The 70,720-nt window shown below is 42.6% G+C and overlaps 4 protein-coding genes and 1 long non-coding RNA gene across 12 annotated transcripts in view; 3 read left to right on the forward strand and 2 right to left on the reverse strand.

Annotated features, from left to right (window-relative positions):
- The window catches only part of LOC113422225 (uncharacterized), a 14,523-nt gene extending 9,843 nt beyond the window's left edge, over positions 1 to 4,680 (forward strand). For 2 of the 3 annotated variants that reach the window (XM_087954513.1, XM_026683027.2), the window contains one exon: positions 507 to 4,680. In XM_087954513.1, coding sequence (XP_087810639.1) covers positions 507 to 3,361 — 2,855 coding nt within the window. In that variant the 3' untranslated portion in view covers positions 3,362 to 4,680. Of the gene's footprint in view, positions 1 to 503 lie in introns of all 3 variants that reach the window. The other variant, XM_087954512.1, reaches the window with a different exon arrangement.
- Positions 4,681 to 13,224: 8,544 nt separating this feature from the next.
- Positions 13,225 to 19,044, forward strand: LOC148131925 (uncharacterized). Its single transcript, XR_015747461.1, has 3 exons — positions 13,225 to 13,644; positions 14,622 to 14,701; positions 18,921 to 19,044. It is a non-coding gene; the product is annotated as an uncharacterized LOC148131925 (long non-coding RNA).
- Positions 19,045 to 20,643: 1,599 nt separating this feature from the next.
- On the forward strand, positions 20,644 to 27,214 carry LOC148131926 (uncharacterized). Its single transcript, XM_087954155.1, has 3 exons — positions 20,644 to 20,719; positions 20,814 to 21,017; positions 22,664 to 27,214. The coding sequence occupies exons 1-3, from the start codon at positions 20,644 to 20,646 to the stop codon at positions 26,173 to 26,175; spliced, it is 3,792 nt and encodes a 1,263-aa protein (XP_087810281.1). The 3' UTR covers positions 26,176 to 27,214.
- An 8,378-nt stretch (positions 27,215 to 35,592) lies between these two features.
- LOC113429660 (uncharacterized) lies at positions 35,593 to 42,987 on the reverse strand. 6 transcript variants are annotated; one of them, XM_026692164.2, is made up of 2 exons: positions 42,833 to 42,987; positions 35,593 to 38,116 (listed from the first exon to the last, which is right to left on the reverse strand). In XM_026692164.2, exon 2 carries the CDS (start codon positions 38,103 to 38,105, stop codon positions 36,525 to 36,527), a length of 1,581 nt encoding a protein of 526 aa, XP_026547949.1. In that variant the 5' UTR covers positions 38,106 to 38,116; positions 42,833 to 42,987; the 3' UTR covers positions 35,593 to 36,524. The 6 variants fall into 6 exon arrangements, with proteins under 6 accessions (XP_026547949.1, XP_026547950.1, XP_087810641.1 ...); XM_026692165.2 differs by having other exon boundaries at positions 35,593 to 38,119; positions 42,770 to 42,965; XM_087954515.1 differs by having other exon boundaries at positions 35,593 to 38,119; positions 42,833 to 42,959.
- A 3,881-nt stretch (positions 42,988 to 46,868) lies between these two features.
- LOC148131927 (uncharacterized) lies at positions 46,869 to 57,423 on the reverse strand. Its single transcript, XM_087954156.1, has 4 exons — positions 57,247 to 57,423; positions 56,289 to 56,415; positions 50,941 to 51,054; positions 46,869 to 48,070 (listed from the first exon to the last, which is right to left on the reverse strand). The coding sequence occupies exons 1-4, from the start codon at positions 57,421 to 57,423 to the stop codon at positions 47,073 to 47,075; spliced, it is 1,416 nt and encodes a 471-aa protein (XP_087810282.1). The 3' UTR covers positions 46,869 to 47,072.
- Between the last annotated feature and the right edge of the window lie 13,297 nt (positions 57,424 to 70,720).

Consider the following 70,720-nt stretch of genomic DNA (forward strand, 5'->3'; position numbering starts at 1 on the left):
AGTAGCAGTAAAAGAACGGATCGGCTCGCCATGTCGTTCTGGTTCCTTGCACCTGACATTAATTTCGTCAGACTAATCGCGCTCTCTTGGAAACAGCCAGATATTCCAGAAGATTTTGCAAGTGGGGGTCGGGGAGACTGTCAGGTCTCCGTCGCTTCCTCCCCTGCAAGGATTCCAATAGCAACAGCACTTAGACTTATATACCGCTTCACAGTGCTTTTACAGCCCTCTCTAAACAGTTTACAGAGTCAGCACATTGCCCCCAACAATCTGGCTCCTCATTTTACCCACCTCGGAAGGATGGAAGGCTGAGTCAGCCTTGAGCCTGGGGAGATTCGAACTGCTGGGCAGTCAGCAGGATTAGCCTGCAATACTGCATTGTAACCACTGCGCCACCAAGCTAGCCAACCAAACTCAACTCTACTCTCCGCCTTAAACGGAGATTAGGTGGCATCTCTACTTGGCCTGTCTGGAAACATCCTTTTCTGTTTTTTCTCTCCCAGCAGACGACGACGTTGCAAGCGAGAAGGAAGAGGAGGAGAGCATTCCATGGGAGAATCAGCGGATTGCGAAACCTCGTGCTGCTTTGCTAGGCCAATGGGAGAATGTCCAGCGGCAGGGGAAAGCTTGCAAGATTCAGCACGGCTGCCTGCAGGACTCTCGCCCCAGAGTTAATTGTGCTGGCGGAAAAAAGAAAGGCAGCAATAGCCAGCAAGGCATGAATACCGAAGAGAGCCAGAACGAATGCACCGTGTGTGGGAAAAGCTTTGGCAGGAGATCGTCCCTCCTCAGACATTTCAAAGTCCACAGCGGAGACAAGCCTTTTCGATGCTCCGTCTGTGGCAAGTGCTTCCTTGCGAAAACCAGCCTGGTTTTACATAAAGAGAGCATGCATAAAAAACGGCCCCGTTCAGGAAAGAAAAGCTGGGAGTGTCGTGAGTGCGGGCAAAACTTCGCCCGGAAAGCCTTTCTGACGGAGCATCACAAGATGCACAGCAGTGAAAAGACGCACCCGTGCCCTGCCTGTGAGGAAAGCTTCGCAGAAACCAGGAACCTTGTGAAGCATCTTATGACCGCTCACTCGGGGGACCATGTCTTTAAGTGCCCTGTCTGTGGAAAAGGCTTTATGAAGGAGAAGGACCTCGCGAAGCACCAAGCAAAGAACCACGGCAGCAGCTTTTGCTTTCCCAGTCTGGGCAGCGAAAACAGCTGCAAGGAAAAACCATCCTCGATCAAACACAAGAGACTTCATCTGAACCCCGAAACTCTGCCTTGCGCAGCGTACGAAGGAAATGGTGGGGTGGAACGTCCCCTTACCTGCGGTCACTGTGGGAAGTCTTACAAGCAGGAGAAGGCTTTCCTTAACCATCAGAGTGTGTGCATCAGGCCGCAACCAAGCGGCGAAGGAAAAGCCCTCAAGGAAGACAGCCCGCTCACTAAAAACCAGATCACTTACGTGGAAATGAAAGATAACACTTGCTTCGACTGCGGGAAGCCTGTTTGCAAAAGTTCGCTGCTGGCCTCTCAGCCCAAAGCGGACCAGGAAAAGAAGCTTCAGGTGTGCCCTGAATGTGGGGAAAGCTTTAGAGACAGCCAAGGTTTTGCCGACCACCTGAGAAGCCACCCAAAGGCGCCGTCTTCTCAAAACGTCTCGGATTGGGAGGGCCTTGGGGAAAAAACGCCGCCCGTTGTCCAGCCGGTAATGCTGGAGAAGAAAAGCCGCTACGAGTGCCGAGGCTGCAGGCGAGACTACTCGACTCATTATAACCTCAGGAGGCACCAGCGAATCCACGTGGAATGCCGGGTCAGGAGGAACGCCCGCAAGGGGAAGGATGCCGCCCACAGCTGGTTCTTCATGGACTTCCCGAAAGCCCGTAGCAGAGAACAGACCCTTCAGCACAAATGCACCTTCTGTGGGAAAGCCTTCAAAACGAAAAGCACCCTCGGCCGACACCACCAAATCCACATCAAAGGCAAGCCTTACAAATGCACCATCTGCGGGAAAGCCTTCGTCTACCGGTACACCCTCGCTCATCATCAAGAAATCCACCTGGAAGACCAGCTCTACCAGCACAAGTGCTCTTTCTGCACGAAAGCCTTCAGGACGCCATCGGCCCTCCGCCGACATCAGCAACTGCACAAGGAAGGCAAGCCGTACATCTGCAACATCTGCGGGAAAGCTTTTGCCTACAGGTACAACCTCACCCACCATCGGGAAATACACGTCGAAGGGCAGATTTACAAGTGCTCTTTCTGCTGGAAAGCCTTCCGAACCAGTTACTCCCTCAGCCGGCACAAGCGCATCCACACCGAGACCAGGTCCTATCAATGCCCTACTTGCAGGAAAGCCTTTGGAACAAAATATTCCCTTTGGCGGCATCAGGAGATGCACGTGAAAGAGGATCCGGATAGCTTGCTTGGCGGGAATGAGACCGGGGATGACTTAGTCAAAGATCAAGCAAGTGGTAGCGACGACAGCGTGGACAAACAGGTGGCCCATTCGGTCCACGCTCAGCGCCAGGAGGTCCTCCAGGAACGAAAACCTCCGGAAGGCTCTGAGAATACGAGCTGCTCGCTCCTCCCCGATCATCAAAGCAGCCGTGTAGAAGAAAGTGCTATTAAACAGTCAGACAGTCAGACTTTCAGGAGTGTTGGATTGGGGGTTAAAGGTCAAGACAGGCCTATAAAAGTAGAGCCCCAGCAGTGGACCAATGGTTCGGCGTACCCAGGACAGGGAATCCAAACGGAGGAAGGTCCCCTGGGGTCCCCTGAAAATGGGGACACCTCCTTAGGCCACTCGGGAAACCGTGCCATTAAAGACCCAGCTGATTGGTGTTTCCTGGGTAAATTGCCCGGGGTTGGTCCACAAGGGATGGTGGTCCCGCAGGAAAAGAAATATAGCTGCCCTAATTGTGGGAAGTCCTTTAGAGATAAATATTCCCTGACAAGACATCAGAAAGTCCACTTTCCCGAGAGGCCCTATCCGTGTCCAAGGTGTGAGAAAAGTTTCCGCACTACTAAAGACCTGGAGAAACATCAGGTGACCCATTCGGATCAGAGGCCTCACCAGTGTGGCGAATGTGGGAAATACTTTAAGACGAAATGCTCGCTCGATAAGCATCAGAAGACCCACAAAGGGGAAAAGCCATTCTGTTGCTCTTATTGCGGCCGAAGGGTGACCACCAGCACCATCCTTCGGTACCATCAGAGAACCCACACCGGGGAGAGGCCGTATAAATGTGCCGTGTGCGATAAAAGTTACGTCAGCAAGTGGTCCCTTAAAAAACATTTGGAGTTGCATTACAAAAAGAATCCGACAAAGGACCTTCAGGAAGCAAATCCTCTCGACCAGAAATGTTAAGGTGTCTTTGTCACTTGTGGGTGAAGAAAACGGGGACAAGGGTTTTGGAGGTCTTTTGGAACAGGTCTGGGTTGAAACATCCACCTTTAAGATTCCCAGGTTCTTTCTATACCCAGTGACTATAGCTACCTCAGAAACAGATTTTTGAATGTACTCTGCCTTTCCAATCTCGAATCATTCAGATAACTTCACTCCAAAAATGAACATCCATGCCACAAAGAGCCTGTAATAAAGAGGCTCCGTTTATTTTGAACGAGTGGACTTGGCTGAGAACTTGGATGCTGGAAAAAGTGATAAAGAGCATCCATGGTCCTACAGTTTGGAGTGATGGCAACGATAAATGCGAGCTGTCTTACGTTTCTTAACATTGTTTTCACATTGTAAAAAGCAGATAACTTTGTGTTGAAATAATTTCTCTTCTGCAGTGTACGTATATAAAGAAAGAAAAAAAAAAGACACAGGACAATTATTTTAAGAAGTGTGGGTGAGAAGGTTATAGTCTTGTTTTTCATAATGAAAATACTACTGGTTTGTGCAGTGAATGAAAAACGGATGAAATACATGTTGTTTTTCCAATGCACTTTGCATCGCCAAGAAGACATTCAAGGGTCAAATGTATTCTAAATCTTCCAAATATTAGGAATTCGCGTTTTGGGATCTGTAGTCAATAATACAAAACAGTTTTCTGTACGTTTTAGAACATGTTTTAAATTGAAAGCCATTGTTTTGCCGTTGGTAAAAGTAATTCAGAAGTTCATTGACACCCTCTGTCTCTTGCCTCCTAGTACCACTGCCACGTTACACTGTATAGGGAAGAAGGAATCTCAAGTTTTTGGAGCTGCAAGGAAGATGCAGGCCTTGAGATCTGTTACTATGCTTTCTTGGTTGCAAGTAGAAGTTTTGCAGACAAACGTGAAAAGTTAACTTCCTTGGACGATGTCCCTACCATTATCAGTTATGCTTGCTTGAGGTGATAGGAGCTGTGAAGATTTGAAGCCCCAAGAAGTGGGAAGTCACAGTGTTATACCAAATACCGAAATGCAAAAAGCAGAATTCTCTTATTAATTTTTTTTTTTAAATAAAGTGGAAAATCCCAGTGGTAACGGTGAATAAGAAATGCTGAGTATAAAGTCAGAAAAGTTTGGATTTTTTTTTTTAAATAATATGTAAGGACCCTAAAATAATAGATTGTATGAAGTCTGTTTAAATGAAAACTTTGTCAGTCGGGAATCTTGCATGGACGTTTTATTATGACTAGCTGTTTTTTTGGGAGCATTGCAATTTGCTACAGGTTATCAAGTAAAGCGTGAGTTGCATCATTTCCAGTGTCAGTTCATTATAAAATGTTTGTTTTCTGCAGCCGTTTTCTGGATTTTGTTTGGGGTGAGATGGGTAATTAGAGTCAATAAGCTGGCTTTCATTGAAATGTTAGCATATTCACACCAGCAGAAAAGTATCTTTTCCATGTGCTGTCGTCACTCAACTAGAGCTGAAGAAAAAAGTGCCTGCAAAAAGGTGATTTGTTTTCACTGGCAATCCAGAGGCAGCTGCATTTCTAGCTGAAATAATGGAAGAATTAAGAGGGGCATACAGTTAGTCCTTGACTTACAACAGTTCATTGAGTGACCATTCAAAGTTACAATGGCACTGAAAGAACCGTTGCAGCATCCCCGTGGACACGTGATTTATGGTCAATGCTTGACAGCGGATTCATATGGCGGTTGCAAGGTTCTGAGGTCATGTGATCGCCTTTTGTGAACTTCTGACGAGCAAAGTCAGTGGGGAAGCCAGATTCACTTAACAACGATATTGCTAATTTAACAACTGCAGTGATTCACTTAATAAATGTGGCAAGAGAAAAATTGTACAATGGGACAAAACTCACTTATCAAATTTCCCACTTAGCAATATAAATTTTGGGCTCAGTTGTCACATGTTGAGGACTACCTGTACTGTATTGCAGTGTTTCTCAACTTTTAAAATGCATGGACTTTTAACTCCCAGAATTCCCCAAGCAGCCCACTGGCTGGTATGGAATTCTGGGAGTTGAAGTGCTGCTGTATTGTCTTTCTGAGCCAATCGAGGTTCACACTGAGTTTTCTCCAGAGCTGTAACTGTAACAATACTTAGGTAGTTTGAATGTAGCTTATCACTTCAGATCAGGTTTTTTTTTTCAAACTTGGCAAGTTTAGGATATGTAGGCTTCAACGCCGCAGTATTCCCCAGCCAGCATGGTGACATGAGGTATCGTGTCAAGGATTGGGTGGAAATAAGATTCTGATTTTCTCTGCAACACAGAATTGAGTTTGGTTTGTGTGGAGGAGCATGTGCCCTGTTGTGGGATTCAGTATTGTCGTACAGCACCTGGACTGGAATTTCATCTGTTTTGGGTAAGCATTAACTAGTGAACGCAACCCATGCTGTCTGGGGCCAGGAAATCTCACCCTGTTTCTGCCTTATTTTGGTCATCCTAATTTCATTAGCCAGGTGAGTTGATTCTGTTTGGAAATTACACCTGAAGGGCACCATGCTGGGAAGGATAAGATTTGGGTGGTCCTCTTTCCATTTTGCATTGGAAAATCCTGCAGGAGTCCAGGAAATTATCCTGCAGATAAATGCAGAAGCTAGCTTTTTTATTTTATTTTTGCACATTTCAAAAACATCTTTTTTAGTGAACAGCATGATTCCAGGTTTTCACATTTTCATACAGACATGACCTTGGTTACATATTCATTCACATTTAATTTCATATCCTATCATTATATATTTTCTATAAATTTTCTCAAATATTTTTCTCAAACTTATATATTTTCTAATTTCTTGACCTATTTTAACTTTAAATCTTACATCTTCATGTTCTTTATACTTTTGTCTGTCAGGTTTGTAATTTCATCGCATATTCTTATTTCATTTCAAAAGTTCCATCCCAATTCAAGCAATTCAAAAAATTTCCCCCACAATGAGTGTACCAACCCTTTTTCCTTCATTTAATTAACTCTTTTAATTCCCAATAATTTGACTTTAATGATCACCTTAAAAATTAATAATCTAGCAACTATGTAACATGAATTTTAGGCCAGATTCTTCATGTCCATAGTGCTGTCTTCTTGACCCTTAAAATCCCCCCAATTTTCTTAGCCAACTTATTAACCTGAAACAGCAAAGTCCACATTTTGGACAGATAGGACTGCTGGTTTGAAGGGGGTTAAAGAAGCCACCTATGTCAAAATTGAACAGCCCTCTCTACAGAGGGGGATGGATATGACCTCTCCATTGTACAACACAGTCCTTCCAGCAGTTCCCAGAAGTCTCCACACCAATTTGCACCACTTGGGTGACCCCCAGGATCCAGATAAACCTCCAGGTGGCCTTAATGTCTTGTTAAAAGAATGCAAATGACCAGCTGTCTGCAAGGAATATAAATCCTTCCATTCCCCACCATCCAGTCAGAGCTGAAGAAGCTTCTTGTATGAGAAGCAAAACATCTTCAAAGAAAAACCAGAAATTCCAGTTGCCTCTTGAAAAAAAAGCACCTTTGAGATCGTTACCCTAGATTTACCCTTCCCTCACTGATGTACTACGGGTCTACAAGTAGGCAACTTCCAACCATTTAGTGACAGTTTGAAATTACAATGGCATTGCAAAAAGTGACCCCTTTCCACACTTACAGCCATTGTAATATCGCCATGGTCCCATAATCCAAAACTTCAGGTTCTTGGCAACTGGCATTTATGACAGTTGCATTGTCCCAGAGTCAGGCGGTCACCATTTGTAACCATCCCAACTGTGACAAAAAAAATAAAATAAAATGGGGCAAAACTCACTTAACTGCCTTGCTTAGGAACAAAAAATTTGGCCTCAATTGTGGTCGTAAGTCGAGGACTACCGGTCCAAGCCATGTTGGTTGCCAGTCTAGGAAATGTCACTTCAAACTACCTGCAGGACATTAAGGCAATCTATTTCAAAGCTTTTAAGGGAAGAGGGACAAACCTGGTAGCAAAGGGGGTGCAGTTAGTGAGTAAAAGTGTGGTTTCAGTGGGAAGTATTTTTCCCTTTATTTATTCCTTATGCTAAGCCTATTTTGAGGTTTATCTGCGGCTCTTTAAATCAGTTACAAAGTGATAACGCATTAATATTTTAACCAGTTAAACCAGTGTTTCCCAATAAGTCGTTTTAAGAAGTATGGACTTCAACTCCCAGAATACCTCAGCTGGGGTATTCTGGGAATTGAGGTTCACACATCTTAAAATGGCTGAGGTTAGAAAACACTTGAGTTAAAGGAACTGCTGCTTCCGATTGGTCAGCCCTGATGTGGAGGGTCACATGATGGCCACAACCATGTGATTAAAGCCCTACCTCAGGGGTGTCCAACCTTGGCAACTTTAAGGCTTGTGGACTTCAGCTCCCAGAATTCCTCAGCCAGCCTTGCTGGCTGAGGAATTCTGGGAGTTGAAGTCCACAAGCCTTAAAGTTGCCAAGGTTGGACACCCCTGCCCTACCTCTTTTTGAACATGCAAAAGGGGTGGGGCTTAGATTGTATGGATCATGGTCACCATCTTCACCTTTTTTGGCCCTTCCCACAGATGCCTGATTTATCTCCCAGCCAATTTTGAGGCCAACTTCAAGAAGGGTGCTATGTTCAAGAGTCCAAATTCTGATAGACATGTCTCTGCCCTTCTAGCCGGAGCTGGCTGGCTATTCTTTAAAAGAAAGTGGGAAGGGGGTGTCTCTCCTGCCATATTTTCGGCCGGGTTCTACTTTGCCATGTTGGAAGTTAGAACCCACCCCTCTCCTAGAAAAATGAAATATTTTAGGATATATTAAAAAGGCAGAATATTTCCCCTAAAAGAGAAGTAGAAACTCAAGAGAGGCAGAAACTCAACCCCGCACCTTTGTTAATGGGACATTAAGGCCTGGGCCAGTCTATTCTACATAACAAAGATCTACCTCCTTCAAGCAGACCCATAATAGCCCAAAGCCCTGTCATTACATCATCACCCAGCAAGAGTCAACCAAGCCTGGGACTCAAAAGACAACCTACCAAGTTACCCCCGCATGGCCCCATGGGAGTCTGACAACCAATCAGAACATAAGCTCAAGTTCAAAGCCCAGAGAGGGCATAAAACCCAGAGACTCTCAGCATCCCTTCCCTTTTTCTTCACCCAAGAGCTCCAAGACATGTGACTCTGTTCATCAATAAACCTTTCCAAGCAACTTCCATGATTCCAGTGTCTTTTTCCCCACTTGGAACCGAATCTAGAAGGATATTTCTTCCAACAGCTAATAAGAGAAAGACGGATTATTCCAACCTCGTGTCTTCGCAGCCAGAGGCTTTTGTGGAGATGAATCGTTCCAGGTCCAGATGTAAAGTGTTAAGTTTCTCAATACAAACCTGACATGGGTTCAAACTTTACATGAGTATGCTGGGCAAATACAAGCATATCTAATCAGAGTAAAGCCAGAAGCTGCTCTTGTGACATCACATTTCATTGTGGAGTTATAAAATAATCACTGAAACACAGTTTGAGAGAAAATGATGTATCGTTTGTGCAAGAGCTTTGACACTACTAGAAAATATCTTTGTTGCACTTTCCACTATTACAATGCATTTCACAAATGAAGCAGGAACCGTGGGCATCTATTGGGCAAACAACATTGCAAAAAGTTGTGCAGAGTGCTCCAGAGCAGAGGTGTCCAACCAGAGGTGGTATTCAGCAGACTCTGACCAGTTCTGGAGAACCGGTAGTGGAAATTTTGAGTAGTTCAGAGAACCGGCAAATACCTCCTCTGACTGGAGATTTTACAGTCTCCTTCCCCTGCCACCCCCACCAAGCCACGCCCACAGAACCGGTAGTAATTTTTTTTGAATCCCATCACTTTCTCCAACCCCCCCATCTGTGGACCGGAACCAGTCTGTGGCATGCCAGAAGCTGGGCCACACAAATAAGCGAAGCCCCATCCATGGGATGCCAGCAGCATAGGAAACCACACCCCTTACTGGTCCGCAGAAAAAAACCCCTCCACGGAACTGGTCCCTGGTGCCCAAATAGTTGGAGGCTGCTGCTTCAGAGAATGTTTGGATGCAAAATATTGCTACAATTAAAAATTGATTGAAAGGTGGCATCATCAGGTTAGTTGTGAGTGCTCCGTTGCTAGATGTTCTCAAGAAAAGATCAGACAACAATTTGCCCAGAAGGATATATATCCTTCCCATGGCAGGAGTCCTCCAAGCCCTATATTCTGTGATTCTATAATGCATAGGATTTTTAGAGTTCATTTAGACAATTAAGTCTGAGAAATACCTGTTAAGATTATCAGATGATGATGCCACCCTTTTTTTCAGTCGGTTCTCCATGTTTTATCATTTGACAGGCTAATGCTGATGACAGCTAATGCTGATGCCTACAAACACTGATGCATAAAATGTAAATCCAATTTCCCACACACACGGAGGTCCATTCCCCCAGGTTTCAATGTTTGATTATAAGACTCAAGGTTCATTTGATTTGTAAACTGTGATCAGTAGTATATGTATGGTATGTTCATGAAAAACTGCCTATTCCCTTCTGGACTTGTTCCAGTGGTGGTATTCAATATTTTTTTACTACTAGTTCTGTGGGCATGGTGTGGCTTGGTGGGCGTGGCAGGGGAAGGATACTATAAAATCTCTATTCCCTCCCCACCCCACTAACCTGCTTTCCAGCTCTGTTCTCCTGTGCAGGACAATTAAAAGAAGACTCAGCCAATCCGCTGGGACTCCAGTCAGCGGAACTCGGGAGGCAGCGAATAAATGGGGGCGGGGCCAGAGGTATTTACCAGTTCTCTGGACTACTCAAAATTTCCACTACTGGTTCTCCAGAACCTGTCAGAACTGTCTGAATACCACCTCTGCTCTGTTCCCTGTACAAACAATTGGAGCCTGTGACAGTGGAAGGAGAGATCTTTTCCAGAGATGGAACACCATTGCAGAATAATTTCTTCACATATCATATTTCTCTTACTTTACTGCCAAGGAAAGTCCAGCCTGACCATTTTTGACCATTCTTGTAGGGTTTAATAAATTATTTTATTTCTGCTTTTCTTGATTTATTGAAGGTTTTCCTTTGCTTTTATGGGCTAATGTCAGGGGTGTCAAACTCGTGTTGTCACAGCATGTGACTTATCGTGGTCCCCGCCCCCCCTTCACTAAACCAAGCATGGGCATGGCCAGTGTGTGACGCATCCAGCCCACGGCCAGGAGTTTGACACCCCTGATCTATGTTATGCTTTGCCAAACAGGAACTCTCAAAGGTGCTTTTTCAAAAAGGCAATCGGACTTTCTTTGTTTTTTCTTTGAAAATGTTTCATTTCCCATCCAAGAAGCTTCTTCAGTTCTGAACTGAAGAAGCTTCTTGGATGAGAAGCAAAATGTTATTTCAAAGAAAAAAATGAAGAAAGTCCAGTTGCCTTTTTGAAAAAGCATATTTGGGACAGCCATGACCTAGGTGATTTTCCATAGGCATTTAACAGGAACTGTTTTATTCTTCTTCCAGAGGCTTAGAAATTTCAGCTGAAATGTACTAAAAAGACATCTTTAACCTATTTGGAAGTCAAGCTGAAAGACTGTAAAGCAAAGAATACACTAGTACCTTGGTGTTCAACTGCTTTGAAACTCATTAAATTTGCTACTCAAAATTTGCTACATTTTAACATGAAAATTTTGTTCTGGTACTCATTGTTTCTTTGGAACTCAACACACAAGCTAGAACTTGTCGTTGTTGGCTGCCTTGTGACTACATTATTCCTTATGAGAAAAATGTGTTTGGTACTCATCATTTTTGGTATTCATTGCACCTCCCAGAGCCAATTAATGATGAATACTGAGATACCACTGTATAGTAAGCATCCTGGCAATACCTATAAAACATGCATAAATTCTGTGGCGATTCTGCAGTCTTTCTAAAATTACTATTGTGAACACTTCAGGTATCCACTGTATCAATATGATTCTTCTCTTGTTCCTTTCTATGCATGCTCACATTTCTGAAAGAATTGGAGTTAGCCTTGTTTAGCCCTACCAGCTTTGACACTGAAGGGACTTGTCCATGGCAGTACAGAAATCAAGAATTGTGGAATGGAGACACTAAAATAAAGCAGTAAATATCCTTTGGGGGAGTCAGGTGTTATGACGTTTCCTTGTTTTCTCCTGTTCCAAAAACAGATAGAATCCTGCCTTCCACATTGTCCATCCATCCATCCATCCATCCATCCATCCATCCATCCATCCATCCATCCATCCATCCATCCATCCACATTTGCTACTTGCTGTACTATAGCAAATACTGTAATTTGAATCAAAATGAAAGAACAACAACCCCTACCAGAAATGGGACATGGTAAGGAGACATTTGAGTTTTCCACAAAACTTTTTACCTTTTAAAGAAAAACAAAATCAGTTCCAGTACAGTGAGTTTCGTTGACTATTTGCTTCTTCATCTAACTGCGATAGAAGAAGATCCATTAAGGGTGGGACAGACTTCTTCCACGTACAGTAGTCTTTTTTTACAGGATATTACAAGAAACACCATGCATACTCCAATTAAGAACGTTTTGATTTGGGTTTTGGAGGTCAGCCTAATATCATATCAAATAGGAAGACAGTGGGATGAGTTTAATGACCCTTGCACGGAAGCTGGAATTCAAGGCCCAAGCTTATAGAAGAAAACCCCTTGTAATTTATCACAGAGAGGCCAACAATAATATGTACATCATATTAGAAAAACTGTTTGGGAAATGACCCTGTGCAACAGGATCTATGCTGGGTTGCCCTTGAAGACTATCTGGAAATTTAAAGAGCTTGAAAGCAAAATTGACTAATTGGGTTTGTCATGCTGGGTTAAAATTTGACCTGCCCACTTGTGCTTGGATTGGATTGTGTTAATTCAGTAAGCCTGCATTCACTTAGCCAAAGATTAGCTGGCAAACTGCCTGAAATAAATCTAGCCTTCCAGGTGCCCTTTTAGAAACTTCCTAATTCTAGGAAATTAATAGCAATGAAGCAACCTAATAAAATCCCAGGAGCTACTTGTACACTCCAATATCATGTACAGGTAATCCTTGACTTACTGCCACAATCAAGGCCAAAATTTCTGTTGTTAAGTGAAACATTTGTTAAGTGAGTTTTGCCCCATACTTGTCACAGTCTTTAAGTGAATCCCTGCAGTGGATAAGTTAGTAACACGGTTGTTAAATGAATCGGGCTTCCCCATTGATTTTGCTCGTCAAAACTTGCAAACGGTGATCACATGACCAGCAACACAGTAACGGTCATAAATACGAACCAGTTGCCAAGCATTTGAATTTTGATCAGATAACAGATCATCAGAGTTGGAAGGGACCTTGTAGGTCATCTAGTCCAACCCCCACCACCCAAGCAGGAGACCCTACATCATTTCTGACAAATGGCAGTCCAATCTCTTCTTGAAAGTCTCAAGTGATGGCGCTCCCACAACTTCTGAGGGTAAGCTGTTCAACATGATCATGAGGATGCTACAAAGTGGTAAGTGTGAAAAATGGTCATGAGTCACTTTTTTCAGTGCTGTTGTCACTTGGAACGTCACTAAATGAACTGTTGTAAGTCAAGCACTACCTATATTACTAGAAATACCAAGTTCTCTTTCTGAGCTTATTGAATCCAAATTAGTAGCCTGGAACAGAAGAGACGGGGTAAACAAAAAGGGAGCCATGCCCACCTTCCTAGAAAATGCTTTCCTGGCTTCTCAGGTGGAGCAAAAGGGCAGGGATTTTGTCAGCCATGAAGAGATGAACTGGAAGGGGGGGAAAAAAGAACTTAACCAGACATGTTTCTTATTCCCACAGGAGATCCACACGCTAGATTTTAATGGCCCGCTGCCGTCGGAGACGCTGGTGTCTGAAAAATTGGAGAGGAATCGAGGGCAAACAAGGAGCGAAGGAAACATTTTCACAAGGCTGGGATATTCCGCACCTGTTGATATTCCACCTGCCGCCCCGTCAGGCTCGCAGGAAGCCAAGGGGGCCATCTTGGCTCACCGCCAGAGGGCTCCGGCTCCAGTGTTTTCCCCGCCGCCCGAGGCTATTGGCCGGTTAGCTGCCTACTGGCCCAGACGAGGGCTTAGCGGGGCGGGAAGAGTGGCATGAGGCTGCCCGGAGACGGGGCAAGCTCGCCCAGAGAAACGCGGCTCGGAGGGAAAGTGGGCCCCTTGCGCCTCTTTTGGGGAGCGGCGCCAGGCCGGCTCCTGGATTTGGCGCCTTCGAGGTCCCAGGTGAGTGAAGCGAGGGAGACCCGCGCAGACACCAAGTCCAGCGGGCCGAAGGGGGGACGTATCCCCCCTGAGCCCTTCTCCAAAAACGCCCGACTGAGAAAAGAAGGGGGCTTGAGGAAGCGGGGTGGAGGGATATTTTGGACGCTACCGCTGCTTGAAGGGGTTGCGCTTGGAAACCACCGGGACTGGGTTGGACGGGAGTGGAGGAGCTCTTTCCCGTCGTTAAAAGGCTTTCTGAAGGGGCCACAATGCGCGCAGTGGCCTCGCGGCAGCAAAAAATCGGGGTTTTAAAGATCTTTTTGCCACAGTTCCCTTTTCCTCCCGGATTGTAGCCCTGGATAGGATAACTTTAATACCAACGCGAGACCCAATTTGGCGTAGTGGTGAAGCATCCCGTAGAAACCGGGAGAGAAAGTTAAGCTGGGTGACGCTGGGCCAGTCCCTCTCCCTCAGCCCTAGGAAGGTGGGAATGGCAAACCACTTCTGCAAAAGTTTGCCAAACAAACTTACAGGGAGTCCTGATCCCATCCAGGACAAATGGTTGTACGATCTCATCTTGAAGACCTCCAGGAGCACTCACAATGGAACTGAACCAGTTGAGTTCATAGAATACTAGCCTTTTGCACAACCTATTAAGTCACAAGCGGCATACAGATTGAGCAGTATAATGACCACAATTGGGTTGGACTAGAAGACCTCCAAGGTCCCTTTTCACCCTGTGATTCTGTGCTTTCTATAGAGTAGAAGAGAATTCTTTATTGGCCAAGTGTGGTTGGACACACAAGGAATTTGTCTTGGTGCAAATACTCTCAGGTATACAGGCAACCTCTGAGAATCGGACACTTAGAACTTAGACTAACTTTATTGTCATTTTGAATGTACATTAATCAGCATACGTTTGGCAAACAATGCATGGGTTAGTAGAAAACAGCTGGAAAAATAAAAATCCTGAATGTTTTCCTTTTTATATTCAACAGGCTTTAAAATATAGGACCGGTTGGCTTCGAGATCAGTCCAAATTCGTGGAGGAAAGATGGCTGTTGCAGATGTGGCTCTAGTAAGAGATGCAGAGATGGGGGAAGAAGGAGCTTGTTGTGGAGTGGGAGAGGAAAAGGGCCTGGAGCTGGGAGTTGAGCTGTTCAGGGGTTCAGTTGGGCTACTAGATCTGGGAGTGAAAATCTTGACAAACAGATTCATGAAAAATAGTTATTTGTGTATATTAAAAATTACGTGGATTGGTTACGTTCATTTTGATTAGTTTTAGGCTTTGTGTGTTCCTCTTTCCAAGTAGTGGTATGAGCTGTATCTATCGTAGTGTGATAGTGCCTAAATCACATACTGAAGGTTATCTTTTTTCCTCGAAAGAGGAAGGCGCTAAAACAAAATCAGTATTTGTGTTTGTTGCAAGTATTTGGATTTCCAGTAATGTTTGGATTCTCTGCATAAGTATATGCCTTGTTTGTGACAGATTGTGTAAATTGGCCCTTGTGACTACTGTGACATAGTTAAACTGTAGTCAAGCTATTTGTGGCTTATTCAGACAACTATGGTGAAGAAAATCTTGTTTAATCTGCTCCATGGAAATAGTCAACACTGAAGTAATGTTCTTTGCAGGGTTCTGTGCATGTATTTATTATGTGGTAAATCTTGAGGAAAACTTCTTAACAAATGGTGACTTATTGATCAACTCTAGCTAAAAATATCATAAGTTAGTACAAATTCTGTTGAGCAAGCCATAAACACTCAGAAAATTAGTTCTATCTGTTTACCTATCAAATAGGTGAGGAAAAATTTAAAGAATGAAGGGAACTGTTCTATCCCCCAAGGTGCCATAACAGGTATTTTCCACTTGATTTAAGGACATAGATATTAAAATGGAATGTGACCTACCTGGAATAAACTACCACAAATCTGAAAAAACCCTGATGCTAATTTCTTGCAACCTGATACCATTCAAATGGATTTGACTACAATTTCATAATCAAGCCAATTTGCAATAGGTTATTGAGCACAAACTTCTACAGTTCTAAATGGTCTAATTCTTATATAGTTCTACTGGTCCAATTCCTACAAACTGAATGGGCCTTAGATAGTATTCATATTTGTTAAAAAGAAGTGATACAGGATATTTCCTGTGTTGGTAGGAGTTAACCTTTGAGATTTTCTTCTATCTTACTGTAATTTTATGATGCTATTTCCCCTTTGTAAATGTGAGTTTTCCTAGTGATGTTCCTTTACTTTGTTTTTAATACAGAGCATTATATTTTTATAATTTATATTAAATTTAATATAATTTATAAAGATATAAATGGTAAATAATAAATAAACATCCTTAGTGGTATCTTCTGCTTTTTAGGCATTGTAGAAGGACAGCCATGCTAGTCTTCATTAGCCAAAAATCAGAAGGACTTTGGCAGCATCTTTTCCAATCAAACGTTTTGTTAATAGTCATAAGCTTTTGTGAACTGTATCTTGCTTCATCAGATCTATCTAATATCTTTTAATATTAGTATTATATTAATTACTCCGAAAAGATATTCCGGATTCCTGATTTTCTTCTACGATTTAGAGTAGGTGTGATTTTAAAAGAGTTATCAAGTACTGAGTAGAAATTCTGCTTATATGCATTGATGTAGGTGCAGGAATTATTCAAGAAAAGATCACTGGAAGGAACACATCACTTTTGCTGCTTTGTTAGTTTAATTTTTCATTTTTTTGTGTGTGGAAATCCATTGGGAGGTCATATTTCTAAAAATGAACACAAAACACATCTAGTGCAGAAAGTACTATGCAGCTGCCTTGGACACTTTAAAATCATTTTAAAAAGATATGTCCATTTCTATTGTATTTTTAGTGAAACTAATCATTGTTAGGGCAATTTTATATAGAATGAAGGCATAATTTCTTGTTTACACCTTAAAGAAGAATAGAAGTAATCTGCAATCTGGATCACAACATTGTCACATCTACACATTCCTTAAATTAGATGCTGCTTTATATTGGGCTAAAATCCAGTAGGTTGTAGCTTTTCATATTTAGATATAATTGGGGAACCCCCCTTTTAGATTTCTGCCTATTATGCACTCCTTAGCATGCAGCATTTAAGAGTCTGTGCATAAAAAAGGAGAGGATTATCAGCAAGATTTGCTTCCTGGGTGATTTCCTTTTAGCCCCAGGATATGTTGAGATTGCTGCTATTGCTCTGGAATATTGCTCTGGAAGTCACTTAAATCACTATTTCCCCCCCTTAAAGATTGTCAGGTTCGGTCTATGCAAGGTGGCATTATTTCCATTCTCACCTAGAGGAGAACAAAGGCTTTTCTAAACATACTTACCTGAATTGGTTGTTTGTGGTTGTTTTCTTGCAGACCTTTCATTACCCAAACTAGGTAATAACAGCAGTGCTTAGGACTAACACTGATAATGTTCTCTAATTTGGGAAATGAAAGGTCTGCAAAAAAAACAACAACCAAGCTCAGAGAGCACCAAGGACCCTGTGCTTGAACTGAGCCTTTTGTATTCAGGGAGGTTTACTCACAAGTATAGCTATGATTACATCCTTGATGTATTTTCCGTTCAGATGGGCAGTTAAGCATCCTATGAATGCTTGCCAAGCTGACTACCTACCTGACCTTTAAAACACACACAACAAACAAGGAGGAAATTGTGACATGGCAATGAATGCCCCAACTTTTCAGCTCATATTTATTTGCAACAAAATGCCCCGTAGGAATAGTACAGATATAGAGAATTGGTGAAGAGAATTTAGACCTTCTGGTGAGGGGGGTCCATATCCATTTTGTGAGAAGAAAAATCTTTCAGGAGCCATTGTGGGCATGCCTACCTATCGCGTCCTCTCAAAATCACAAACTAGTTTCCATCCTCCAAAAGTTTGCTTAGCCTTCCTTAAGTCATATGATGCTTTTTCATTTGGCTATTGCCTTTAATTACCTAAATACATACAGGACATGCTTATTTCATTCTACAAATTAATGTTGATATGGTAATTTATTGGTGAATATAAAACTAATGAGAGCCAGTTTGGTCTAAGGATTAAGGCATCCAGGCGACTCTGAGCTTCTAGTCCCGCTTTAGGCATGAAACTGGGCAGGAGGAGTTTAAGACAATCATACTCTCTCAGTCCAACCTACCTCACAGGGTTGTTGTTGCAATTAAAATAGTAGGAAGTATGAATATTAAGCATGAATATTAAGTATTAAGTTGAGTTGTGTATAAAATCAATAAGCCAGCATGTGCACAAATAAAAGGCTTGTAATAATAGTGTGTGACCCCACTCATACTTTGGTTTATAGTTTGAGGTGAAGCTTATTCAACAAACCATGATTTAGAACCCACTAAATTGAGTTTAAACCAGAAACGTGCCTTTTAGGTATACTATCAGAGGATTTTGAGAAAGCGACCACCTATTTAGTGTTACACATATTGACAGCAGTGAGGATTACATATGTTAAATACTGGAAAAATATGAATACTCCATCGGATGAGATTATAATTAGGAAAATTTGGGACTGTGCTGAAATGGATAGATTAACTTTAAAAATTAAAGACAAAGATGATTCAGAATACTTTCAGACATGGAATAAATTCTATGAATGGATAGAGAAAAGAGGTAGAAATTAGAGAAAGTAAGATTATGAAGGTTAATATATATATTGAAAGTAAAGAGGTAGATAAATATGAATGTAGTAATTGATAAAAATGTAATTAATCTAACATAAGAAGAAATCTAGATCAACTTTTTTGGTTATACTATTAGTGATGTTATTATACAATTACTATTGCTTTTAGCTTGCATGTTGAGATTTATTACAAATAATGCTCTGCCAATGCGCTGTTATTCATGAATGTTTAAGAAATCTAGATCAACTCTTTTGGTTATACTATTAGTTATGTTATTATACCATTACTATTGCTTTTAGTTTGTATGTTGAGATTTATTACAAATAATGCTCTGCCAATGCGCTGTTATTCATGAATGTTTAAGAAGAAATCTAGATCAACTCTTTTGGTTATACTATTAGTGATGTTATTATACCATTACTATTGCTTTTAGTTTGTATGTTGAGATTTATTACAAATAATGCTCTGCCAATGCACTGTTGTTCAAGAATGTTTATGAATGAAAATTTATAAAAATAAATATAAAAAATATAGAACCCACTGCATAGTGAGATGTGTGACACCTGCACCAGCCTTCTGCTGGCTGACATTTACAGTTTCCTAAAAAATAACTGATGTTCTTCATTTGGTTCAAGGTTCCGGAAGCCTTTATGGAGGTGACTGTGCATTCAAGTGATGTGCAGCACACACATCCAGGTCGCCGACAGAAAACCTCCTTCAAGAATAGCGTGCAGGGGAACTACTGGGCCCCAGCTGCCATAGGTAAGGTCTACAGAACGATAAATAGATGTGGTTGAAATCAATGAACCATTAGTACCAGCAGTGTTCTTCGCCATGTCCTCATGGAAAACTTTAAATGGTTATTCTTTTCAAAGCTAGGGGGTCCTTGACGTACAACAGTTCATTTAGTGACCATTCGAAGTTACATTAACATTGAAAAAAGTGACTTATGACCGTTTTTCACACTTGGGACCGTTGCAGCGTCCTCATGTTCACATGATCAAAATTCAGGTGCTTGACAACTGAATCATATTTATGACAGTTGCAGTGTCAAATGGAAATATAGCAATAGCAAGAGCACTTAGACTTATATAGAATGGAACAGAACAGAACAGAATTCTTTATTGGCCAAGTGTGATTGGACACACAAAAAATTATTCTTTAGCGCAAATGCTCTCAGTGTACATAAAAGAAAAGATACATTCATCAAGAGTCAAGAGTCATCAGATACAACACTTAATAATAGTCTTAGGGTACAATAAGCAATCAAATCATACTAGGAAACAGTCAATATAAATCATAAGGATACAAGCAACAAAGTTAAAGTCATACAGTCACAAGTAGGAGGGGATGGGTGATAAGGAGTGATGAGAAGATTAATAGTAATGCAGACTTTGTAATTGGTTGGACAGTGTTGAGGGAATTATTTGTTTAGCAGAGTGATGGCTTTCGGGGAAAAACCTGTCCTTGTGTCTAGTTGTTCTGGTGTGCAGTGCTCTATAGCGTCATTTTGAGGGAAGGAGTTGAAACAGTTTATGTCTGGGATGTGAGGGGTCTGTAAATATTTTCACAGCCCTCTTTTTTTTACTCATGCAGTGTACAGGTCGTCGATTGAAGGCAGGTTGGTAGTAATTGTTTTTTCTGCATGCTTTTACAGCCCTCTCTAAGCGTTTTACAGAATCAGCCTATTGCCTCCAACAATCTGGGTCCTCATTTTACCGACCTTGGAAGGATGGAAGGCTGAGTCAACCTTGAACCTGGTGGGATTCGCTCTGCCAAATTGCAGGCAACTGACAGGCAGCAGAAGTAGCCTGCAATACTGCACTCTAACCACTGCTCCACCGAGGCTCTTAAATATGGGAAGCTGACATATATTAAACAATCCTCAATCTAGCTAGCTCACATAATTTGTTCTACCAGCCATCAGCAGTTCTCAAGGATTTCAGTTAGGATTAGGAGTAAAAAAAAAATCACCTGGAGAAGCCAGGTACTGAACCTGGGATCATATGTGTAAGTCTTTGACTTATGACAATTGAGCCCGAAATTTCTGTTGTTAGCGAGACAGTTGTTCTGTGAATTTTGCCCCATTTTACGATTTTTCTTTCCACGGTTGTTAAGTGAATCACCACAGTTGTCAAGTTAGTAACGCCATTAAGTGAATCTGACTTTCTCATTGACTTTCCTTGTCAGAAGGCCACAAAAGGGAACTCTGAGATTCTGCAACAGTCATAAGTACATGCAAGTTGCCAAGCCTCTGAATTTTCATCACGTGACCACGTGGATATTGCAATTGTCATCCGTGTGAAAAGCGGTCATAAGTCACTTTTTCAGTGCTGTTGTAACAGGAATGGTCACTAAATGAATCGTTGCAAGTCAAAAACTATTTGTACCAATATTCCATACGGAGTGTCGGAGATTAAGTCTCATGCCAAAGGTCATTTGCAGAGTACATGAATCACAACTTGGTCCCTGTTGCTGTGTTGTGCCAGCTCTCAGCCAACCCACCTGCTGTTTTTAAACCCCTGCAGGCCGAGTTCATTGCCACTCCTCTGAGCTGCTCTCCCGCTTGGATCGTGGAGAAGAAGCCTGGGTCCCACAAATCCAGAGCTCCGATGAAAGCGCAGATGAAGGTCCAATTAAGCCAACACTGAAGCAGTTACCGACGGGAGGGATCTGGTGGGATCGATACCGGAGTCCTGTGACCTACCCCAGTTCAGAGTCTGCAAACTCAGGTTAGAACTGCTGCAGAAGGCCTCTGGCTTAAAGGGCTACTGTAGTTCTAAGACAGGGGTCGCCAACCTTTTGGACCTCGGGGAGCACCAAACTCATAATTTTAAATCCCACTAACCAGTTCTGTGGGTGTGGTCTAATTTCTGGGTGTGGCTTGGTGGTCATGTGACTGGCTCGGCATGGCTTGTATGTAAATATTATAAACATTTATATAAATATTGAATTTTTTATATAAAAAATGCAACTTTTACCCAAAATCAGGCAAAGTAGACAGGCAAATTGAGTTGTTGAAAGAATCATTCAGAGATCTATCTATCTGCCATCGGCTACCTGAGTCTGTCACATAAAATTTGCTTGCAGTAAGTCTGCACTGAATAATAGAAGCTTCAGTCCTAAGGGAGGTTCGGCTCTGCTTAAAAGCAGAGTAGAAGATCTAAAGGCTAGCTAGAAAGTAAGAAATAAAATGATTTCCTGCTTCCTAGCTAATCTAAATCTCTCGGCACAACAGAATAGCTGATGGTCGGAAAAAGGAAAAATTGCAATTTAGCAGGCAAATTTGCCGGGTAAGGAGTGAGTGGGAGGGGAGAGTTCCCACAGGCCATGTGGGCAGCACAGCCTTGTGTTTCTGTGCAGCCTGGATTAATTGCTTTGGGGGTGTGTGCTCTGGGGGTGATATTTCTCTGCGGCCCACCGGTTGGCAACCACTGTTCTAAGATACCTTGAAAAGCTTGCCATTTTAAGAGAGTCGTAGAAGAGCAATCCAATTCTAGCAGTGGGATTGGATCCAGCTCATTGTCTGGGTTCACATATTATGCTAAGTGACAGTGACCACTTGGTTTGCTGTTCTGGCTTGGTGGGGTGTGTTAAACCAGCTATTGTGGTTTGTGGGAATATGGCAGGGGTCTCCAAACCTGGCAACTTTTAAGACTTGCGGACTTCAACTCCCAGAATTCCTCAGCCATGCTAGCTCATGAATTCTGGAAGTTGAAGTCCACGTGTAAAGTTGCCAAGTTTGGCAATCCTTGGTGTAGACCAGAGGTGTCAAACTCATTGAAGGTTACATCAGGGCTGTGGTTGACCTTGGGCTGGGTGGGTGTGGCCAACTGGATGGGCATGGCTAACTGGGTGGGCGTGGGCAGTTTGACACCACTCCCCAAACTGCTGGCATGTTTCCTCTTCGCATTGGGTAGACAGGGCCGAAGTCAGGTTGGGCCGATCTTTCTTCTTCGCATTGAGTTGATCAGGATGGCCTCATGAGCAGGATCTACCCCGTGGACCTTGAGTTTGACACCCCTGGTGTAGACTCTAATAGTTGGGAGAATACCATTCCAGGGTGCAGGAGTGGCAACAGAGGAGGCACACTTCTGGAATTCCATAATATATGTCAAAGGGGGTATATGTGAGATCCTGAGTGTACCAACCCATTATGGGATGGTAAAAGACATAATGGTACCAACCCATTATGGGATGGTAAAAGACAATTGGAGGGATGTGTCCTCCCCAAAAAACGATAGGTCTTAATTGAAAGATAACCATCAACACCCTGAATTGCATCTAAATGCCAAGTGGCACTAGTGCAACTTGTGCACTAATCCCCCTGCACTGTCACTTTCTCTCCCCCCCCCTTTGTTTTTTTGGGGGGCTGTAGATAATGATCAAGAGAGTGAAGAAGAAAAGCCTCATCGTGGAAGCTTTCCTCATCGTGGAGGTTTTCGACCGATGATCCTTCGCCGAAACTTATTTAATACTTCCAAAGGGAGTGGATCACAGAGTCTGAAGCCTAGAGAGGCCTATAAACATGGGTCCCAGTTGAAGAAGCCTTCACAGAGTCAGCTAGGAAAGACAAAGGCAGAAACGGGCAATGCCAACGAAAGCTCCCAGGCCAAAGAAAGAGCTGCAGGAAGGGACCATTCGGTCCCGTGCCCTGATTGCGGACAGATCTTCAAATCCAAAATATCTCTCGCCAATCACCAGAGGATACACAGTACGACAAAGGCCTATAACTGCCCTGACTGCGAAGAAAGGTTTTCATCCAAAAAAGTCTTTGACCGCCACCAGAAGGGCCACAGAGCAAAAGCAGGCAACAGACCTTCCTATAGTGTTGTGAAGCCTCAAAACATGAAGCTTTATGAATGTTTCGCCTGCAAGAAGTCTTTTGAGCTCAAAGAACAATTCCTCCTACATCAAAAGAGCCACACAACCCAGCAGTCCTATAAGTGTCATGAATGCGGGGAAGTCTTTGTTCAGAAGGAACGTCTTGACAAACATCAAAATTGCCACACAGCACCCAAAAATAACAGAAAGAAGGATAAGAAGGAAGAAAAGATAGAAAGTATGCCTGAAACTGAAAAAAAGAAAGACAATACAGCCCCTGTCTCTGGGAGTACAAGATCACTGAAGATTGGCCTCACTAGACAACAGCAAGACCAAGTCAATCTCCATAAATGTAAGTTTTGCGGGAAATGTCTAAGGTTCAAAAGTTTGCTTGTGGATCATGAGAGAATGCACAGGGAAGCAAGGCCGTATAAATGTTCCCAGTGTAGTAAAAGCTTTCTTCATAAGGCTATATTGATGTCACACATGATGACCCATATGAAACAGGCATCCAGGAAGCATCCAAAAAAAGGTAAAAGCTTGGCTGTGAAAAGTGCCTTGGTTGATTCGGAAATCTCTCACGAAAGAGGAAGTCCCTCTAAATGCCCAGTTTCCAGAAAACTCTTCACTCGTAGCTCTTACCGCATTTGGTGCCCAAGAAAATGGGCACAGAAAACACCCCATCAGTGTCAATATTGTGGGAAATATTTAAGTACACGTATCATACTTGCTGACCATGAGAAACTCCACACAGGTGAGAGACCCTATAAATGCCACAAATGTACAGAAAGTTTCATTCGAAAACCCCACCTTTTCCGACATCTAGAGAGTCACCTCAGAGAACTCTCCAATGAAGATGTCAAAAGTTTGAGGATCAAACGTCATCACACTATGAGGATCATCAAAAGTCACCACTATGGACAGAAGGCTTCTGAAGGTCTTCTCCCTGCAAGTGATGTCAATCATCGCTCAGGACTTGCCAAGCACCCCAAAATCCCCACTCAAGAGAATTATGTTTGTCAGCATTGTGGAAAATGCATGAGAACCAAAAGCGCCTTTGTCAATCATGGAAAAATCCATAGGAGAAAGCAACAGCCATATCCCCACTTGGAACGTGAGGGAAACACCTCCCAAGAAGAATCTCTGGTTCCCCACCAAGAAACCCACACGGGGGAAAAACTGTGCTCAGACTCCAAAGACAAAATGGCTGCAAAAGATCCCCCCACCTCCTCCCTCAGGGTTCCCCACAGAAGGAAACAGCCCTGCCTCTGTCAAAAATGTGGGAAAACCTTTGATGATAACTATTCCTACACCAGGCATCAATGGATCCACTCTGGGCAAAAGCCTTTCAGATGTGCTACCTGTGGGAAAGCCTTCATCCAGATGTGGCACCTGAAGAGACATGAGAAGACCCACCTGAAAGGAAAATTCCCCGAACAGCCCGTCGTGAGGGAGGTCATCCATGAAAACAGACACCTGGACCGAAAGCTCTTCAAATGCTCTCTGTGCGGGAAAGGCTTCTTTCAGCCGTGGCATCTGAAAAGACACAAGAGAATTCACCTGAATGAAGAATGCCGCAAACTATCCGCAATCATGCAGGCTACACGGGCGTTTTCTAATTTCCCAAGTAGCACAGCTTCTACGGAGGAACATCAGGGAAATCCTATTGGACAAGCATTATTGCAGCCACCACTTCACACAGATAAGGTTATCAGCTTGCCACATGCCCAGGAAGAAGAAAGAGATCTGCCGGCGCCCTTAGAAGAAAGATCAAACACAGGAGCTCCAGAAAAGTATATTACAATGCCAATGCAATTATCTAGAAAATTCAAAGAAAATAGTTTGCTGGGCTATGGGGAAGTCAGCCAGGCAGTGAAATTGGAAAGGAAACCAAGAAGAAAGGACATATTCTTTATCCATCAGCCCGGGACCTGCTCCAAAAATACCCATTCCCAAAGTCATAAGAAGGGAAAAAACCACGATGGCTGGCAGTTGAGACCACGGGCTTCCTCCAGAAGAAAAGCTAAGAGAGAAGCGCAGCTTGTGGGGAGAAGGTCCAAACGTTGCTTTTGTCAACGAGAAGAACGAGAAATGGTCCGCCCAAATGCACCCAGCTCCCCCAGGAAAGCAAAGTACCGCGATGGTCCTGAAAGCGACCCCTGTATGAGTGTTTCCTCCAGTTTGTTTCAAGGTGCATCCAATAACCACAAGGATCTTTGCCTCGAACTGCCCTGCCAGAAAACATTCTCCAGAGAAGCCCAAATGAAAGTTACCGAAAGTGTTGTGCAAAGGAACACAGCCGTCTCTGCGGCACAGGAGTGGGAATCCCTTGAGGCCAATTCTGGCTCTCAGAGTTGTGAAAAAGAAAAATGCAAGCCATCCAACGTCGGGGATCCGGCAGAGACCCGGCCTATGCCATGGTTGTCCAAAAGCAAGACCCAGCAGGATCATGACCAATTCTGCCCTCTAAATGGGCGCTCAAATGCTCCTGCCCAGAATTTGGGGAGAGCACCTTTGGCTCAGCAGCTGGGAGAGATCCAAAATCCACTAAGGACACAGAAGAGAGCAAAGGGTAGACGCAGTGTTGAACTGCAAACAGCGATGTTGAGGAAGCTTCAGAGCTCACCTTCTAAGGGAAAAACCATATGTGATCAGCAGATGAAACATGTCTGCTCTCGGTGCAAGAAATCCTTCCGTAGTCGGACCAATCTCTTGATTCATGAGAAGAACCACACTGAGAACAGACCGTTCCCCTGCACCCAGTGTAAGAAAAGTTTCTTTTCTGTGACAGCCCTTAAGGTCCACATACGAATCCACTCTGGAGAGAAGCCTTTCAAGTGCTCCGAATGTGACTTTCGCTGCAACGCGTTGTGTAACCTCAACAAGCACAAGGCCACCCACAGCCAGAAAAGTCTCCACCCTTGCATGCATTGCGGGAAAAGCTTCTGGCTGAATCCTAAACATATGACCCACTTAAAATTTAATGGCAAGGAGAAGGCTTATGCCTGCCCTGGTTGTGAGCAAGCATCTGTGCACACGGACCTTCTAAAGCGGAAGAAGTTCTGATGTGATTCAGAAGCTGAATCCTATTGTGAGAAAATGAGAGGCCGCATTACTCTTCTGACATTCCAGCACCGTATCTCTTTACACTCAAAATTGGGAACATATTTTAGCACTCTCTCTTGGCTTTCTTTCCCCATGGAGCATTAGAGGAGGCCCCTTAGCAAGCACATTTATTCTAGAGTGTCTCACCCCTTTGCTTTTGTCCCAACAGTATCCTTTTTAAGTTGGGTCAGAAGATCCCTTGTATAACCCCCTTCTTCCATTTCTCCAAGAAACTTGGTGAAGTTGCTAGAAAGATGCCCCAGTTTGGTGAAAATAGAGATTTTTTTTCAATCAGAAAGATGATTAAAATATTGCGCTTGGAACTTGAGGTGATGGAGGAGAGGAGAGTGACCTGATTTCTATTCTGTGCATTTTTAAATGACCTCTAACAAATGCATGGACATCAATCTAGGTTTGTGGTTTTCCTGTAAAGTGATATGTGCCACTGATTATTTTCTTAGTTTTTCTGCAGGTTCTCTATCTAGGACCAGCCACACAGAATGTTGCATTTTGAGAGAGAGACCAAAGACATGCATAATTTGAACAAAGATATTGGAATGAGATCTCCTGAGGTCCTATTTTGGCCATAACATTTTGAGTCTGTCTTGCAAGTTTAATTTTAGTTCGGGGAGGATGGTTGTGAGTTGGAATTGTTGTCTTTGAATTCAAGACCCAAACCGGGGCCAAATTGACTCAAATGTTCTCCTGAAAATTCAGTAGATCCAATTATCAATGAGTCTCCTTGTAGATAATACTGTCTGTAGAAGATATCGTTTGAGGTATTGTACCTTCTAATTTTTTGCTCATTTTTGCTATGTTGATCTTACCTCATTCTCCATCCCTTCTCTGAATTCCTATTTTCTTATGTAAAGTAGCACTCGCAACACAAATGGCTGGTTTATCTTTGGTTGTTTAATTCAAAGTTGGTTCTAGTCACCTTGGGCTTAAAGCTTTGAATCTATCAACATCTGACTTTTATACCTTGCTTATACAGTGTGTGTGCGTGCATGTATGTATATGTCTTTTAACAAAAATTTTTAAAATACACATTGTTTTGTGTCTGATCATCCTATGTTTTTCTTTCCTCCAATAAAGAGTGGATTCTTTCTGATAGAATGCAATTTGTGACGAAATTCTTTTTATATAATAAGGGCATATTGTAAACAGCCAAGTGTTTCAGCCCAAATTTCTTTATTTATCAAATTTATATGCCACCCTTTTCGTAGTTTGAGGTGACTGAGTTTCACATATGAGTTTTATCTCTTGGGTTCTGACATTTTCCTTTTGCAGTGACAAGTTCACAGCCTGGGTGTTAGGAGGTGATAACTCAGTAGCTAAAAATTATTATTCTAGAGCATTTGTAGACTTCTGTTCTTACAGAGCTGTGAAGAAGACCTTCCACAGATGCAAAACAAAAGATTTATTTATTTCTTGCGGCTGTCATGATTTTTCACTTTTCAGCCATTTGGCAGAGTTCAGAGTATAGAATAACAGAGTTGGAAGGGACCTTGGAGGTCATCTAGTCCAACCTCTTGCTTAAGCAGGAGACCCTATATATCATTCTGGACGAATGGCTGTCCAATCTCTTCTTAAAAACCTCCATTGATGGAGCTCCTACAAGTTCTGAGGAGAACATGATCAATTGTTAGATGATTTTAGAATGAGGTGAAGTCAGATTCTTTTTTCTTTTTTTGCCACCAACATTCAGGGTAAAACACAATGATTAAAGGCAGCTGTTTCTGGACTAAATCATGGCAAACACACATACATTCCAGTGATGGAAGTTGATGATTCGAACATATCATAGAATTTGTATTCTCAAAATTCTAGGTTGGATCCCTTCATATACCAAACAAAAGGTGGTAGTTTGAAGACATAATAGTTTGTGCTTTATGTTAAGCCATAAACAGTAGTTTGCCAACCACAATGACAGGGTTTAAAGAATATAGGCTTAAGGTGATGTGCAAAAGGTTTATTATGATTAATTCAACAAACTAGTTTTAAGTGTAAGTTTTTAGCAGCAGGATAGTTTGGCTTTTCTCCATATATATTCCTACACAGGTTTTGGAATTTGCTTTATAAATGAGACCTGCTTGAGCTAGGCCAGTTATTGCAATATGTGAACCTGATCAAAGTTTGATTAAAGGGTGACTTTTATTTTTATAAGTGTGTTCTATCAGACTGTCTCGTGGTTTGGATTAAGGAATCCTTTGATTTACAGTAAAGGAAATATGGTGCAAAACGCAGGCTGCAGGCTTTTGAGATACACTGAACATGTGATCAGGTAGATGTCATAGAATCATAGAGTTTAGGTAACTCTATGAGGTAAGTAAGAAGTCATCACATAGGTAAGTAAGAAGTCATCACATCCAACCTCTTGTCCTGGCTAGGGAATTCTGGGAGTTGAAGTCCTCATATCTATTTTAAAAATAAGTTTGATTGAGTTTTTCAACATAATACATATTCGCAGTAGTGATCAGAGGTATAAGAATAGTCTCCTATTGCTCTTTTCTATTTGCCCATTAATCCCAACAACAATGATTCTGGTTTCAGCTAAATATTAATTTTAAAAAATTATTTGCATAATTCTATTTGAACCCAACATTTCAGGCTTTTAAACAAGTCTATCAGTCCATCAGGAATAATAAAACGATTCTTCATGTTGTCCACATTTCCAGTGTAAATTTGAAATACTTTTATACATTCTAGACAATTTTTCTGGATTAATAAACCAATACATTTCATAATCTAAATTTTAATATGAATTTCAATACTTTTAACCATATATTTCTGCATTGTTCCAGCAATATGGTATCATTTTGTCCAAACATGGTATAGTTTTATCATACAGTTGATTCAGTTTAGCAGTTACATGTTCATCATTTGTACATAATTCAAGACCAAATTCTGTCTTCTGCTCAGTTTCAAATGTTTTATTACTATACCTACTGTAAATTTTTCTCTTAATTGAAGTCCAGGTGTCTAAAAGCTGTTGAGTTTGAGAAACACTAACTTAGACTTACTTAGTCTTAAGTATTATTGTATTTTTTTATTTAATTGATTCACCTACCTTGCAGTCCTGCGACTCTGGATAGCGGATAATACGTCTGCAGCTCATTGTCTCCTAGTCAATAAACTGCATCTTACTTCAAGGTTATTTCCATTTTTCATATATACTTCCTAAATGTTATATAGGTGGCTCCTAACATATTGCCTTATGTAGCCTGCTAAACAAATTCTTATCAAGAGGGTAAGTTCCTTATTATTAGAAGATAAAATTGAAAGAGAACTATTTTATAGAACCTTGTGCAGGTATTCATGTAGGCTACATAGGGTGAGCAATTAGCTAATGAGATACTGGCAATTTCTTTCCCTTGTTCCTCAGAACCACCTAGAACACACCCAGCCTTCCTCAGTCTGGTTTAATGCTCTCAATTTGCTTCCCAAAAGCCATAGTTGCAGGGAACAATCTCAGAAATGGATGGATGCAGTCACTTTAAAGAGCTGCAGACAGAAGGTTGATTTGCACTCCTGCTGCTGCGGCTTCAAAGCAGCATTTCAAAATTACTTCCAGGGAGGTGCATAGTCCACATGTAAAGATCCAATACCTCTGGTTGGTTCCAGATTGGAAAAGGCTATTCTATCTCCATTGTTGTTCAGCTGCTAAGCCCCCCCTTTGTTCTTTCCTCCAGCTGCAAATTACCGTAGACTTGGTTCTTTTTCTGATTATTTTAATCTTCAACATTCTAAGCATAAATCCCACCACCACAGTTCCTTACAACTGTCCCTGATTATCAAGCTGCTCCTTTCATTAACTTCTTTATTATCGGCAATTAGCACATTGAAGCATCAGAAGGCACGTACACTAATAAAATGCAGCCTGCACTAATGCAATCCATTTCATTTCCAAATTAAACATGACATTGATATTACATGCTTTCTACATTGGGAAAGTAGAAAAATGGGCTGGATATCGCTAAATATAAACAGGACAATTTTTTTAAAAAAACCCAACAACTACATAGTTCTATATCCAAGGTCTTCAAACTTGGCAAGTTTAAGACTTGTGGATTTCAACTCCCAGAATTCCTGAGCTAACATGACTGGAGGAGGAATTCTGGGAGTTGAAGTCCACAAGCCTTAAAGCTGTCAAGTTTGAAGACCCCTGTTCTATAGTATAGTAACTGTATTAAATTATAAAATACAATAGATGAAGTTTGGATAACTTATGATGGTGTCATATAATAACCATGAAGATTGGTCTTGATGAAGGCTTTGTAAGAGAAAGTTGTATAATTTTCTGATAGCTCCCCAAATCAGAAGGCGTTTGGGAGGCTGTTTTCAGACTTAGAGTTTATGAAGAGGTGTTGGCCTGAACTGTGGCCTGTGCCTCTTGATAACAGTCTGAAAAGGTGCCCCCAGGTTCCTTATGGAAGGTTATCACACAGTTTAGACAGATACCAGATTTTATCAATTCATGTGTCAGGGTTCCAAGTAGACAGTATGGGTGTATACCCATAATGAACAGAACTCTGAGGCAGGCAGATTCCTTACAGAAAAGTTTTATTGGATATATCATGTTGGCACAGGCTGGTGAAAATTGACTGAATGTTCCCATGGTTTTTACCTAATTAAAAGTTTTCTCCCTTCCTCAAACAGTCAGATGGTTCAATCAAGTTGCCCTCTGGTTGCCTGGTAACTTCACTCCTCTCTCCGACCACCTGTGGGAATGTCCTTAGTTCCCAGGAGAAACTATTTTGTTTTGGCTACGAAGTCCCAGTTATCTCTATTCCCCCCCTCCCTATCCCTCAGCTCAACTCCAGTGTGGCAACACTGAAGGCTCAAAATGGCCTCCGTCAGATCAGCTTCAGGGTTGATATCATGTTTGTTTGGAAGTTTCACATTCCCTCCCATCCTCCCCCACCTGCAGATGCTGTCCACTTGTCTTTCGGCTTAGGAAAGAAACAGCTTTGTTTCTAAACCAGTTTTTTTCTCAATCTCAGCATTTTTTTTTCAAGAAGTGGATTGCGACTCTTAGAATTCCCATCAGCATCTATGGTTAACATCCATCGATTGCTCTATCCAGTATTCTGGATTAATGCATGATGCACTGAAATATCTAATCCCATGGGCTGAGTTATTTATTCTTTTATTTAATTACATTTATTTCCCACCTGTATTATACAATAACGCAAGACAGGTCAACACATCCAACACACCTTCCTCCTCCTATCTTCCCCAAACCCACCCTGTGAGGTGGGGGTTGGGTTGAGTCTCATCCAGCTGGCTTTCATGGCTAAGATAAGACTTGAACTCAAGGTTTTCTGCTTTCTAGTCTGATGCCTTAATCCAGAGGTCCCCAAACATGACAACTTTAAGACTTGTGGACTTCAACTCCCAGAATTCTGGGGTTGAAGTCCACAAGCCTTAAAGTTGCCAAGTTTTGGGACCTCTGCCTTAATCAGTAGCCCAAACAGGGTGATTTGCACCATGTATAATTATATATATATTCCACCAAATGTCTTGTAGAGCAAGCATAAAAAACATGGGGATTGCTTTGAATAGATGAGATCATTTGAGTAGTTAGTATACTTTTGTAAAACTTTCATTTTGATATTTTTAAAAAACAACTTCCAACTTTTTTGGCAGCATGAAAAAAAACCCACCACACCAAAACTCCTTCCAAAGATCACTTTTCAAATTTACTAACTGCGTTTTCTTCCTGGGAACCAGCAAGAACTGTAATTCCTTTTGCCCTTCCTGGCTGTGTTGTATTGTTGTATTGTGTTTCAGATTGTAGGGCTCATTGTATTGTATTTCAGACTGTATTGCTGAAAATCCTTCCAGCTCCCTTTGTCATTCAAGTAAGCCTTGCCGCCTAGATGGTCCAGAATGACTTTCCTTGAGTTTTTGCTTGGGGCTTTCACAAAGTCCATTTCATAGTCATTCTTTTCATTGTGGCAACAACTTAATGCCCAGGCCCCACACACAGCAGACAGATTCCATACTCATCAGAATAGTTTAGAGAAGAATAAAAATTGAAATTTGCCCCCCCAGAGACAAATCTCCACAGGGGGCTGTTATTGCTTTGAATAAATCATTAGCTTTGATTTGGTCAGTAACCAGTCAGATGGTTAATTCAATAAGAGTTCCTTCAAGTCGAACTGCTGCAGTTTTCTTGGCCATAAGACTGAAGTACACTAGATGGTCTTGTCTTTTCCCAGAATGTTTTCCACTATGGTCTACTGCTCTGAAGTTTAACTATAATCTCAACCAGCCCTGATTAGGTTTCTTGTCTACTGGACAATGTCAGCAGATGCTGCCACCTGTTGAAGCCTCTCTGGATTACAGGGAATGAATTATGCTTCTGAAAGCTCACCCACCCAACCTTCTCCATGTAGGGACTTGGCCTAAGTTGTCAGCCAATGAAACGGTTTTAGGTTTCCATCGTAGAGATATTTGTGGGGTCCTTGGTTGTTCTCTGAGGTTGGTAATTTTCTTGCAGATGTTTTATTACCAAACTAGATAACATCATCAGTGCTAGTAAAACCACCAAGCTCACAGAACACCAAGGACCCACAGTTCAACCCCAAACTAGAAATATTATTATCAGTAGAGAGATATTTACTTCAATTCTCCACCCACACAAACACAAGTGCTGTTTTGTGCTCATTCCCTGTCCAAAATATTAGGACCGAAGTCCACTGGGTTGATAGGAGGGTTGTGTGTGCCATCAAGTCAGTATCACCATCAAACCTTGGTGGCACAGGGGTTAGAATCCAGTACTCACTGCTCATCCCAGGAATTCCATTCTGAATGGCTCAAGGTTAACTCAGCCTTCCCGCCTTCCGAGGTGGGTAAAACGAGGACCCAGATTGTTGGGGGCAATAGGCTGACTCTGTAAACCGTTTAAAGCACTGTGAAGCGGTATATAAGTCTAAGGGCTATTGCTATCTTTTAACAATCATCTATCCTGTCTGGCCCTTCAGATCTTCTAACAATCCACCTACCATGTGGCTGGTCATCCACTTCTGCTCTTTTATACCACCTTTCCCAGCATTATGGATTTCTAAGCCCCTAAGGGAGATGACAGAATATCTTCAAATCACATGGGACTCCTGGTGACTTCAGTTCACACAACTTTATAGGGGTTTTTTTTTGGTGGGGGGGCAACTAAAGTTGCTCCTGACTTCTTTCAGCATAGTTTGGGTTTCTTAAAATTCCAATCTAGTCCATCGTTCTGATTTTCCTCACACTCTCCCATCTACAGTATGCTTAGTTAGGATCAGCTAGGTGCCCATAGAAACAAAAATCCTTATAAATCCTTAACCGCTAAGGCAGCCTTGCTGGACTTTAGAGGTATTTGCAAGGGGATGCCAGAAAAGTCAGGATGGTGGTCCTAGATTTGCCATTGAAGTCCTCTTTTTTATGTATGCCAATATTTGTAAAAATAAAAGGTGTTTCACTTGCATAATTATGGCCATCATTTTTTGCCCCCTGCCTCCTGGAAGGCCTCTCCACTCAACCTACTGCCTTCCAGGGGTGTTGGCACTTTTGGTCTCAAAACACTGGAAGTTAGAAAGTTGTGAAAAACGTTTCTCCTGGTATCAATTATTTAGAAACACAAGAAATTCAAAAAAGGAACCCCCAACTTCCCTTCTAACCCTATTATTTTATGTTCTAAATGCGCATCTGCTGATAGTTGGGCAGTAACTAACAACATAAAATCTAACTCGAAACAATGAGCTCATTTTATACAAGAAAGATCACAAAGAGTTCAAATCAATCCTTTTGAGCACAGCAGCTATGAGATTAGAAATTTTGTTAATATTGGGAAGACGAACCACTATTTTTACAAAGCTGTTATTCCTCCTTAGTTCTTCAGAAGGACTTTGGAAATATAGATTGGCTTCGTTATTTTTGGATTGCCTAAAGACAGATGATAAAAACATGTTTTTTTAGCTCTGTGTGGAGATTTCAAAGGCAAGGACAACATTTCTTCCATCAGTGGATTGCAATTTCCTTCAGACTTTGTTCCATTTTTAGAAACAGGAGAAAAACACAGCCAATACTCCAGAACTGGCTCAGGAGAGCAAACCTGAAACTCAGCAACACCTGTAGCTTCTGAGTCCCAGGTGAAGGAAGAGGGCAGGAGAAATTAGATGGCCTCTGAACCCCTTTGGTATATCTTGGTTCCTTTCATGATGCTTGCAAAGTGGCCTCGTGCCAATGCAGAGCATTGCTGGACAGCCTGGAGAAGAACTTGTGCTACCTATACGATGATCTCTTCTCCTTGCAGGCCTGTTTCCACCCCACAATTCGGCACTGTGCCTGGTCTTGAAAAGATGCAGGTCACCAGGGATTGGGGAGAGCAGGAAATGTATCTGAATTCACTGATACTTTGCAACCCACTTTGGGGATGAAACCAGAGGTTGATTTGGCAGGAGTTGTTGATACATTCCAACAACATACCTTGTTGGAGTTGAGGAATACTGCCATAGACCAGGGTCTCCAAACGTGGTGACTTTTAAGACTTGTGGACTTCAACTCCCAGAATTCCTCAACCAACCGTGCCACTGGATTAAACTTTGTTGTTTGAGATGTTTGGCTTGCTTTGAGTGATTAAGCTGCTTGGATGAGCAGCGAAACATCTCAAACAACAAAATTTAATCCAGTGGCATGGTTGGTTGAGGAATTCTGGGAGTTGAAATCCACAAGTCTTAAAAGTCGCCATGTTTGGAGAGCCTGGTCTATGGCAGTATTCCTCAACTCCAACAAGGTATGTTAAGATTCCTCAACTGCAGTGAGATGTGTGGACTTCAACTTCCCAAAACTCTTCTCCTGAGAAACTTTGGTCTGTGGTAGTCAAAAATCACACGGAGTCAGGTAGCACCTTGTCCGACTCACAGATTTTATTAAAAGGCAGAGTCTTTTGTTTGTTTGTGTTTTAATCACTTCAAGCATCTGATAAAGTGACACAGGGCTCATTCTGTCTTTCGGTCCAATGTGATAGTCGAACAAGGTGCTTCAGACTCTGCCTGGAGTTTCCAGAGTTTAGGCAATAGGCATTTCCCCCCCTAATATGGGAATTAAATTATATGGTGAAAGAAGACTATATATAAAAGGCAAGGCAACCCTTTTTGGAACAAGATTTATGTTCTGTTATTTTACAAGCATGCACAATTTGTCTATTTCTGGGTGGGTGGGTGGGTGGAGTAATGGAGCCAGGATGTAGGCCTAGAATGAGCAAGAGGCCCTTGGACTCTGTTGCTGTTCTTGAAACTTGCAAATCTTAAAGCTGCACTAGTGATAGTCCACCAGCTCAGATGACAACGGGAAAATTTGGAGAATAGGAAAACAAAACGGAAAATAAGAATTCTGTATCATCATATTCCTGTATTTATTTCTTCAAAATATTTATATTCCGCCTAGATCTTAGACATTTCTTACAGGGCATCTGGTTTGTGCATCAAATAATAGCCTTTAGATATGTCTTCTCTGTTTCTATATTTTACTCATTTCTCTTAAAAGTTCATCCATTACACCCCCCTTCCCCCAAAAAAAGAAGTAAAACAAGGCAGAGGCTTCCTGTAAGGGGAAAAAAAAATCCCCATCCTTACTACAGTCAGAACTGAAGAAGCTTCTTGGATAAGAAGGGAAAGGAAAGGAAAAACTAAGTCCAGTTGCCTTTTCCAAAAAAGCACCTTTGGGATAACCATGGCCGGGATGGTTGAGAATCTCCATAGACATCCTTATTACACACAAAAATGGTTTCAGATGAATTTCCAAGCTCCCACATGTCACCTACAACTAGATATCTTGCTACAGGCTGGACCATTCCCTTTCCCCGTGAAGATTTGCATCAAGAGATAATACAGGTGTTCTTTGAGCCCAGAACTATGGCACACAGCTTCTGTTCTGTTCAGCAGTTAAGAAAAATTTGTGTGAGCAGGTTCCATCTGGAAGGGTGCTGATTGCCCACCTCTTATTCTTTGCTGGGTCTGCCTCCTACAAGTACTTGGATACTGGCACCATCTGTAGCGGACTGCAAGGGACCATAACAATGGCATATCTTCTGGAGATGTGGATGTGGTATATGGGCATGAGGAGTAACAAGGCAGGACAAGGGTCTTGGCACAAAGAGGGTCCACAACAAAACCAAGTTGGTTTATTTGATTTTCTACCATTAAAAATTCACTTCGTATCGCCAAACACTGAGATCAGAAGCATCCCAGTGCATGGAGATTTAAGAAGACAAAAGTGAGGTTCTCTCTGGAGAACGGGGGAATTCCAGACTAGGATTAAGTCCTTCAGCAATCTGCTCCAGAATAGATCAATTGAGTTGGGACAGGCTCTGGGGTAGTGTCTATATCCTCATCCCCCCAGAAATAGGTGATTAAGTTGTCAGAATCCAGAATGGTGGCAGGCATAGTGTTCGCTTTAACTGGGTTAAAGGGGACCCCAGGATGTGCCTTGTGGTGGTGCCTGGCCAGGTGACTCCGTTGAACGTAGCCCTTCTCACAGTGGGAACACATGTAGGGCCTCTCTGCCTGGTGGAGCATCTGGTGCCGGGTCAGCGTTGACTTGACGGCAAAGCTCTTCCCGCAGATTTCACAGTGGTAGGGCTTGTCCACCATGTGGATTCTCTCGTGCCGGTAAAGCTTTGACATAGAACAGAAACCTTCCCCACAGACCATGCACTTATAAGGCCTCTCCACCCCATGTGTTCGCAAGTGCCTATTCAGGCTCCCACCGTGAGTAAAGGCCTCCCCACAAATGGGGCACACGAAGGACTTCTCCTCCACCGGAAGAGGCATCGGGTAAGTGAAGGGAACCGGGACTGGGTACGGGAAAGCATCCTCCCACAAGTCGTTTTTGAAAAGGCCTTCCTCTCTGTGGCTTCTCTGGTGCCTGGTGACACTTGTGCTACGGGTGAAGCTTTGCCCACAGTCTGGACATTTGTAGGGTTTCTCTCCCGTGTGGGTCATCTGATGGGTATGAAGATTGAGATTCAGGCTGAAACTCCGCCCGCAATAGAGGCATGAGTACGGCTTCTCCCCAGTGTGGGTCCGCCAGTGTCGGGTCAGGGTTGACTTCCGGTTGAAAACTCGGCCGCATTCAGTACAGGGGTGTAGCCTTCCTTCGGAGTAGAATTGCTGCTGGAAAGATGCTTCAAAGACATCTCCAAGACTATCAATGGACGCATCCCAAATTTCTTTGGGATAGTCACCTTGATAAAGCGCCGGTTTAAATGGGCTTTCCCAGACCGGATAGTCCTCTGGTCCCTGAGAAAGTCTTCTTTCCTCAGGATCATTGAAAATGGTAAAATGGAGCTCTACCTGCTGGTCAGAGCTCTCTGGCTGGAGGACGGGCCTTTTAGCCTCGGCTTCTGGTCTGTCCTCAGCTGGGAGAGATTCCTTCACACCAGATGGCTGACCGGCTTTCTTGCTCCACTGAACAGACCTGTCCCACTGCTGTTCTGGGGAGCTCACCTCCGGCGACTCATCCCGCCCTATCTCACTTGCACAGAGTTTACCTTCCGAAATGCCCCCTTCGGATTCCTCCAGGATTGTAAAATGAAGCTCGACCTGCTGCTTAGAACCGGGCTGAGGGTACATTTCCACTCCTCTCTCCTGGGCACTCCTGTCAGGTTCTGGCTGTAGCCTCTGTACCTTCGGCGAGGACCGTGACTGATCAGAATAAAGTAATTCATCATCGGGATCAGGCTGACAGGAGCTGTCGGGTCGTAGGCCTGCATCGATCTCGCAGGGCCAGAGTTTCCCCTGAGAAATGCCTCCTTCGGATTCTTCCAATATGGTGAAATGCAGTTCAACTTGAGGTTCAAAGCCCTTCTCCTTCTCTTGCAAAGTCTTCCCTTTGGTGTCCTTCATTGTTCCATTACCTGCTGAGAAAAACAAGAAGAAGAGGAGTCCAGATACGTCAGCCTTTCGAGATAGCCTAGATCAGGAAACTAAAGTTAGGAACAGGCAAGTCCTTAGCTTAGGTTTTTTTTTTTCCATTTTCAACATTCTCTCTCTCTCTCTCTCTTTTAAATTAATTTTATTAATTTATGATATAATTTACAAAAAAATAATAATACAAAAGTAGGAAAAAGAGGGAAGGGAAAAGTGTGCAAAAGGAGGGAGAAAAAAAAAGAAAGGAAAGGCGTTGACTTCCAACTCCCTTTGGTGCAGTAGGGTAGTAACATCAAACCACGTTTTACTTTTACATAGTAGTTTAAACTAGCCATCTCTACAAACAACAAATCTATGTAATAGGTAAAACCCAAAATCAAAGTTTCCTTTTTTTTTTTCTACCTCAAGCACAAAGCCCAGAAACGGTTTCCAGGTAGAAACAAAAGTATTTGTGTTTTTTTTTTTCCTTGATCAAAGCAGTCAATTTAGCCATCTCTGATAACTCCATCAACACTAGCAAGGTAGTCCTTGACTTATGACCATCTTTGGCACCAAAATTTCGGATGATAAGCAAGGTGGTTCTTAAGGGAATAGCGCTTAAATTTAGGACATATTTGCTATGGTTGTTAAGTAAATCACTGCAATTGTTAAGTGAATCATGTCGCTGTTAAGGGAATCTGCCTTCCCTCACTGGCTGTCATATTTTTTTGGGGGGGGGGAGGGGAGGAGGGAGGATTTATAATTTAAAACTAAATCCAGATTATCAGAGAATAGCCTGGAGCCACTGAATTTATTCCAAATGTCTATTGTCACCTAAACAGTGAGAGGTCATTTCTTTTATTCTTGAGCAAAGTAAATCTGTCATTCTCCATTCCTTTTCCCCCCTTCCACTCCAAGGTCCCATTTTCATTAGCATCCAATTGTCTTTCCTTTCCAATATCATTCATTCATATATATATCTGCCAGCCAATCAAGACACACAAAAAAGCCACAAAACAGACAGAAGATATTAGAAACACCAATCAAGCAGAACACAGCAAACTCCAAGACCAATAAACACAGACCAAGACTCCCAACCAATCAGGATGAAGAAAAAACCATTCTGCCACAGCAGTAGGCTAGCCCCAAATTTAAAACTGAAACAACTGTAAAAGTCTGACTCACAGACGAACACAATACAGAAGTCTGATGATGGCAGATGAGATTCTGCCGAAACGTTGCTACAACTTTAAAAGCACAACTATAATGACGTGGGAAAATACCCGAACAAAACTGAATGCCATTCATGTAAGTACCCACGAAAACTTAAGAATACACACACACACACACCCTTTTTTAAAATAAGTAGTTGTTCCTAATTTTATTGAACACAGGGCATAAATTTTGTAAGTACTTCTTGGAAAATGGCCTTCGGTTTCTCCACAGTATACACTGTTACATATCTACATTTGAACAGCTGCTGTTCTGACACACAGGAAATAAAAATGAAGCTGAATTATCATGTTGCATAAGCTTGAAATGACAACTCAAATTCAAAAATAGTAAAAGATTTTTAAAAACACAAAAAATGGTCAAAGGCTATACCTTTATTTATATATATATCCCACTTTTATTTTATTTTATAAACAGCTCAAGGAAGCACACATATGCAACTTCTTCCTTCTCCTATTTTCCCCACAACAACAACTCTGTGAGGTGAGTTGGACTGAGAGTGACTAGCTCAAAGTCTCCCAGCCGGCTTCCATGCCCAAGGCGAGAGTAGAATTCAGAGTTTCCCATTTTGTAGCCAGATGCCTTCATCGCTATACCAAACGGAACATATCAGATATTATACTGTTAAGAACAGATACTAGACTTGATCTTAGTCAAACTTGTGTAATTTATATAGCTGCCCATTTCACTCAAGAACTCTTGAGTAGAGAATGAGATTAAAACACATAAAATCACTAAAATAGCCCCTCCGCACCTACAGATAAATCACCCCACTCACCATTAATAATAGTAGAACTCATCTACCCCGCTTGAGCAAAATACCTGAGGTTGCAGGTCTTCATTTTGTTCATACATAACCTTGGAGGAGGAGCATGCCTGTGATGAGTATGGCCAAAACAACTCTACCTTCTCTCCACCTTTCCCTTTTTATTTTATATATTTTTTAATCCTGCCTTTCTTACTTATAAAGGTAGGTATTAACATACGTAATGCTCTTGCCGCCTCCTATTTTCTCCACAACAATAACCCTGAAGTGGGCCTAGAATTCAGTCTCCTGGTTTTTAGCCTGGTGCCTGAACCACTAGGCCAAACTGACTCTCTGCATCAGGCTCCAAGGATGGCAACACATTCCTCCTTCTTTACAAGGATGTAAAACCTCTAGTCATCACAGTGATTTATAGCCTGATACTTCAAGAATTTAGGCAAATCCCTTTCAGGCCTCCTAGATTGATGGCTACCCCTTTATCTTCTACTAGCAAATTCCACAGCTCTCTCTTCTTGAGTCTTCCATCATGTATATTCACTGAATAATTTCAGCTTCTAATATTACGAGAGGAAAAAAGACCCCCTATTTCATACTGTGTATGATTTTTTTTTTTTAACATGCAGACCTTATTTTCTTCATGTATGCTGGGCTTTAATTTTTTCTAGCCCATTCATTCTACAGGGCTTTCATGAACCATTATATGTTGTAAAAGCAATACCATAATATTTGGAACTAAATTTTCTTATGCTGATTTGTAATATGTAAAATGGCATAGATGTAATACAAAATGGTTTTATGTGCCCCAGCCTAAAACTTAACTCTCACATTTATATTCTTAATCCTACAGTACTATTGGCCAGGCATGTGGTTTTGAATAGAATCCATTTTCTTTTATCCGACACAATACATCTGATTCCACAACTGTGGTCCATCTCATGCTCACCCATTCAAAACCCGAATGCCCCATCCTACATTAAACCATGTTAATTAAGCAACAATGTCTCAAACAGCATAATACCAGAATGCAAATGACCTATTTTACATAACCACACAGACTTTACACATCTTCCAGGCATTCAGGGGGATGGGAGGGGATTAATTAAACCAGAAGGATGCAGACAATTTCCCCCTCCTCAGGTCAACATTTATAATAATAATAGCCTTCCAGGTCCTGGAATCTTCCAGGTGTGTTATGTCACAATTTCCAGTTTGCTAGACTTATGACATTGGCTGGGGATATTTGGAGGTGACCCAATTGGAAAACAGGGCACTAAACTTGGGAAAGCATTAACTTTTAAAGTTTTTTTCCCCATTATCCAGGGACTTTTTTTTCTTCTTGCAAAAAAAACCTAAACAGAATCAGATATCTGCAAAAAAGATTTTGCACAGAAAGAGAGCTCAGTTCTTACTTTTAAAACCATGCACACATATACAGTTGGATTTTTTAAAAAATATTTATAATAACTTCGGTCATCTAGCAAGATGAAACATCTAACTAGCTGTTTTAAGTTTTGCTTGTCTGTGAAATATGTCTTGTTTGCATTATACCCCTTATCTAACAAAAGTTACTCCAGTCCTCCTCACAAACCTACCTTCCTATGCACAGTACAGAGAAATTCAGCCATCCCCTAACAATGAGCTGATATGTTTGAGCAAAAAGCAGACAGGAACTTCATACTACTAAGGTATCAAATAATCCCACTTTCCTAGTTTGGACAATATTGCTTTCCAAGCGTCAAAGTTAAAGCTAACCCAACTGTTCATGTTTTCTAGTTGCAGCTTCAAGATCATTAATTGATCTAATTAAATTCACTGTGCAAAACAGCACCATCCTCTGCTACACTTGCTGTTTGCTGCTATCTATTTCTCTTCCCAGGGGATTTGGGTGGTGGAAAACAGAGAGGTTATCCCTCTCCAATGCGATGTCCCTGGGGATTTTTTGAGGCTGCAGCTAGGCCCATTTCTGAGATTGAAAGGGCCAAGACTCTGGGATGCCAAGCTGGAGGAAAGGGTGGGAAAGAGCAGGAAGGGAGGGAGGGAAGGAGGGGAGACCTGATACAGGTGGGCAGCTTTAAAAATTCTGAATAAAATATCAGCCCTCCTTCTTTCCCCCACTCTTCTTACACCGCGTTGATCCCAGGGCATGTGAACAACAGAAACGTCCTCCCTGCTGATAACATCGCTTGGTCAGTGGTGGAAAATCTGGCTGACAATTCTAAGCTTGTTCTTTCCAAGAGGCCTCGCTTGAGTCCATTACTTTTATTATTATTTTTTTAAAGAGAAGTCCCCCAGGCTCTTTTCCTCCCAACCAGAAATTTGGAAGAGGGAGGAGGAGGCGCTTCTGACTCTTTGGGAAAACACCATAAACGGGGAAGGAGGAAACCCCACTTTCTGCCCGCCAGAGCAACCGAAGCTGCAAGCGCAGTTCCCACGCGAGAACCTGCGCCTTCCGCGAATCGCCCGCGGCGGGGCCCCCCATCTTCCTCCCGCGGGCCGGGCTGGGCTAGCGGGCTGGACGCCCGCCTATCCCTTTCTCCCTGCATCCCCCGAGGGCATCTATCTCGGCCAGGACGGAGGCGGCTGAATGGCCGCAGAGCCTGGGCGGAGCCCCTGTTGGTGGATCGTGTTTTTTTTTTTTTTTTGGCCGGAGGGGAGTTCCCACCTCGGTCGAGCAAAGAGAGACACAGACAGGCAGAGAGAATAGCAAAGCAGGAGGCTGCAGGACCGAGATCGCTCCGCTGGTCGCCAGCGCCGCGCGATGCCGGTCGTGGCTTCGGTGTAAAGGAGGAGGCACAGCTGCTGCTACCGCGGTTCTCCGGGCGAGCTGACTCCCGCTGATCCGGATGCAGCAAGCGCCCGAGACAGGAAACTCATCCCGGCCCGACGCAGGGCGGAGAGAGACGGAGAGAAAGCGCAGCCCCTTCTCGCACGCCTGCAAGTCGCCGGAGCCCTCTGGTGGCAGCGGAGCACGGCCGGCCTGGGGGGGGGGAGACACAGTTTAGAATCAGCATAGAGCTGGAAGGGACCTTAGAGGTCTTCTAGTCCAGCCCCCTGCTCAAGCAGGAGACGCTGTGCAGTTCGCTTTTCGGCGAAAACCGACAAGCAGGCACCCACCCCGCTCGCTTTCTGCCAGGGGTTGCTCTCGGGGATTGGCTGCGAAACGCTTTATCTTCCAAGCGAATCGGATCTTGGACGGTTCTTCCTTCGAGGAAGGTCTTGCAAGACCCCCTCAGGCAAAATAGATGGAAGAGAAAGCCTCGTTAGTAGCATGATTGCAACGGTAGGCATATAATCTCCACAGGGTAGTTAAGGTCCACATGCTGAGGGACTTTTGCAAGGGCGCCTTGCGTTTAGGATTGCAACATCAGAAAAGTGGGTTACTATTCCTGTCTTCAGGTTTATCCTAAAAAAAAATTCAACCTCCTTTTTCCTCCAGATCTAGGTGATGTTCAGAATAACCCTGAGGTAGGCTAGACAGAGGTGGGATTTTGACTTCATTCCCTGCACAAACCTATATACAGGTGAAACTCGAAAAATTAGAATATCGTGCAAAAGTTTATTTCAGTAATGCAACTTAAAAGGTGAACCTAATATATGAGATAGACTCATGACACGCAAAGCAAGATAGTTCAAGCCGATTTGTCATAATTGAGATGATCATGGCTTGAACTATCTTGCTTTGCATGTCATGAGTCTACCTCATATATTAGGTTCACCTTTTAAGTTGCATTACTGAAATAAACTTTTGCACGATATTCTAATTTTTTGAGTTTCCCCTGTACATGAACACCTAAAGCCATTTCTTGTCTGAAATGTGGAAGGTACTATTATTGTTATGATAACCTTTCTGGACTTCTAATTTGTATAAAAATTAAATGTGGCATATGTAGGATTTATCTTAACAATAGAAATGTTTGCAGTCCATTTTTAAAAAGTGCATGAATATATCTGCCTGATGTTTTAAAAGGTTGCCATGTAGACATCAGACAAATCACCTGGGAAGGTTGTACAAAAATGGCAAAGAAAGTGCTTAACAAGTCCATTGTTACATGACATGTGTGATGCAAACAAGGTATCTGGAAAAGGAATTTGCATTAGACACTTAAACCTAGCCAGACAAGGCACTTCTTCGGGTACTTAAATGTTCAAACAATTGAAGCATTTTAAAGAACACCTGGAAAATAAGCAGGCAGCCACAAACCCTTTTAATCTTGATGTGAACTTTCAGGAGACATTTTCTGCCCCACTTAAAAGAATCTAAGTCCAATGCAAAAGCGACCCTAGGTATATGGCATTGCGATCAACCACCTGGACAGTGCGCCAAATGCTACCTGGCACGCATGCCTCCATTTTTAGTGTGGAAATGCCTTCTTTATAACTTTTAACTTATTACAGTATCGTATTCGCTGGTTTCAGTATTGCTAGGACCTGGGGTCACCTGACAAAGGCATGAAATTGTATGTAAAAGGATGGTGTCCTTTCAAACAAGGGAAAGAGAAAAGCACCTGTGAAAAAGTGAATCAGAGATTGGATGCAAGGCCACGTACTTCCTAATCCCATATTGTATCACCTTGGGGCAGTCCAGAGCTGCCATGAGCCCACAGGCAGAGATTGAGAGAGCCCAGGTGAGCGAAGCACATGTTGTGATTATTAAACAAAGCAAACAAATTCATAAACGTTGCTTTTCAACAGCTAAATTCAAATTCACAACTCTAGGCCAATTTTTTTCTGTTGTTTTTGTTTGAAAAATTGCAATTTTCTTGGCAAGTTTTTTCAGACGTTTGCCATTGCCTCTTTCCCAGGGCTGCAAAAGACAGGGACTGGCCTAGGCTGGCTTTGTGCCTAAGAAGGGACCAGAGCTCAGCAGGTAATGGTTTCTAGTCTGCTGCCTTAACCACTAGACCAGGGGTGTCCAACCTTGGCAACTTTAAGACTTGTGGACTTCAATTCCCAGAATTCCTCAGCCAGCAAAGCTGGCTGAGGAATTCTGGGAGTTGAAGTCCACAAGTCTTAAAGTTGCCAAGGTTGGACACCCCTGAACTAGACCAAGCTGGCTCCCTTGATCATAGACTGAGTTCTTGCAAAATATAAGGGTTTATTTAAAATTACAGTTCTAGGTCCATGTGTTTTGAAGTGAATAATACTACACAAGATGACTGAAGGGTACAGAAGTACTTTGCTGGATCCAATCAAAGGTCCATTCAGGACATCCTCCCCTGTCATTAACTGTAGCAATTAGCATTCAATATATGCCGTCTCTGGAAACAGAGGCCTCCATAAACCTTGGCTGCATGGACTAATTTTGAATAAACACATGGGGGATTTTGCTGTGTGGGGCACAAAACTCCCTATCAACCATGGTGGCGAAAGCAAAAACAATTATACCACAGAGATGAATACAGGTAGTCCTCAACTTACAACCACAATGGAGCCCAAACTTTTTGTTCAGTTGTTAAGTGAATCGTGCCCCATTTTTATGATCTTTCTTACCACAGTTGTTAAGTGAATCAACCGCAGTTAAGTTGGTAACAAGGTTGTTAAGTGAATCTGGCTTCCTCATTGACTTTGCTGGCCAGGTTGCCAAAAGTGATTACAAGACACTGCACCCAGGGGTGGGATGCTACCGGTTCTGCCGGGTTCTATAGAACCGGTAGCTTTGAAGAGCAGCAGACACAGAACCGGTTCTGTGTTTGCTGCTGTTTGGCCCACCTGGGCTCTTACCTGTCCTTTGTTTCCTGCTTTTTCAACCTCAGCTGCTTTGCGCGGCACAGCTGAGGTTGAAAAGGCAGGAAAAAAGTGCTTTTTCAAATGCTACACCCACATGCAGCGCTTGTCAGCTGTCCGGGATGCACAGCTTTCGGTATACAACACGCGCGCAGCAAAACCGGTAGTAACACCGGCTGAATCCCACCCGACTCCACCTGTCATAAATATGAGTCAGTTGCCAAGTCTGAATTTTGATTACACGAACAAAGAGATGCTGCAACAGTTGTAAGTGTGCAAATGGTCATAAGTCACTTTTTTCAGTTGTAACTTCAGTCGCTAAATGAACTACCGTGTTTCTCATATAATAAGGCCGGGTCTTATTTTGTTTTGAGCCCTGAAAAAATAGCTAGGGCGTCTTTTCGGGGGTGACTTAATTCCCCCCCTTGCATCTTTGGGTGGGGCGGGTGGCGACGGCTTGGATGTTGACCTTGGCGTTGGTGGGGCACTTCGTATCGGGGTCAACGTAGGCAGCACCATATCCAGGTGTGCAACAAAAGTACTTCCTAATGGCAAGCCCCCCACCATTCCCCCATTTTGCATGTTTTAATATAGGCCTTAATTTGGGGGGAGGGGCTTAATTTCATTTCATACCTATAAAACATGCTGGGACTTCCTATTGGGGGAGGCCGTATTGTTGGAGAAACAGGGTACTATAAATCGAGGACGAACTGTATACAGTCCAGAGACCCCCTCCTTTGCAGTAGCATAACTATGAAGATACTAACATAAACATGTGCAGTAATTGGGTATTTTTTAGGGTTAATGTAAATTACCGATGGATCAGATTACATATTGTTGGGGTGCAGTCCTCATCCCTCCCCATGGGTTGTGCAGATCAGGGCAAAATTGGAGGCAAAAATAGTGACAAAAGAATAAAGATAGCAGAAGAGTGAAGGGAAGGAAAATATATTTATTTATCTATCTACCAGATTTCTAGGCTGCCCATCTTACCTACTTCACAGGCTAAGCTTTGGCAGCCCACGATGTAAGTCAAATCAGAGAGGAACAGAGAGGCCATGACAGTAAGGAGAGTGACCAGACACATCAATGTCCTAGTTTGGGGGGGGAAAGGCCCCCTGTTCTTCAAGAGAATTTTGATCAGGAAAGGAAGAGAAGGGAGAAATTTCTCCCAGAAATTCCTGGTTACTTCTGGGCAGGTGTAGAAGGAAGCAGCCCTTGTCTTCGGCCAAAGCAGCTGTTTAGTCAGCCCCCTGGTGCTTCTGCTGCTCATGTCTCTTCAGATGGTACTTCTGCCCGTAGCTCTTATCACAGAGGAGGCACTTGAACGGCTGGTCGCTCCGAGGGGGCTTCTGGCGCTTGATGACAAGGGGTTTTATAGGGAACGAGGTCCCACAATCAGCACACGGGTCGGGCGCCTGCTTCTCTGAATCGGGAGACGCGTTTTCTCTCTTGTGGAGCCTCCGGTGGCGTGGGATGCTGGATAGGTGAAGGAAGCCCTTCCCACAATCGGGGCAATGGAAGGGCTTCTCCACTACCGTGCCAGCCTTTTCTTTAGAAGAAGAAGAAGAGGCGAGTTTCACCCACTTGTTTGTGGCCGGGACTTCTTGCCCCGCAAGACTTGCAGAACTGCACTCGAAAGGATGGCTACACTTGGAACATCTAAAGGTGGGGTTGCCTTGAAGGGAGACCTGTTGGTGGGTAACAGGGACGGGCCCAAGATGCTTCGCTGCAGAATTAGAACCTCCAAAGGATGCCGCTCTGTCCCATGTTCCTCTGTGAACTTCAGAAGTTGGTAACTGGTTGACGTCTGCCTCGACGTTGTTCCCGGGATGCCCTTCCTTCTCCGGATGTGACCTCTCGCTGGGAGGCCCTTCCTGTGGTGAACCGTCTCCTGCAACCACGGCACGCTGAGGGTTATTCTGCTCTCGACTCTGGGGATCAACCCCGCTGCCATCTTGCTTGAGCGAGACGTAGGTGACATGCAGAGAACCCCCCTGGTGTGCAATTGCGGTGCTGAAATCTTTCACGAGCCCCTTCGCGTACGGGTGGGCTTTGGGCCGCTCAGGAAACAGGCCGCCATTTTCACCAGTCAGGAAAAACTCGCTGCTTCTTGGTAGATTAGCTTCTTGGACAAAGTTATACTGCAGCCTCGCAAGAGACGCGGCGTTTTCTTGCTCTTTGGTTTGTGCCACCTCATCACCCGCTTGGATAACCAGAGATGGAGTCATGGTCAGTTCTGAAAATGAGCATATTTAGAGTTAAGCCCAGGGGTGGGATTCAAATTTTTTAACAACTGGTTCTGTGGGTGCGGCTTAGTTGGTGGGCGTTGCTTGGTGGTCATGTTATTGGCTGGACGTGGCCAACTCAATATCACTCACATCGAGGCACGCATCTCCTTGCCTGGCCTCTCATGACTGTGGGGATGATGCAACAGTTGTTAAGTGTGAAAAACGGTCACAAGTCACTTTTTCAGTGCCATTGTAATTTTGAATGGTCACTCCACACAAGCAAAGTACCAGCAAAGGAGGGGGAAAAAACTCCAGAGAAGTTCCTGAGACAGGAAGTCTAGTCCTACCAAGAATGTAATAAGGGTTAATGGAGAGGCAGTTTCTGTAAGCAACACCAGAATATTTCCTTCCTGCCTTCCTTACAGGATTAGGCCAATAATTTCTTCTAACAACCGGTTCTCTTAACTGCTTAAAATGTTAACAACCAGTTCTAGTGAATAGATGCGAACCTGTAGAATCCCACCCCTAGTTAAGCCTTTAGCCTTAGTTAAATCTTTCCTAACTTGGGGCTCTTCAGTAATTTCCATGCTGGCTAAGGAATTATAGGAATTGGTTCACTGTAGCCAGAGGGCGCCTGATTAAAAGGGAACTAGCATTAAACACAGATACTCCATGTTTAGTGACTGTCTTGTTTAGTGACCATTTGTAGTTTACGATAGTGGTGAGTATGTCACTTTGCAATCACAGTCCTCACATTTATGATCTTTGCAGGTTTGCAAAGCAAAAGAAAGCTGAGGTAAGATCATAAGCACAGTCACGGTTTCACTTAATGACCAAGTTACGGTTCCCAATTGTGGTTGCTACATGAGGACTACCTGTATGCAAAAAAAGAACAGGCAGAGCAGGGGAGATTCAGAGGTGATGTGCTGTTTTATCCAAGGGCTGCAGAATGACCATCCATGAGGTCATTCAGAGGTGGGGAATGTGTGGCTCTCTAAAACTGATGGACCACAAGTTGCAAAGCTGCCCACTATGCTGGCTGATGCTACTGGGACGTGTAGTTTAAGAGTTCTGGAGGACTGCAAATCCCCTACTTCTAATTTAGATAGAACTATTAGATAGCAAAGATGAAAGAAAATATATGCTGGGTATAGGAGTGGAGGGAATTTTTGTGTAAATATATAACATTTAATATATCCAAACTTATCCAAACTTAAATCCACCCACTTCTATTCCTGTATAAGATAAATTGGAAACTTACTTTTGAAAAGATGCCTTAATTTTGAAGAGTGTTCTTCGGACTATAACTCAAATAAAATAAAATTTTAAAAATTGTCCAAGGAAAACTGGGCAGATTCTGCTATGAATTATTTCTTATACCTAGGAAGCCTTTTTTTTTTAATGCTGAACAATACAGGACCAGCAAAATACTAGCCATGTGAAGTGAGAACCTGAATTCTGGGAACTGTATTCCTTATTCCTGTGGAAAGCAATAGGATAGACAAAGTTGCACCCCACTGATTCACTGAAAGTGTTAGCCAAGTTAATGTGTGGGGAAGGTGGGATGGATGACTTCAGAAAATGATGCATCAGCCTAGTGAATTGACTCCAAGAAGTTCAGATTCAGCCCCAGATACACCAGTCCTGCTTAGCTATTGTGTGAACTGCTGACTGTAAGACACCCTAATCTTTCTAAGATGAAAATACATTTCTATCTGTCTTTGTTTTTTTAGACATCTTCCAATGGGGAGCAGAGTAAATACTGACCCCTCAATGTCTGTGATAAAGCAACCCCATTTTTTTTTTTGCTTAGCATTTTGCATTCCAACTTAGGGTCTGGGTGGAAGAAATGAGAACTCCTGAACTTCTCTTAAGTTTGCTGGAAATCAGACCCCTCTGCCACCAACTGCTTTCCTGACTTTTGGGGGAGTCTGCTGAGGGTTAATAGAAGGCCATGCCAGATGCATTTATGGAGAAGACACAGACCTTATTTGTACCCTATGACTAACATTAAGTGTTGTACCTTATGATTCTTGATGAATGTATCTCTTCTTTTTATGCACACTGAGAGCATATGCACCAAGACAAATTCCTTGTGTGTCCAATCATGCTTGGCCAATAAAGAATTCCTTTCTTTTTCTTTCTTTCTTTCTTTCTTTCTTTCTTTCTTTCTTTCTTTCTTTCTTTCTTTCTTTCTTTCTTCTCTTCTCTTCTCTTCTCTCTCTTTCTTTCTTTCTTTCTTTCTTTCTTTCTTTCTCTTTCTTTCTTTCTCTCTCTATCTATCTATCTATCTATCTATCTATCTATCTATCTATCTATCTATCTATCTATCTATCTATCTATCTATCTATCTATCTAGTCTTCCTTCTAGTTTATTTGTCTTCCGTGAGTAAATACTTCTTACGGTAAGAAAATGGGGAGCCCAACAGTCTCCCACCACACTTGCAAAAAAAGTAGTTTTACTTTAAGAGAGAGGTAGGCAATCAGAGGTCCAACACTAAATGAGGCTTTCATGTCTCTCTTTGGTGCTCCTAAGTCAACCCTGATTAGAGATGCTGGAAATCAGTGCTGCATTATCTGCAATGTGATACGTACAAAAAGTATAACACTCATCCAAAGAGGTGTAATAGTTTAAAAACAAAAGGCAACTAAGAAGCATCTTTCAAAATGATTTTTTGGGGGTGGGGAAGCCATAATATGCTGACCGACTTTGTACCATCCTTTAGCCAACTATCCTTCTACGCATCTAAAGACCACCTATCTCTCTGCTTTGAGATAAATTGGAAGGGAGTCCTTGCGGGCAGGTTGATAAGATTTCCATTTTTTTCCCCTTGTGGGCCAATCAATAATTTCCTAGCTGGTTTCACAAACTCCTTACCTTGGTATAAAGATGGAGATGTGTTAAATTCCTCCTCGATGTGGACCAACGAAAGGGGTGTGGCAACACCTTCCTCCGTCTCCAGAAACAGTTGTGAGGTGCGCTTCCGCATCTCTGTCCAGCCAGATTGCAAAAGAGATTGAAACGATGGGCCAGTGGTTAGTGAAGAATAAGTGCTTCACGTGAAAAAGGCTTGAATCCCTGGCTTCTCTAATTTTTGCAGTTAACTAGGGTAGTCTTAAGTTAACCATTATAAAAACTGGCCTGGATCTGAAAGGCTCCATTGCAACCTGGTTAAAACATTCTCCCTGGTTTAAAGCTCAGGCAAGGTACCCTCCCAAACCCTGTATCTGAGTTTAATACAGGCATTTTTGATCTTCCTGCCTTTCTGGGAAGTTCTCCCACGCTCTCCATCGCTGCTCAAAAGTGCAGGAATCGCCTGACGATGGAAGCCATACAGTAGAAGGAGCTATCAAGGAAGACCTCCTGCTAATTTCAACCTGCAATGGTACACATACACTTAGGCACACATACAACCCTCCCCCACTTTGTAATTCTTCAAAGTTGAATGAAAGGGGAGAGGGTCTGGCTGAATCTCAGGTAGATCTGCCCTTCAATTAGCCATGTCCGCCTCTATTGATCACTTCAGAAAGATCTTTTCTTTAGGACAATCCCCTGAGGGGGTTTGCCTGTCACCAATCGTTAAGCTAAATCACAGTTAAGCTTTAATATAATGGATCTTTATATTAAAGAATTTCCTAAGCATGTCATCTATTATTAAAACAACTGAAGCTTTCACATTTCAAACAGAATAAACTGCTTTTGTAGAATATGAAAAACTGCTGCAAACATATCATTTATAAGATTTTCCTTTGTTTGGTTTCATATTGTTCACTATTCATTATATTCTCTTCACTGTTAAGAGTTTGTATTTGTTGTAGTTGGTTTCTTTTCATAGTATTGCACATTTCCCTCCCAAATATATAGTAATAAATTTAAAAATTTAAAAAAAGAAAGAAATGTGGGTTTTTATATTTAAAAAATGTTAAGAGAATCTCCTCTTTTCCCCTCAAATCCCAGCTCAGGAAGGAAGGAAGGAAGGAATTTATCTGGTCCAAATAAAAATAGAATTTAGCAAATCCTGAAGTGAGAATTGTTTCATTTCTTCCAATTTGCAAAAGAAGAGTCTAAAAATGGCCTTGAACAGAGATTCCTATGAAATATACAACTTCTTTCTGCTTTTTATTCTCTGTTGAAGAATTCAACATTTCTTATTCTCCTTGAACTGACCGTATTACATTCAGACTATTAACCTCTTAAGTTTGCTTCTTGGTTCACTGCTAATTGCAATTATTGAATGCCAAGTGGAGATCTGATTGCCTCTTATGCCATTAGCCCCAAATAATGTTTTAAAAATTGCATGGACGGGTTATTAAGAATAATGCTGTAACTCATAAACCTTTTAACTATCTTATTCTTTGAAAGGTCTCAACTGAATCGGCTTTGCGGGTGGTTTCACTGGGCTAAAAGAAGGCAGACTCTACTTCCAGTGTCCAACCGCTTCAAAATTCCCTGGCGTGGTTTTTATTCTGTGGTTCTCTCTTAGCTAAACCTTTACAACAGGCGTGTCAAAATCAAGGCCTGCAAGCTGGATCTGGCCTGCAGGGCTGCTCTGGATACAGTGAAAGACTGGCCCGCAGTGCCTCTGCCAGCGGCCCTCCCAGGCTCCGTTTTCGCTGGCAGAGGCACGGTGGGCTGGTCCTTCATTTTTCACTGGCAGCGGGCTAGCAAAACAAACTAAAAACAAAACAAAGGAGAAAATTTTTCCCCTTTTGCATTTGAGCATCCAAGAAGGGACAGGAAAGGAGAAAGGGAAAGGGAAAGACAAAGAAGGAAAGATGAGAAGAGAGCAAAGAAGGAAAAAGGAAAGAGGGGAAGGAAGAAGAAAGGAGGATGAAGAGGAGGGGGAAGAACCAAAGGAAGGAAGGAAGGAAGGAAGGAAGGAAGGAAGGAAGGAAGGAAGGAAGGAAGGAAGGAAGGAAGGAGATTACAATGAGAGGAAGGGAGGGTCTGAGGGAAGTGCTGCCTTAGCACTTGGCCACCACAGGTGTCCCAACATGAGTGATGTCGAGTTGTCCACACCCACCCTGGTCATCTCCCCCCCCCCAAGATCAAACATTCTGCTGTACAAGATCATTGTCAAGATTAAAAGGGAAAAAGGAAATGATGTGGCCTGTTGGGACACAGACTTTGAAGAAAAAAACAAATATGGATGTTGTAGAAATCAGGGCTGGGAAATTCTCCTTGGGTTGCACACTAATGATTTCAGGCTATTTTCTTCCGGGGGGGAGGGGGGGTCTATTTCCATCCTGATTGGGGAGGAGGAAGAGGAAAAAATGCATGCCTAAAACTAATCACTTTGTAATCAACATTTTGAGCATGAACTCAAGCTGCTAGGAGAAGCTACAAGCAGACTCTAGGTTGCCCACCTCTACAATTACTAGTTCTATATAATGTGCATCCTCATTTTTTTTTTTTTTTGGAAGCACAAACTTTCATTCTTTTCATTTTACAGGTACTCCTCAGCTTAGGACCACAATTGAGCCCAAAATTTCCATTGCATTCGTAAAGGGAGTTTTGCCCTGTTTTACAACTGTTCTTGCCACCATTGTTAAGTGAATCTGCAGTTGTTAAGTTCGTAACACCATTGTTCAGTGTATATGGGTTCCCCATTGACTTTGGCTCTCAGAGGGTCACAAAAGGGGATCACACGACCCCATCATAAATATGAACCAGTTGCCAAGCGTCCAAATTTTGATCATGTAGCCATGGGGCTATTTGCAATGGCTTTAAGTGTGAAAAAGTCATTAAGTTACTTTTTCCAGTGCCATTGTAACTTTGATTGGTCACTAAACGGTTGTAAATTGAGGACCACCTCTATTTTGACAGAGCGTCAACCACGGGTAGAACATTTTACACAGGAATTGCTTTGACCATTTACTCTCAACTTTGCTGAACGTTCCAATCTACCATGATCCTCCACTATCACCAATTTCCTCTTGGAAGTGGAAAGGAGGAGTGTCATGAAGCCTGGCAACTCTGTGATAACGATTTCCAGCAAAAGGTTAGGAAGAGAATTGTGCTCTTGTGACCCAGTCGCTCATTTTTGACCACCATACTTAAACCAAGAACCCGTTTTTTGGTTGGCACAACACACATCAAACTTCAAATGTAACCACGTGGACAGAGTCCGTCCATGGTTATCTATCTTATTTCTAAAATGGGGAGAGGATTCCACCTTCCTTGAAGTCTACACATGAGCCAGAACTCCATTTTTGGGTGTGATCTTGTTTCTTTAACCATTAGGGTCTGCAACCATGGTTTTATAAGCCCCAAGGATGAGATTCATACAGTTCACTTAAGTCCGAACCAAGTGAATGAACACTATTACGGCTGAATATAGGTCTGCCGAGGGAGCAATCCATCTATCATATGTAGGCTAACACAGCCTGCACCTAGGGCTGCAAATATCTGGGCTGCAAATATCTAGCTCAGAGGTGTCAAACTCAAGACTTGCGGGCCGGATCCAGGCCATGGGGTGCTTAGATCTGGCCTGTAAGGCCACCCTGAAAACAGCGAAGGATCAGCCCTTAAAAACGGAGCTTGGGAGGGCCACACGCGGCTCTCCAGAGCTCCGTTTTCAGTGGCAGAGGGTTGCAGGAGGCCGTTGCAGCTGAAAACGGAGGTTGGGAGCCTGTTTTTGCCGGCAGAGCACATGGACTGCCACAGGCACCCCTGACACAAATGACGTCGAGCTAGCTATGCCCCCTGCCCCCCCCCCTGAGGTCAAACACAACTCTGATGCGGCCCTCTATGAAACCAAGTTGGACACCCCTGATCTAGATGGTAAAAAAGATGTCAGCAATCAATGAGAGTCCCTAATGCTTCTTCCTTGCCATCTGGTGCTTTTGTGGATTTTTGTAAGCTGCATAAGATGTCCTTAAGGCAGGTGTTGGGTAGACTAGGGAGACTGTCCTTTTAGCTAAATGACCTGGCCTCTCTCCACTCCCTCTATGATGTGGCTGAAAAATAAGCGTGGCCCTCAGTCTATTGGCAATTGCACACTCCACTTTATGTATACAGAAAGCCATATTACATCCTCCTTGCCTTTGGGGTGATGATTTTCAACTCTACTGTTCTAAGGTACTATTCAAGGATCCTCTAAAAGATGCAAATGACCAGCTGTCTGCAAGATATATAAATCCTTCCTTTCCCCACCGTCCAATCAGAGCTGAAGAAGCTTCTTGGATGAAAAGTGAAATGTCTTCAAAGAAAAACAAGAAAGTCCAGTTGCCTCCTGAAAAAGCACCTTTGGGACAACCATGACCTGGATGACTGAGAATCTCTACAGATTATTGTTCTATAATGACCAAATTGAGAGGGCCTGCACACGTTCTTAATCGGTGTCTAGATGTAATATTAAGTAAGGAATAACTGTGAGTGAAAAGATGGACAGTTGACTGGGTGGGCAGTTCCCAGTTTCAGGAATTCTACCTATTCTAAACAGTTTTGCAGTCCCACGGAAGAACCAAGTGGTTTGGGAGTGTTCCTACAGCCACAGTATCATTGGAGGCCCACAGGGTTTCTATGGAAAAGGAGACATATTGCCAACTTTGTTTAATCGACCAGTAGCCTTGTCTTTGACAATGGTCCGCATGTTGTAAATCTCCTTTTAGATGGTTTTAACATGGTCTATGTAGAATTCTGCGGACTGCACCCAGAAAGTGTGAATTAGTTTCCCCTGGTGACATATTTGGGACACCTCTCCCGGAGAGAGACCAGGGACAGCAGTGACTGAGCCCATCTTGAGGTTTTAATACTGAAGACCTCCAGTGACTTGGCACTAGGATTCTTGACTGGGTGCGTTTGCTAGGGATTGGGTTGATTGACAAGATCCGGAGAAATCCACTGGTGAAAATGGTAGGATGTTATCTGTTTCTCCCTGACTTTCTAATGAAAATGTTATTTTTTTTAATATATTACCTGGGTGGGGTTTCTTATATTTAATTGTCCTACTTTAAATTGTTTCAAGTGTTTCCCTGGTGGAAAGCAATAAACCATATCAATAATAGAATGAGAAAGCACCTTTCCCTAATTTATTCTTTACCACGTGTATTGGATTAAAATTCCCAACATCCTTAGGCAAAATCACCAGGGTGCAATGTAATTCAGTGAAACGAAGAGTACTAAATTCAGGGTGGTAGATTCTATCTACTTTACAAGGTCAGCAGGATGCATCATTAAAAGTTGTGGCTGAATAAAAAAATATGTAAGAGTAACAACCTTACCTAACCAGGACAGCAAGGTGCAATACTGCTGGAGGTTATTTCCACTGAGGGCAAACAGGTAAGGATCAAACTCCAATGATATATCCTCTGTGAGGTACACAGTTACCTGCTCAAATGCAGCTGACTCCTAAAGCATCAAAAATGACAAACACCCCCACCCAAAAAATCAGTTTGTGCTCAGACATAGAAGATAGGGAAAAAATAGAAAACACCCAGCTTCCAGATCATTCACTGTTACCAATGAAAATAATGGTTACCCTAAGCTGGCCACCAATTCTCTATTCAATGGGCTCTAAGAGCAGTGAGCTACCACCCCCATCCATGTGTTGTGGCCTGCCAGCAGCCAGCAGAGCTGGCAGCAGACTCGGACAGGGAGGAGGTTGGGGAGGAACATGGGCCAGTCCTGGAGTCTGGGGAAGGCTCTGACGAGGGCTCTGTGTCAAGAGACAGAGATGGGGCCAGGGCTGTCTGACAGTTATCAGCTGCCTTCGGAGTCGGACATCAATGAGGCAGAAGAACAGCTGGAGCCTGTTCCCAGTGTGCGCATGCACAGAGCTGCCAGGAGAAGGGAACAGTTAAGGAACAAGGGTCGACTCGGGAATAAAGACTCAGGTGGACGGTAAATGGCCCCTCCCACAGGGGATAAAGAGGAGTGGTGTTTGCAGGAGACAATTAATTCAATTCATTAGAGTGAAGATCTGCTCCTGACTTCTTGCCAAGTAATTGCTGCTACAGTGTGGCGTTTGGAAGATATCGGCCTGGCAACTCTCCAAGCCTGATAAAGGTCTGTAGTTGTGAAATCTCATGAAAGACTGTTGGCCAAGGACTTTGCTGGAGAGGAATTCACTTTAACCTAAATAAAAGAGGTTTTATCAGGACGAGGAGTCTGCTTCATGATCCTGGAAAGCCTGGGTCAGAACACCATGACCCTAGTAGCCCAACTTCTAAAAACACGTACTTTGAGGAGAATTGCAATACTCGGAGTTTTGCAAGTGATTCGGTCTGTATTTAAGGACAGAACTAAACATCTCTTCTGTAACATGCAGGAGGTATCCAGAGCAGGAATACAGAACAGACTTCCTGTACATAATTCTTTATATGCAGAAGGGACGGAGTTATGTACAAAACTTCCCATTTTTCACGGTTGCTTGTTGTGGAGAAAAGCATTTAACTAAATGTGCCTAAGGCTGCCCTTAGATTAGTCTTCCGCAGTCTATGATCTCAAAATTGGAACTACAGGTAGTCCTCGAATTATGACCACAATTGAGCCCAAAACCTTTGTTGGTAACTGAGACATTTCTTAAGTGAGTTTTGCCCATTTTATGACCTTTCTTGCCACAGTTAAGTGAATTACTGCAGTTGTTAAGTTAGTAACCTGGTTGTTAAGTGAATCTGGCTTCTCCATTGGCTTTGCTTGCCAGACAGTCACAAAAGGGGATCATATGAGCCTGGGATAGTGCAACCATCATAAATATGGGTCAGTTGCCAAGCGTCTGAATTTTGATCACGTGACCATGGGAAAAATGTTCATAAGTCACTTTTTTTCAGTGCTGTTGTAACACCGAAGTCATTAAATGAACTGTTGTAAGTCAAGGACTACCTGTATTTAGAGACAGAACTAAACATCTCTTTCGCAACATGCAGGAGGTATCCAGAGCAGGAATACAGAACAGACCTCCTATACATAATTCTTTATATGCAGAAGAGACAGAATTACGCATACAATTCCCTGTTGTGCAGGGTTGCTTGTTGTGGAGAGAAGCATTTAACTAAATGTGCTTAAGTCTGCCCTTAGATTAGTCTTCCACTGTCTATGACCTCAAAATTGGGACTACAGTTTCTAGGATTCCTGAACTAGCCCCCAAAGGAGAGGATTCTTAATTACACTCTCAGCAGGTTATTAAAAAAACACCAGTTGGAGAAAGCTGATCAAAAGCACCCTTGAATTACCTGGATTATAGCCACTCGCTAGATGACTGAAAAATGTCATTGATGATCCAACCTGGGAGATCATTCTTAAAACTGAAACCCTACACTTGTCTAAGCAAAGGCTGATGCTCTCACGTTCGGTGGGATTCCTTCCCAGAGACGCTACAGTCTTAAGGATACAATCTGATACACGCACATCCCTTGGAATAAATGCCAATAAACTGAAGCAGGATTTATTTCTGTATAAAATGGTGTATGATTGCTTCTTTAAGGGTTTAGAGCAGGTTCAGTTCTTTGCCTGAATACCAATTTCAAGTTAGCTCCAAGATTCTTCACACATATGAAAGTAGTACAGGTAATCATCATCTTACAATAGTTCATCTAGCGACAAAGTTACAACAGCACTGATTAAAAAAAGTGACTTATGTTTTTCACACTTACAACCGTTGTAGCATCCCCACGGTCACAGATTAAAATTCAGAACCTTGGCAACATATTTATGATGGTTGCAGTGCCCTGGGTCACGTGATCCAACTTTTCTGACCTTCCAATAAGTGAAGTCGAACAGGGAAGCCAGGTTCACTTAACAAACAAGTTACTAACTTAACAACTGCAGTTTTGTCCCTTTTTTGGCAAGAAAAGTCGTAAAATGGGGCAAAATTCACTTAGCAAACGTTTTCACTTAGCAAGAGAAAATTTGGGCTCAATTGTGGTCTTAAGTCGAGGACTACCTGTATCAAGGATGCATGGGCAAGTGTCTGTCCTTAGAAACCAGAAAACTGTGAGTTCTAGTCCTGCCTTAGGTATGAAAGCCAACAGGGTGACTTTGGGCCATTCTCTTTCTCTCAGCGCAAGCCACCTTCACAGGACTGTTGTTGTGGGGAAAATAAGAGGAGGGAGGAACATTATATGTTTTCTGCCTTGAAGCTACTTATAATGTAATAAAGGCAGGATAAAAATCTAATATAGGAAATATACGGTTTTGACCCACTTTCCTATGCGCAGAAGGAGAACTGATGAAAGGCTAAACCTTTCCATCCTCAGCATAGTCTTACCTGAATGTCAGACTTTTCAACAGCCATAGCCATAGGCGGAGATAAATCCATCAACAGGGCTCTAGGGAAACAGACCATTAATTCTTCTTTTTGTTTATGTGGAGATCCCAGATCCCAGTATTATGACTATTTATTACCCCACAATCCATGTATACTTGCTCAAGTTACATATTTGGAAATTACATTCATTATTATTAGTATTGTAGTGCCATCCAAATGTATGAATTTCACCCCCAAACTGTTTTTTTAAAAAATAAGACATATGCACAGGAGGATTTTACAACTTTCTCACTCCTACACATTTACTTTATAGTTTAGCTGCCCTTAATTCAATAGGGTTGATTTATAATTTGAACAATTTATCATATAAGGAAAAGGAAAGGAAAAAGAAAGGAGTTAGAACTAGGCATGGGTCACTAGGCCTCACTGCAAGTGGGGAAGGTCTCAACATAAGTAAAATCCACAAAAGTTTAAGCTTTTATTTCAGGATATGATGAGACTTATTTAGGTATAGACTTGAGTAGGGACTGGAAGCAGGTTTACTTCTGAATAGAGCAATTCTATTATAGAGAGAGAGAAAAGATTTTTCAGATATTAATGGATTAAGACTTTTATCACAGAGGCCTAGGACCAAAAATAGTAATAAATAAATAAAAACGGGTTTATTACTCATTCTTTTACCTCATCAAAAGAAAGAAATCTAGAAACCTGCCTTTGGGAGCCCCCTACTCCGAATTCCACGAATTTCTAGCGATTTTCCCGCTCTCAAGTGCGTGCCCCATAAAGGACCCCCTCGGTTGTTCGTTAAGGAATTTGATTTCAAATCAATTGGCGACATAAAGTCAGATAGTTTTCCTGAAAAAAAGACCCCGCCGTTTTGTCCGATTGAGCTTTCGCGCTCTTTTAGTATGAAGAGAGAGAAAACTCCCGCTTCTTGTGGCCGGGAGTTCCGCCGAGTCCAGCCACTCCTCCCCTCTGTAGGAATAACAATCCTCACCCAAGAGGTCGAGGATGCCACTTCGGGGGCCTTTCGTAGCTCGTGGAACCGATCCTACAGGTCTCTTGACCGCCGCCGTCGAGGCTCTCGCTGGGAAAGGAAAATCAAGGCTAAGCTGGAGCTCTCGGCCAGATCCTTTCCCGGAGTTTTCCCACGGGCTCCGGTCCCACCACCCACGTTTCCCAGCCCACCTGAGCAGGACCGCTTATAGCTCTCCCTGCCTCGCCAGCCTCCTCCGCGAAACCCTCCCGGTGCCGTCGGTCAAAAGCCAAGTCGCTCCGGGAATGTCCCCCGCTCAGGCCGGCTTTTCCCAGGCGATCGGGCTACCGGACGCCCCGACAAAAAGGGAGCCGAGCGTAGACGATCCCAGCCCCACCACAGATTTCAGAAGCGGAGCAAGTCCCCTCAGGAAGGCAAGCGGGACACGTTCCTAGACCTCATGAAGGAAAAGGCGATAGGGCCCGTCCGCGGAAGCCTCTGGGCAAAGAGAGCGAGTCCAGAGGGAGAGCGGGGCACCCTGGCGAAGGCTAACGTATGTGGGGAGGCTGCGGCCCTGCGATTCAAGAAAGAGCCCCTCTCCTCCCTCCCTCCTTCTCCCCCTCCCTTCCCGCCGGTTTGATTCCCCCCATTCACCTGCCACGCTTCACAAACGTGTAAGACTTTAGGCGTAAATATGTCACTGACGGGCCCCCTCCTTTTTCATTCAAAAGACTGGCCCGGGAGGGGGGGGATAATAAATTTGAAATGCTGCTACTTGGAATTTGGGCATTTGGGGTTTTGTTTTTTGTTTTGTTTTGTCTTACAGCTATTCACAGGAGGGGCCTGCTAACGACGAATAAATGGTCCCCGGAGTGTAGGGAAAAAACCCGAGAGAAGGTGTTGATTAAAGATTTCATCGATGGAGGAGTGTGAAGATGTGCAAATGAGTTGGAAAGATTGTGGGTAATCGGTGACTGCTAAAAGAAGTGAAGAAGTAAGTTCTTTAGGAAAAAGGGGAACTTTAGCTGTGAGGGAATGGGAAGTGTGCAAGGGGCAAGAGTTGAAAAGGCTATTAAGGTTGCTAACTAATTAAATTTTAGATTTACTTTTATATAAATCTCTCTCTCTCTCTCCTTCCCCACCTGAAATCTCTTCCAAATGCAAAACGCAAGCAGAGGAGTTTCAGTTTCAGTTTCACAGCACCAAGCAGCACAGAACAATTGAGTTAAGCCATGCCCAGGCTCCTTGCTGTTTCCTTGCTCACACAGCAAATACTGCTTTCAGTTTCCAAACAGCCCTCAACTCTCTCACACTGACAGGATGCTAGCCAGAGGAATACCAATGGATGCTGGTAGGAAGAGGCATATTTCCCCCCCTTATTTTCCTCTCCCAAAACTAAGTTTTGTAGAAAACAGATAACAGGGAGAGGGGGGAGGGGGGGAGGAAAGAAATGTAGAGAAAGACAAACTCAACTTTTTACTTTTATGTATTTAGTATATACTAGCCATTTCTATAACAAGAAGTTTATCTAACCAGTAAATCCCAAAGTTAGAATTTTGATTTTTTTTTTCTATCTCAGGCACAAAGTTTAGACGTGGTTTCCAAGTGGAAACAAAACTGGATATATTCTTTTATTTACTGAAAGCAGTTAATTTGGCCATCTCTGCTCACTCCAATCAGTTTTTCCATCCATTCTTCCATTATGGGGATTGTTAATATCTTTCCATTTTTGGCATAAAGAATTTTCATTGCAGTTGGAATTGGAGATTTGAATAACATTCTGAAAAGGAAGAAAGTGGGGACTTTAAGGAGCAAAAGGATTGTTTTCTCTTGGAGTCACCCTGTGAGATGAGCAGTCTCAAAAATGATAAATAAAAATAAATCTGCACTACCCAGAGTCACTTTATGCAAGATGGGCTCCATATAAATTTGATTAAGAAATATAAATATTAATAAATAAATACCAATGAGTAGATAGACTGGGGTGGATGGGAGAGGACATGGGCTGTTTATATTGCCTTTTCTTTTTCTCATCCTTCTTTAGTACCTCCTTATAGTATAGCAAGTCCTTGACTTATGACATCAATTGAACCCAGAATTTATGTCCCTAATTAAGACAGTTTTAAAGTAGGACCTTTCTTGCTACAATTACATGAATCTCTGCAATTGTTAAGTGAATCACTTGGTCATTAAGCAAATTTGGCTTCCTCCATTGACTTTGCTCGTTGGGAAGGATACAAGTGATTATCACATGACCCTGGGACACTGCAACTGTTATAAATACCTCCCAGTTGCCAAGCATTCAGATTTTGATCACGTAACCATGGAAATGCTGCAATGATTTTAAATATGAAAACTGGTCATCAGTCCCTTTTTTCAGTGCCTTTTTAACTTTGAAGTCACTAAATGAATGGTCATATGCCAAGGACCACCTGTACTACTTCTTCGTTGTCCACATACATTGCTTATGCTTACCTAAGGAGAGAACAATGTGAAAATCAAGTGTATGCACCAAAGAAATATGCTTTATTTTATTCTGTAAAATCAGAAGGAATAGTCTACAATAATATACTGTTTGCTAGTATGATTTGATTGCTTATTGTACCCTATGACTATTACTAAGTGTTGTACCTGATGATTCTTGACTCTTGAAGAATGTATCTTCTTTTATGTACACTGAGAGCATTTGCACCAAAGACAAATTCCTTGTGTGTCCAATCACACTTGGCCAATAAAAGAATTCTAATCTAACCTATAAAGCAACAGTTTAGTCATTTTAAGTTCCAGAAGTGCTGAACCAGAACATGATGCTGCTTTTTAATCACTCTGTGCTTCAGACGTCTTGACGGCTCTGACTCCCAAAATCCCAAGCCCTACAACAGAACATCCTCCCATTTTGGATCCATAAAAGAATAGAATTACAAAAGGTGGACTTTGAAGAGTAAATTGATTTCATACTGTGAACATGCTGACTAGTTGAACATTCTTTTTTTTTAATTATTATTAAATATTTTTATTATTTTGTATCACAAATTCCATTTCTATAGTGAACAGTTTGTTTTCTAGGTGTCCAAAGTGTTAAAATATAAACATCATCACAATCATTATAATCATGTACAAACATATATAAGCAGGATGGGATCCGACTGGTATAACTACCGGTTCTGTCGCTCTGCGTCGTGCGAGCGCAATTTATGACCTGCTGAGCTGCCCGGATAGCTAAGCAGCGATGCGTGCAGGTGCACAGCGGTTGGAAAAGCCCCTTTTTCCTGCTTTTTCAACTGCAGCTGTGCCGCGCAAAGCAGCTGCGATAGAAAAAGCAGGAAATAAAGGTCAGGTAAGAGCCCAGGTGGACGGGTGGGTGGGCTAAAACAGCAGCAGACATAGAATGCTCTCTGTCTGCTGCTCTTCAGAACTACTGATTCTACAGAGGTGGACAGAACAGGTAGAATCCCACCCCTGTATATAAGATATATCAATCATTATTAGAAAGTATACTATCTTCCATATTGACATCAGTTATATAACTATCAAAATATTTATTAGTCAGTTTTTCTTTCCCATGTAGTCCATATTTTCATATAAATCCACCCATCTAACCTCTATCTATCTACTAACCATTTGTAGAAAAGTTCCCAGGTTATAAAATATTCTGAATCTTTTCTTTAATTTTTAGAGTTAACCTATCCATTTCTGCACATTCCAGAATCTTTTTGATTATATTATCTGTAGGGGTTTCTTTGTTATTCCAGTATTGTGTGTATGCAATCTTGGCTGCTGTTAGAATATGTAAAATTAAATATGTATTACCTTTATTATAGTTTTCTGGTAGCATGCCCAACAGGAATGTCTCAGGTTTCAAGTCTATGCATTGCTTTGTCATAGTTTCCAGCCATATGTGAATTTTCTTCCAATATTTTTTTGCTTTGGGACACCTCTACCACAAATGATATGAACCTGGTGTTTGGGTACAGGAAATAAACATTATCAGCAGTCCGGCAGGTACTAAAGCAGGCATGTCAAACTCCATTTCATTGAGGGCCATACCAGGGTTGTGTCTGACCTTGAGGGCTGGGTGCGCATGGCCTTGGGTGGGATTCTACCAGTTCGCGCCTATTTGCTAGAACTGGTTAACATTCTAAGCAGTTCAGAGAACTGGTTGTTGGAAGAAATTACTGGCCTAATCCTGTAAGGAAGGCAGAAAGGAAGCATTCTGGTGTTGCTTACAGAAACTGCCTCTCCGTTAACCCTTATTACATTCTTGGCAGGACTAGACTTCTTATCTCAGGAACATCTCTGGAGTTTTTTTTCCCTCCTTTGCTGGAGGGAAGTGTGGAGGGACCATTCAAAGTTACAATGGCACTGAAAAAAGTGACTTATGACCGTTTTTCACACTTACGACTTTTGCAGCATCCCGACAGTCACGAGGCCAGGTGAGGAGATACGTGCCTCGATGTGAATGATGTTGAGTTGGCCATGCCCAGCCAGTCACATGACTACCAAGCCACACCCACCAACTAAGCCACGCCCACAGAACCGGTTGTTAAAAAAATTGAATCCCACCCCTGGGCGTTGGCCATTCAACATCACTCGTGTTGGGGGCACCTGTGGCGGCCTGAGTGCTGTCAGTGAAAACAGAACTCTATTTTTGCTGACAGAGGCACAGTGGGCTGGTCCTTTGCAGTTTCCAGGGTGGCCCTGTGGCCCATATCTGGCCTTGAGTTAGACACCCCTGTACTAAAGACTCTGGAGCCCTGCCAAGAAAAGGGGACAATTTCGTTACGTGACTGGAAACTGCCCCTTTCCTGAAGATGGGAGAGAGATGCTGAAAAGTAGGCGTGGTTTTACCTGGTGGCAGGTGGAGTCATTCCTTCTTGGAAGCTCTTGATTAGGAGGGTGGCCCATTCTGGACTAAATCTGCCGGTCTGGGAGTGCTTTGGATGTGGAAGCTGCATCTTCAGGATGCCAGGGGGTGGGAGTGTGTTGCTGCAGCTCCCAGGCAGGTCTGGCTGACTTTTAGACCAGGGGTCTCCAACCTTGACAACTTTTAAGACTTGTGGACTTCAACTCCCAGAATTCTGGGAGTTGAAGTCCACAGGTCTTAAAGTTGGCAAGGTTGGAGACTCCTGTTTTAGACAGCCCTTGAATGGACTTACATGGAGATTACAGAAACCAATCCAGATGATCCTGGAACCTTATTTGTATTGATGTTACGTAGTTCATGAAATGTCTGCCACAAAACAACCAAGCTCAGAGAGCAGCAGGGACCCCACAGTTCAATCCTGAGCTTCTTTTCTATTGAAATATTCCTTTGCAAACATGTATATAAAATTGTGAAACACGTTTCTTAACAACTCAGTAAAAAATTAAGTTGTAAATATTTTTGTACCATTAATTCCCCACCCAACTTGCAAGTGCCGCTAAACATGCAAATTAAAAACACACATCATGTTGGCCAATTCCAGGTCATTCTTTGCTGTTTGAAAGCTTGTTCTGGTATACAAATTACACTGGTACGTTCTAGTAGTATAAAAATTCCTGTTTTTGTAATTCTAGAGCAGGTCTAGAAATGGAAATGCGTGTGATGTTATCTTTGCATACGTTGACCAAAAGGTTTGTCTAAGACTTCACAATGTGATTCTTTGTCCAGAGCAGTATCTACACAGCCAAGATCAGGGGCTATTTTTCCCCCATCAACAAATAGGCAACAATGCAAGTGTAGAGGCTCAAAGGCCAACAGATCCAGGAAGTCATTCTCAAGACCTTCTTGATAGAAGGCTGGCTTCATTCTCACACTAGCCACAATATACTTTGCTTTGCTGTTGATTATGTTCTGTGAATGCAGTCACCATGGTTTATTTAGGTAAAGATATAAATTGTCTTCAAGTAGGGAAATTGATCCTGAATTTTCCACACTGTTGTCTTTTCCTCTGGATTGTGCTGATGAAGCACTAATCAACCGTATTTTACTGCAAGCAGAAACAAAAGACAAATCCCTTTGGGACCGGGTGGAAAACCCTGAGAGGTGGGAGGGCTTTAACCATTTGGATGCCTATGTCCCAACAAGGAAGCTTTCACACATGCCTTATAAAGCTGGCCTGAAGCTGAAAGGAGAGGCCCCATTCCAGCTTGGAGAAAGCATTCCCCCTGGTTGAAGCTGTGGCAAGACACTCTCAAGCCCCATATCTGGGTTTCTACAGGCATCCTGATCCTACCCATTTGCTGAGAAGCTACACTATTCTCTTCATTTTTACTTAAAAGAACAACTATCACCTGAAGATGAAAGCCATGCAGTATACAGTAGAGCAAGACATCAAGACTTCTGCCGATTTGGACCTGCAATGGCATACACCTGTAGGTGTATACTAGTAATTCTGCAATTTTGAATGGTCTGTTTCTTTGTGTGTGTGTGTGTGTGATAGATAGATAGATAGATAGATAGATAGATAGATAGATAGATAGATATAGAGATATAGATAGATAGATAGATAGATAGATAGATAGATAGATAGATAGATAGATAGATAGATAGATAAATGCTTTCTTAAGTTTTCGCTGGTACTTACATGTATGGTATTCAGCTTTGTTCGGTATTTTCCCACGTCATTGTAGTTGTGCTTTTAAAGTTGTAGCAACGTTTCGGCAGAATCCCATCTGCCATCATCAGGCTTCTGTATTGTGGTCATCTTGTGAGTCAACAACTGTGAAAGTCTGACTCACAGATGAACACAATACAGAAGCCTGATGATGGCAGATGGGATTCTGCCGAAACGTTGCTACAACTTTAAAAGCACAACTATAATGACGTGGGAAAATACCCGAACAAAGCTGAATACCATATATCTATATCTATATATCTATATCTATATGCCATCCATATCTATATCTATATCTATATCTATATCTATATCTATATCTATCTATATCTATCTATCTATCTATCTATCTATCTATCTATCTATCTATCTATCTATATATATATATGAGAGAGAGAGAGAGAGAGAGAGAGTCCTCAGGAAGATCTGTTGTTTAATTAGCCAAGTCTTCCTGCTGTTGACTTCACAGCAAGACTCCTCTTGTTTGGCATAATCCTTGGCAATGTTTGCTTATCACCACTCATTAGGCTAAATCACTAATTTCCTCCTCTTTCCCAGATCACAGCATAGGAAGACTGTTTTGTCAGTTTTTATTCTGAAGTTTTCCAAAAACAATCAGAAGTAATAGTAATAATTCTGAAATTAGAATTTAATTTCTCCAGATTCCTTCAAAAATCCCAAAGTAGCCCTCAATCATCATTACAATTGCTCTCTCTTCTGTGGCTTCTCCCTACACATTTATCCATGTTTCTCATTCCTGGCCATTTAAAAATGTGTGGATTCAACTCCCTCCCCACCCCCAACCAACCTTGCTGGGGAATTCTGGGAGTTGAAGTCCACACATCTTAAAAGTGCCCAGATTGAGAGATATTCAAAAGAAGTGGAGTCACCTTCAACCATACCAACTCCACAAATGAGCTCAGCTTTGCCTGGGAATTTGTAATTTAGTCATTTTGCCTGTATAATACAATTTTTAGGATTAAGGAGGAACATAAAATTTTAGTCTCCCAGTTGGGTAGCCTTTAGAGGCAACCACACTGCCATCAAGGTTAACAACTAACAATGGGCTCTAACATTAAAATATCCATGGAACAAAACTACCGGGATTTCTTTTAAGTGGTTGCCAGGAGTCAAGACTGGCTCCAAGGGACAAAAAAAAAAAAGATAAAAAGAAAAATACATCTATACTAACACACTTCCCAAACCTAAAAACCCAGTACTATAATATACAAATGCTCCATCTTCAACATTTTCTGAAATGAGAGTTTTTGAAGAGAGAAAATTGGTCTTTCACTTTTCAAAGAAAATCTTCTCTGTAGATTGTTAACTGCTTAAGATTTCTAGATGACTGCTTATTGCAGTTATTGAATGCTGATTAGTTAACTTTCCAAAGAACCCATCTAAACAGAATCCACTTTTGTAGGAATTTCCATGGGGATAAAAGAGGCAAACCCTGTTCCCATATTCAACAGGTTTGAGTCCTTAAACGGGTGAAGGAAGTGTCTCTTGGTTGTTTGTGTGACAGTGAATGTAGGTTTAAAAATACAATTGGCATTCCCTTATGGGGAGGGAGAGCAAAGAAAAGAAAATTACATGCAAAATCTACCCAATATACAGTATTTTGCCATACAGACTTAAGACTGCTGTAAAGGGTTATTAGGCAGCCTACAGGTTGCCCATCTCTAAAATATAACAGAGTTGGAAGGGACCTTGTAGGTCATATAGTCCAACCCCCTGCCCAAGCAGGAGACCCTACACCAGTGATGGCTAACCTTTTTGTCACCGCGTGCCGAAAGTGTGCATGTTTGTGCACGTGCCTGCACCCATAATGCAATGCACGCACGACCCCTGCCGTGTGACCTGTGCCCCCTGCACATGTACATATGACCCGCCCTTGCTCCCCTGCCCCCCTGCGCATGCGCACACATCTCCTGCATGCACTCCACCCTCCACGCGTGCGTGGCAGATATCCAAAAATCAGCTGGCTAGTGTGCATGCGCAGTAGAACTGACCTGAGGCGACAGCTCACGTGCTGGCAGAGATGGCTCTGTGTGCCACTTATGGCAGGCATGCCATAGGTTAGCCATCACAGCCCTACACCATTTCTGACAGATGGCAGTCCAATCTCTTCTTGAAAGTCTCAAGTGATGATGCTCCCACAACTTCCGAGGGCAAAGCTGTTCCATTGGTTGATTGTTCTCACTGTCAGAAAGTTTCTCCTTATTTCCAGGTTGAATCTCTCCTTGTTCAGTTTCCATCCATTATTCTTTGTCTGGCCTACAGGCGCTTTAGAAAATAGCTTGAACACCCCCATTATTTTAATTCCTGATTCCTTTTAGTTGCAGAGCAGCTCAAACTCTCTTCCAATCAACCAAGAGAAAAGTTGATTCTGATAAACCAGCTGCAAAGAGCAGTACTTTTTATAATGAAAATTATAGGGGCCTTCCCCCCCCTTCCCCTTAATCTTCTACTCCAGCTTTACCCCAAACAATCTCTTTTTGAAGGATGTGAAGTCTTGGCAATTTTGTAGGAGGAATCGCACAAACTCATCCAAACTCAAATCACCCTAGACTAGCAAAGCCGTCCAATAACTTTACAAAGGAGAACAACCCTGTGACAATACTTGCCCGGTTTTAAAAAAAAGGTTGCCGAGTTTGGAGCTGCCATTCTCCAAGTTTCCCTATCTCAGCAGATTTGTTGCAGTGCAGATATAAAAGGGTCGCCTCAGATAAGAAACAGGGTAAGAAAAATGGGATAGACCTCAGGGTATTATCTGGTGGTATCCTCTTTTCATTTATGAATTATTGGCAAGCTGTTAGTAAGATAACTGTGATCTCGTGTCATAGTTACTCATGGGCAATCATATTTTAGCCAAGGAATCCCATTTTCCTCTTTACCACGACACACTAAAGTCTTAAAGAAACCACACGGGCTGGGTTAGTTCATGGTTTGTCATGTTCTTTCTCTTAAAATTGTCCTATTCTTTCTCTAATATTACTTTTCTTGAAGTCTACATGTTGGCTTGGAACCACACGAAGCTATGTTTGTATAACTTGTCTTACAGTGTTCCCGGTGATGAGTCACATAATCCAGGGGTCCCCAACCGCCGGTCCGCGGACGGTACCGGGCCGCGGAACAAGCCTTACCGGGCCGCTGGTTGCTGGGCGCCGCCATCTTTTTGGTAAAAAGCGCTTCCGGTGAGCTTTTCCGGTAGAAAGCTCACCGGAAGCGCTTTCGTCATAAAGATGGCGGCGCAGCGCTTCGGTGAGCTTTTCCGGTAGAAAGCCATTTCTACCCGAAAAGCTCACGAAGGCTGGCGCCGCCATCTTTTTCATCATAAAAGATGGCGGCGCCCAGTTGACGCCGTACCGGGCCGCGGCGCCCAGCTGATGCCGGAACCGGGCAGCGCGCGTCAAAAGGTTGGGGATCCCTGACATAATCCACCACAGCAGGGGTGTCCAACCTTGGCAACTTTAAGACTTGTGGACTTCAACTCCCAGAATTCCTCAGCCAGCAAAGCTTGGTTGGACACCCCTGCACCACAGTAATATCCAAATAAAATGAATTGTATTTGGCTTACTGTCAGAAAGCAAAGGGAGGAGCACATGCAGGCAGAAGTGGTTTCCTGTACATTTAAGGCTATGAGAATGGTTGGAAAAGTCTGAATGGCCACCTCAATAATCAACCAAAGTTCTCCATAGCTTTCTTGCCATCTGTGGGTGGCCTGGATTTTTTTTTTTTTTTTTTGCAATCTACCTATTATATCCTTAGGGCACATATAAGAATACAGAATATTCATAATACAGGAAAAGAGTCTCTTTTTGTCTGAATGACTTCCATTTTTTTTCACAAAGCTCTGTTTGAAAAGCCAAGGGT

This window comes from Notechis scutatus, chromosome 2, assembly GCF_049901735.1.
Source record: "Notechis scutatus isolate UNSWTSFEM ecotype Mainland chromosome 2, rNotScu1.2, whole genome shotgun sequence".
Taxonomy (NCBI): Eukaryota; Metazoa; Chordata; class Lepidosauria; order Squamata; family Elapidae; genus Notechis; species Notechis scutatus.

Coding starts and splice junctions, on each gene's coding strand:
- LOC148131926 (XM_087954155.1), top strand. CDS start 20,644: ATGAATCGTTGCAAGTCAAAAACTATTTGTACCAATATTCCATACGGA. Junction 20,720..20,813: donor GATTAAGTCTCATGCCAAAG/GTCATTTGCAGA, acceptor AAACCCCTGCAG/GCCGAGTTCATTGCCACTCC. Junction 21,018..22,663: donor TTCAGAGTCTGCAAACTCAG/GTTAGAACTGCT, acceptor GGGGGGCTGTAG/ATAATGATCAAGAGAGTGAA.
- LOC113429660 (XM_026692164.2), bottom strand. CDS start 38,105: ATGAAGGACACCAAAGGGAAGACTTTGCAAGAGAAGGAGAAGGGCTTT.
- LOC148131927 (XM_087954156.1), bottom strand. CDS start 57,423: ATGGGAAGTTTTGTACATAACTCCGTCCCTTCTGCATATAAAGAATTA. Junction 56,416..57,246: donor GTATTGCAATTCTCCTCAAA/GTACGTGTTTTT, acceptor TTGATGCTTTAG/GAGTCAGCTGCATTTGAGCA. Junction 51,055..56,288: donor CACCTTGCTGTCCTGGTTAG/GTAAGGTTGTTA, acceptor CTGGCTGGACAG/AGATGCGGAAGCGCACCTCA.